This window comes from Tiliqua scincoides, chromosome 3 (assembly GCF_035046505.1).
Source record: "Tiliqua scincoides isolate rTilSci1 chromosome 3, rTilSci1.hap2, whole genome shotgun sequence".
Lineage (NCBI taxonomy): Eukaryota > Metazoa > Chordata > Lepidosauria > Squamata > Scincidae > Tiliqua > Tiliqua scincoides.
The window spans coordinates 235311148-235382822 of record NC_089823.1 but is presented as its reverse complement, the minus strand read 5'-3'; the positions used below and the strand labels follow the sequence as shown (position 1 = coordinate 235382822).

At 47.0% G+C, this 71675-nt stretch overlaps 1 protein-coding gene and 1 pseudogene across 1 annotated transcript; both read left to right on the top strand.

The window, feature by feature from the left end:
* Window positions 1-27278: 27278 nt before the first annotated feature.
* On the top strand, window positions 27279-58088 carry LOC136645333 (cytochrome P450 2J5-like). Its single transcript, XM_066621564.1, has 9 exons — window positions 27279-27452; window positions 28287-28449; window positions 34799-34948; window positions 36847-37007; window positions 38741-38917; window positions 46181-46322; window positions 46757-46944; window positions 47775-47916; window positions 57895-58088. The coding sequence occupies exons 1-9, from the start codon at window positions 27279-27281 to the stop codon at window positions 58086-58088; spliced, it is 1491 nt and encodes a 496-aa protein (XP_066477661.1).
* Window positions 58089-71559: 13471 nt separating this feature from the next.
* The window catches only part of LOC136645332 (cytochrome P450 2C39-like), a 13383-nt pseudogene continuing 13267 nt past the window's right edge, over window positions 71560-71675 (top strand).

The following is a 71675-nucleotide window of genomic DNA, read 5'->3' as shown; positions in this document are numbered from 1 at the left end:
TCCTTCAGATACTTAGGAATTATTTTCCATTATCGACATTCTTGGTTGCACCATCGTAGATCTGCTATCGCTTCAGCTCTGCTATCTCAAAATGTGATTGCCCGATTCCATTTTTACAAGGGCAAGTAGAACATCCCTGCTGCCATTCATGCTCTCCAAATTCAAGTTTTCCCTCAATTACTTTATGGAGTAGCTGTCTGGATTGAAGCAGCTAATCAGGAGATAGCTAAAATAACTGCTAAATTTCTGAGAAGAATTCTTGGAGTTCCAAACTTAATTAGGTTGTCCACTATGGTTTTGGAATTGGGTATCCATCTCCCCACTACTGTAGCTTGGACTTTTACTTTTAAGTTTTGGCTTAGACTCCATCTTAATATCCACTCGAATTCTATTCTCTTAGATCTATTAAAAGATTCTTTTTCATCCAATTGGTTTAAACTCATTGATGCCAAACTATCTTCCTTAGATCTTTCTCCTGAACTCTTAGCTGATATGGACCTTCAAAAAGCACATCATCTCATTAAACTCAAACTTTGGGAGCAAGAGTACGCAATTTTACTTTCTAGCTTAAATCCGACCTGCTCGCCTCTCTTTTTTAGTTTGTCCCCTTCTCTTGGCCGTCCTGCGAACTATTTTACCCAACTTACTAACCCTAGTAAGTAAAAGATGGGCTTTTATGTTGGCGAGACTGAACGTTTTTCCATCGGCTTTACACCGAGGGAGATTTTCTAAAACTCCTCGTTCAAACAGATTATGTTTATTTTGCTCAGTTGAACCAGACACTCTGGATCATATCCTTCTTCAGTGCACTGCTCATCACAATCTCAGGTTTCACTTACTTGATTCTTTTCTTTCTTCTCTTCCTGTTTCCCTTGTTGATCCTTTCCCAATTCTTCTTAGTGATTCTTCCCCTCCTGTTACCAACTTGGTAGCGGAATTTTTAGCAGTAGTCTCTAAGGCCAAAGTTCGAAGCTAACATCTTTAAAGCTGTTCTATTTATTATGTTATTTATTCTCTCCGATTTTAAATATGCCAATAAAGGTATTGAAGTGTGTAAGTCCAGAAGTTACACAGTGCAGCCGGGCTGCCACTGCAAGCAGGGCGTGGATGCAGCTGCACAGCACTGGAGCCAGGATCAGCCCCAGTGAAGGAAAGTCAGCAGGAAGGGGGCAAAAGTGAGCAGGGAGGGATAGGAATGGGGCTGAGACCAGAGCGGGGAGAGGCACAGACCAAGGCAGGGAAGGGGACAATATTGGTGGTGGCAGTGCCACTGCCATCCCGTCCCCTTTCTTGATTCGCCTTCCCGAGTCTGTTAGTGGGTTGGAAGTCCGCTGTGCCTGCTATTTCTAAACACTTCCACAGAGGCATTTGTGGGCTCCCCACACCCCCCAGGAGGCTGCTGCTGCTGCTAAGTACAAAAAAAGTTTCATCCCTGGCAGCAGCGTGATCCTGGTGGTCGCATCGCTATGTTTGCCCCTCGCCCGTAAAGACTTGCAGCGGTTCCCAAACTCCCAGAGAGTTTGGGAACCGCTGCCTTAGATGATAAACCATAGCCTCCTAGATCATGGATAGTCCCCTGGAGCTGGGGGCTCCTAGTAGTGGGGGATTCATTCATCAGGCACATAGGGAGAAGTGGTGGCGGCACTCTAGGCCCCCACTCTATTCCTCCTTCCATTGCCTATCATCTGCATTTATAAAAGACGGGGACTGGGAAAGAGAAGAGAAGTGTAGTAGCACTGGAGCCAGGGTGACATGGGAGGTGGGAAGCCTGAGCAGGAGGTGTCACTCCTAGTCTAGGGCCAGGACAGGCCACGAGCTCACAAAGCAACACCTCAAAGGTGTGACAGGCTGGGTCAAAGCCCAGGATGTCGGTCCACAGCAAGGGCAAGGCGAGGCAGGAGCAGTCAAGGCCAGCCCAGGCAAGTGTGCTTTGCTACTTCCAGAAATTGCTCAGCTGCCAGGATGGCCTGTAAGCAAGGGCTTTATCCATGGCAGCTGAGCCCCCTCCTCAGAGGGCCTCCTGGACATGACCGGAAGCCACTTTTGCTTTGTGTCCACGACCTCTGGTGGCATCCATGAGGCCTTCTAAGTAGGTTGGGAGGCTGGCGCATCCTCCAGTTTACTTTGGCCCCAGTTTTTAAAAATGATCATTATAGACCATGTCCCGAGAAACTCCGAAGAAAAGGAGTTACTTCTCTGAACACGTAAAGCCTCCTTTTAGGCATCCAAGTCACGACAGGACACAGTTCACCAGACACCGAGAAAATGAATGTTGCCCACAAATTTATTCAGTAAATAAGAGTCCCTTTTTGTGTTTCAAAGGCGCAGAACGAGGAAGGTTCAGATTTTGGAAGAATTCAGCGCTGAGCACTTGCACATGAATAACAAACTACAAAGAATTGTATTTGTCAGGTGAGTGACTGGCAAGAGAGCCCCACCACCAAATGCTGCAGTGCACATATTGTTCTGGGAGGAATCCCCACTGGGCTTCGAGGAATGTATCTCAAGCCAGCAGTTTGGGGATCTCATAGTTAAGACTGCAGGGACTGTGTCGGAGTGGTGAGCACCGAACCATCAGTCTCAACTCTTTCTCTGAAATGCTGGGAGAAACGAAAGGGAAATGTTGGGAGACCCTTACTCTGCCTATGTGTGTGTCTCTCTAGGCGTGTGTGTCAGCCGTGAGCCAGGCATGTGCTGGCCGCCGGAATCATTCTGGGACATCCTGCCCCCTTGGGGTATATTTTCTTAGGTTCTGGAACTCTGAAAATGGCTGGAGTCCAGCAACTACCCAGAACCCCGTTTTAGTGTTTCGTTTTAAGCAATCCAACAGGCACACAAGAGCTGAGTTGGCTTTGATAGGGAGAGATGTGGCAACTGATAAAATAGTAGATCAGCTTCAAGTTCTGCTGGAGTGGAGAACTTCTAGCATAGGATCAATGGAGCACATCAAGGCAGAATGTAAAGGAGAAAGTAGCAAGTGAGCGACTAATTTGTACTAGTTTGTAGTACCGCAAACAGGAATAGCACAGAGCTTGTAAGGATGTGGATGTGCTGTAAACCCTGTTATAGGCTCTTGGTTGAGTTCTTTCACTCCTTCTGGTGGACGGAAGGTGAAAGCCCTCAGCAGGCTGGCGAAGAAGATAAAGATCTCAATCCATGCCATTTGCTCCCCCACACATGCACGCAGCCCTGAGGAGGAAACAAGAGAAAGACGGCGCCTGAGTAATAGGTGTTCCACTTAAGGCCCAACCCTGTCCCCCACTTGCAACTGCAGGATGAACATCCCACTGTCGCAAAAGGCACAGTGATGGTAGGCAGCACACACCACCACCACTGCTGCAAACTGACTGTGGCTCTGCAGCCACGCTGCTAGAGACCCTGCACCACATCAGCCTCAGGACTGGTACATTGGCAATGGGGTGTGTCATGGGACAGGACAGGGAGGGCCGGGGAAGGGAATTACAGGAGAACCATAGGCCAGCAGGAGGCCTACAGAGAGCAAAGGAACAATCTTTTTCCTTACCACTTGCAGGTGTCCTGAATGGCCCGCCCCAGAGTGTAATGAAGTGGCTCCTTCGTAGTGCAGCTGCATGCTACATCATGGCGGGGGGTGGGTGGAAATGGACGCTCAGTCTCCAACAGAGATACCCCATTTGTCAACTAGATTGGACTCTGAGGAGGGAATTTGGGTTGGTGGGCCAAGGCAGCAATTCTGTTATAATTATTACTTAATTGTTGTCGTTGTCGTTAAGCTGTGTCCAACTCTTCATGATCCCATGGACCACAGCCCGCCAGGCCGTCCTGTCTGCCACTGACTTCCAAAGTCTGTCCCAATTCATGCTCAGTGCCTTGGTGACACTGTTGAACCATCTGATCCTCTGCCGTCCCCTTCGCCTTCTCCTTTTGCCTTAAGTTTTTCCCAACATCAAGGTCTTTTCTGAAGAGTCCTCTCTTCTCATGAGATGACCACTGTATTTCAGCTTCAGGATCTGCCCTTCCAATGAACAGTCAGGGTTGATTTCCTGCAGGATTTGATCTCCTTGCAGGCCAGGGGACTCTCAAAAGTCTTCTCCAACACCATAATTTGAAAACGCCTTTTCTTCAGTGTTGTCACCTGGGCCCAGCCCCAATGGCCAAGGTCTCCTCATGGGTAGGGGCCTCCTTGGGGGTAAGTCACAAGTACTGCCAGGACTGGGCCCCCAGGCAGGGCATCTCCTGGGGAGTAGGGCCCATGGCCTCCTGGGAGCCTCAAACAGAAAGGGTGGGGCTGGTTAAGCCAGACACAGGCTTCATAAGAAGCCTGGGCAGCCTAGGGAGAGGTCACTCCTCCCCGGGCAGCAGTAGTACCAGAGAGACAGCCAGAGGGGTTAGCAATCCTGGCCTTATTCTGCCGGCCCATCACCTGAAAGGGGACTTGACCACCCCGGTCCTTGAGAGAATGAGCCGGGACTGGGAGCCCCCAGGACCAGGACCCACCTGGGTCCCTGGGGTGACCCCAGGAGAAGCAAGGCCCCAGGCCTGAGGACTCTCAGCCAAGACTCCCCAACGCTGGCCAGCTGATCAAGGTCCAAACACTGAGGTACTTCGGGTCCTCCTGAGGACATCTGGGCTGTCCCCGGACATCAGGGCAGCAGCGACCAACCCCTGGGGAACGCATATCCCGGGGCATCAGGCAGTTGCCAGGGAGTTCCACCTGGAACCTCGAGGGGTAAGGAAGGGTCGGGGAACGATCCACGCGTGCTCTGACAGCACAAATCTATGTAAGCCAAAAGGGCCCGTGATGTAACAGGCCCCATGAATGTCTGACTCAAGTAAACTGACTGTGCAAAGCGACTGTGTCTGTCTCTCCACCTTCTCGTCCTTCTCTCCACTGACAATTGCCCATCATCAACAGGGAAAGCCCCCCGCATTTGGTCACTCACCAGGAGGCGGGGGTCTTCTCCTGCTATGGACATTACAAGTGCCCAGCCCTCCTTATGGTCCGGCTCTCACAGCCATACATTACCATTGGGAAAACCATAGCTTTGACTATATGGACCTTTGTCAACAAGGTGATGTGTCAGCTTTTCACTAAGTTGTCTAGGCTTCCCATAGCTCTTCTCCCCAAAAGCATGGCTAATTTCCTGGCTACAGTCACTATCTGCAGTGATCCTGGAGCCCAAGAAGATAAAACTCTGTCATGCCTTCCATTTCTTACCCTTCTATTTGCCATTTGAGCTGATGGGACCGGATGCCATGATCTTCTTTTTTAATGTTACTTTTCAAGCCACATTTGGCCGCCACCGCCACCGCCACCAACAACAACCGACTTTCGGGTACAGACTGACAGACGCGTGGAGGCCAATACTCCAGATAGAAGCCAAGGGCATGTTGATCATCGATGTTGCCATTCCTGGTGACTTGCGAATTTTGGAGAAAGAACAAGAGAAAGTATCCAAATACCGTGACCTGTGCATAGAATTGACACATACCTGGATGAAGCAAGTAAAAGTACTGCCAATAGCAATTGGTGCACTAGGGACAATATCAACAAAATTTGATGAGTACTTTGCACAACTGGATGCCCCGGCAATAACACCAGTCAAATTACAGAAGACCGCCATAATTGGCACAGCGTCCATCCTTCATCAGTACCTCATCTACACCTAGATGTCAGGCAGATGTCCATGTGGATGAGGATTTACCAGCTGATAAATGTTGTGTTTTTTGTGTTTATACAATCATTATCAGCTGTGTTGTCATTTCATGTGAATAATAATAACACTGGTATTTCTATACTGCCTTCTGGTCATTGGATTACTCTGACTTTATTCAAGGCGGTTCACATAGGCAGGCTATCTCTAAACCCGCGAGGGGATTTTTACAATCACAGAAAGGTTCTGTCTTTCAAGAACCGCACAACATTTCAGATGAATCTTTCACAGTCTGGTATCAGTTAGGCCCCCAGTTGCCTCCCACGCTGGCTGACAAGCAGCTCCTTCATCTCTCACTTGCAGGGCAGCCAAGATGCTTCTTTGCTCACACCAGTGAGCAGGTGGAATAACTCAGCTCAGCTTGTCGGCTGCTTCAAGGTCTCACCATTCATGGAGCTGCCGGTGGCCTTGAACTGGCAACCTTCAGATGTTATCTTTGAGCTAAAAGAGGCTCCACCCTCTAAACCAGACCTCCTGCACTCTAGACCAGACCTCTTGCCCTTTTGCACTTTCCTCCTTCACCCTCAGCAAGAGGTTCTTTAGATGCTCCTCACTTTCTGCCTTTAGAATGGAATCATCTGCATATCTGAGGTTATTGATATTTCTCCTTGCGATCTTAGCTCCAGCTTGTGATTCATCCAGCCCAGCCTTTTGCATGATGCACTCTGCATGTAAGTTAAGTAAACAGGGTGACAACGTACCGCCTTGTCGTACTCCTTTCCCAGTTTTAAAACATCAGTTGTTCCATATCCGGTTCTAACTGTTGGCTCTTGACCAGTATACAGATTTCTCAGGAGACAGATAAGAGGCTCTGCAGACACGTGTGGCCTCTGGGAACCAAGTGCTTCGGGAACTAAGTGCCAGGTAAGGCACAAGAGTTTAGCATCTGGGCGAGGAGAAGGCAAGGAGACCTCTGAGTTTTGGAGAAGAAGAGGAGGAGGAGCAGGAGGAGGAGGTAAGTGTACTCATTCTAACGCTTTGTCTTTCTAACTCCCTGTCTTCTAACCTTAACCTTACCTTTAAAGCAACCTTAAATCAAAATTGAAAGTTAGCACCTAAGGGAGGTACATAGGGCTACTCGTGAGTAAGAGCAGAGTCCTACTCATGAGTAAGAGCAGAGTCCTACTCGTGAGTAAGAGCCCAAGGGTCAGGCATTTAAATCAAAGTTGAAAGTTAGCTGCACATAAGGTAGCACTTAATCGAAGGAAGGGAGGAGGATAAAGTGGAAAGCAGGTTTTTTCTACTTGTTTAAATTAAACCTATACTTAACCCAGGTTAAACCTAATCTAAGTTAGAACATAACCTAAACAGGTCAGTAAATTGGGACACAGGATCTAGAGAGCAATAAATAATTAAACAAACCCAAATAAAAACTAGCTTGAGGTTACAAAAACAGTCCAGCCTAAGAGAACAGAACTAGGAGGGAAAGGACCTAGGAAGGGCCAATTCCCAACCCATTAAGAGCCCCATTAGGCTAAGCCAAGCAGTCCATTCAGGAGCCTGCAGAGTAGGTCATGCCCATCAGCAGCCATTTGCCTTCCTGAGCTTTTGTAAACTCACCTGGGAAGGCCAGCCCCCTTTCAATCAGGAAGGAAGGAGGGGGGAGGAGCCAGCCAGGAGTATAAAGCTAGGCGGGCCATCGCGGGAGGCTCTCTGCAGACGCGTGTGGCCTCTGGGAACCCAGTGCCTCAGGAACTAAGTGCCAGGTAAGGCACAAGAGTTTAGCATCTGGGTGAGTTCAGCAGCAGGGCGAGGAGGCCAGGGCCCCATACACTGCCCTTCCTCTTCCCTTGAGAAGAGGGCTGCTATCCAGTGTACGGTTCTTAAAAGGACCCCTAAATAAAACAACAACAACAAAAAAAAAAAAGCTATGCAGTCAGACAGCCAGAAGCAGGGTGGGGGCTATCCAGTGTTCTGCATCGAGTGCCACATGTATGATTATATGCCTCTGGGGCATAAGTCATGGGTGTGTCCTCGATGCAAGGAGCTCCAGGCTCTCAGGGAACGACGCCTTGGTGGCCGACCTGGAGAAGCACAGGCAGCCAGAGGAGGACCGTGGGGAGACTTCTGGGGACGATCAGGCTTCGTCCCAACCTCAGGCGTGCAGCTCCTCAGCTGCCCGGGTGGGAAGTCTCGGGACTGGAGGACGTCATCCTGGAGAGGAGGGAAACAATCCCCTAGGGGGGATCCCTTCTCCAGGGGATGGGCCCGTATCCGAGCGCACTCGGGATACTCCTCGGCGGGAGGGGGGTCGGTGGCTTCTTGTAGTGGGGGATTCGATTATTAGAAACATAGAGAGGGGGGTTTGCGACGGATGTGAGGACCGCATGGTGACTTGCCTGCCTGGTGCGAAGGTTGCGGACATCACTTCTCGTCTAGACAGGCTGGTAGACAGTGCTGGGGGAGAGGTAGCGGCTGTGGTGCATGTCGGCACCAACGATGTGGGCAAGTGTAGCTGGGAGGTCCTGGAGGCCAAATTTAGACACGACGGATTTGCGACGGATGTGAGGACCGCATGGTGACTTGCCTGCCTGGTGTGAAGGTTGCGGACATTACTTCTCGTCTAGACAGGCTGGTAGACAGTGCTGGGGGAGAGGTAGCGGCTGTGGTGCATGTCGGCACCAACGATGTGGGCAAGTGTAGCTGGGAGGTCCTGGAGGCCAAATTTAGGCTTTTAGGCAGGAAGCTGAAAGCCAGGACCTCAAAGGTAGCGTTCTCTGAAGTGCTACCTGTTCCACGCGCAGGGCCAGCTAGGCAGGCGGAGATCAGGGGTCTCAATGCGTGGATGAGACGGTGGTGTAGGGAGGAGGGGTTTAGATTCGTTAGGCACTGGGGAGCATTTTGGGACAAGCGGGGCCTGTACAAGAGGGACGGGCTCCATTTGAACCAGAATGGAACCAGACTGCTGGTGCATAACATTAAAAAGGTGGCAGAGCAGCTTTTAAACTGATCCCTGGGGGAAGGCCGACAGGAGCCGAGGGGCATCCGGTTCGGGACTCCTCATCCCTATGGGATGAGGATGGGGAGGTTAGAGAACAACAAGACAAAGGCAGGGTAGGAGAAGAAATTGGGAAAGGTAGGGTGATGGGATGTGATAGACGGTTTGGCACAATGAGAGGATGCGGGGACAAAGGAGCGAATAAGCAGCCCATCCTGGGGCATTCTGTGTATAAATGCTTTTATGCGAATGCCCGAAGTCTACGAGCAAAGGTGGGAGAACTGGAATGTCTGGTGACAAGGGAAAATATTGACATAGTTGGCATAACGGAAACCTGGTGGAATGCGGAGAATCAGTGGGATACCGCAATTCCGGGCTATAAACTCTACAGGAGGGACAGGCAGGGGCGTGTTGGAGGTGGGGTGGCCCTTTATGTTAAGGAAGGGATAGAATCCAGCAAAGTAGAGATTGAAGGTGGGTCCGACTCCACCGTAGAATCTCTGTGGGTTAAATTACCAGGCTTGTGCAGCAATGTAATACTGGGGGCGTGCTATCGTCCTCCAGACCAGAAATCTGATGGGGACCTTGAAATGAGGAAACAGATCAGGGAGGTGACAAGGAAGGACAGGGTTGTAATCATGGGGGACTTCAATTATCCTCATATTGACTGGGTCAATTTGTGTTCTAGTCATGATAAGGAAACCGGATTTCTTGACGTGCGAAATGACTGTGGCTTAGATCAGCTAGTCACGGAGCCCACCAGAGGACAGGTGACTCTGGATTTAATTTTGTGCGGTACGCAGGACCTGGTTAGAGATGTAAATGTTACTGAGCCATTGGGGAACAGTGATCATGCTGCGATCCGTTTTGACGTGCACGTTGGGGGAAGAATACCAGGCAAATCTCTAACAAAAATCCTTGACTTCCGACGGGCGGACTTCCCTCAAATGAGGAGGCTGGTTAGAAGGAGGTTGAAAGGGAGGGTAAAAAGAGTCCAGTCTCTCCAGAGTGCATGGAGGCTGCTTAAAACAACAGTAATAGAGGCCCAGCAGAGGTGTATACCGCAAAGAAAGAAGGGTTCCACTAAATCCAGGAGAGTGCCCGCATGGCTAACCAGCCAAGTTAGAGAGGCTGTGACGGGCAAGGAAGCTTCCTTCCGTAAATGGAAGTCTTGCCCTAATGAAGAGAATAAAAAGGAACATAAACTGTGGCAAAAGACATGTAAGAAGGTGATAGGGGAGGCCAAGCGAGACCATGAGGAACGCATGGCCAGCAACATTAAGGGGAATAATAAAAGCTTCTTCAAATATGTTAGAAGCAGGAAACCTGCCAGAGAAGCGGTTGGCCCTATGGATGGTGAGGGAGGGAAAGGGGAGATAAAAGGAGACTTAGAGATGGCAGAGAAATTAAATGAGTTCTTTGCATCTGTCTTCACGGCAGAAGACCTCGGGCAGATACCGCTGCCCGAACGGCCCCTCCTAACCGAGGAGTTAAGTCAGATAGAGGTTAAAAGAGAAGATGTTTCAGACCTCATTGATAAATTAAAGATCAATAAGTCACCAGGCCCTGATGGCATCCACCCAAGGGTTATTAAGGAATTGAAGAATGAAGTTGCAGATCTCTTGACTAAGGTATGCAACTTGTCCCTCAAAACGGCCACGGTGCCAGAAGATTGGAGGATAGCAAATGTCACGCCTATTTTTAAAAAGGGAAAGAGGGGGGACCCGGGAAACTATAGGCCGGTCAGCCTAACATCCATACCGGGTAAGATGGTGGAATGCCTCATCAAAGATAGGATCTCAAAACACATAGACGAACAGGCCTTGCTGAGGGAGAATCAGCATGGCTTCTGTAAGGGTAAGTCTTGCCTCACGAACCTTATAGAATTCTTTGAAAAGGTCAACAGGCATGTGGATGCGGGAGAACCCGTGGACATTATATATCTGGACTTTCAGAAGGCGTTTGACACGGTCCCTCACCAAAGGCTACTGAAAAAACTCCACAGTCAGGGAATTAGAGGACAGGTCCTCTCATGGAGTGAGAACTGGTTGGAGGCCAGGAAGCAGAGAGTGGGTGTCAATGGGCAATTTTCACAATGGAGAGAGGTGAAAAGCGGTGTGCCCCAAGGATCTGTCCTGGGACCGGTGCTTTTCAACTTCTTCATAAATGACCTGGAGACAGGGTTGAGCAGTGAAGTGGCTAAGTTTGCAGACGACACCAAACTTTTCCGAGTGGTAAAGACCAGAAGTGATTGTGAGGAGCTCCAGAAGGATCTCTCCAGACTGGCAGAATGGGCAGCAAAATGGCAGATGCGCTTCAATGTCAGTAAGTGTAAAGTCATGCACATTGGGGCAAAAAATCAAAACTTTAGATATAGGCTGATGGGTTCTGAGCTGTCTGTGACAGATCAGGAGAGAGATCTTGGGGTGGTGGTGGACAGGTCGATGAAAGTGTCGACCCAATGTGCGGTGGCAGTGAAGAAGGCCAATTCTATGCTTTGGATCATTAGGAAGGGTATTGAGAACAAAACGGTTAGTATTATAATGCCGTTGTACAAATCGATGGTAAGGCCACACCTGGAGTATTGTGTCCAGTTCTGGTCGCCGCATCTCAAAAAAGACATAGTGGAAATGGAAAAGGTGCAAAAGAGAGCGACTAAGATGATTACGGGGCTGGGGCACCTTCCTTATGAGGAAAGGCTACGGCGTTTGGGCCTCTTCAGCCTAGAAAAGAGACGCTTGAGGGGGGACATGATTGAGACATACAAAATTATGCAGGGGATGGACAGAGTGGATAGGGAGATGCTCTTTACACTCTCACATAATACCAGAACCAGGGGACATCCACTAAAATTGAGTGTTGGGCGGGTTAGGACAGACAAAAGAAAATATTTCTTTACTCAGCGCGTGGTCGGTCTGTGGAACTCCTTGCCACAGGATGTGGTGCTGGCGTCTAGCCTAGACGCCTTTAAAAGGGGATTGGACGAGTTTCTGGAGGAAAAATCCATTATGGGGTACAAGCCATGATGTGTATGCGCAACCTCCTGATTTTAGGAATGGGTTAAGTCAGAATGCCAGATGTAGGGGAGAGCACCAGGATGAGGTCTCTTGTTATCTGGTGTGCTCCCTGGGGCATTTGGTGGGCCGCTGTGAGATCCAGGAAGCTGGACTAGATGGGCCTATGGCCTGATCCAGTGGGGCTGTTCTTATGTTCTTATGTTCATATGTACTTGCCTCATTCCTGTTACCTCTTGACTTCCTACTTTAGCATTCCAATCCCCTATAATAAGGAGGACATTTTTTTAGTATTAGTTCTAGAAGGTGCTCTAAGTCTTCAAAAAATTGTTTAACTTCATCCTCTTCAGCATCAGTAGTTGGTGCATAGACTTGAATTACTGTGAGGTTAAAGCATTTGCCGTGAATTCGAACCAAAATCATTCTGTCGTTTCTGAGATTGTACCCCAGTACTGCTTTTCCCAATCTTTTGTTCCCAGTGAGGGCTATTCCATTTCTTCTATGGGATTCTTGTTCACAGTAGTAAATATCATGTTCATCTGAATTAAATTTGCCCATTCCTGTCCATTTTAGTTCACTAATTCCCAAGATGTCGATGTTCAGACTTGCCATGTCATGTTTGATCACATCCAGGTTATCTTGATTCATAGATCTCATGTTCCAGGTTCCTAGGCAGTGTTGTTCTTTACAGCATCAGACTCTCCTTTCACTTCCAAACACATCTGCAGCTGAGCAACCTTTCAGTTTTGACCCAGCTCCTTCAATCCTTCGGGGGTACTTGTAAATGTCCTCCGCTCTTCCCCAGTAGCATATTGGACGCTTTTCGACCTGAGGGGCTCACCTTCTGGCGTCGTATCTGTTAGCCTTTAGATACTGAATTTCTTTGGGTTTTCTTGGCAAGGATACTGGAGTGGGTTGCCATTTCCTTCTCCAGTGGATCCCGTTTAGTCAGAGCTCTGTCCATCATGGGTGTCCCTACACAGCATTGCTCATAGCCTCATTGAGCTACTTGAGCCCCTTTGCCACGACAAGGCAGTGATCCAGGATCCATACTTTATATGTCATGGTAATTTCTAGGCTGATGTGCCTTGGCAAAGGGTCACAACTAACATACCTCTAGTGGACCAGCTCAGATGCAAACAACGCAGCTTAGGCATTTGGAGTCCTGAAGGCAGCACAGCTCTTTGGAGAGGCCACGATCTGGTTTCCCTGCAGTGTTTTGATCACTAGTAACACTATACACACTACTGTGAAAGATGCTGTCTTCCAGGAGGGTTGAGGGCTGCTTTTCCTCACTCTTCTTCTGGCTGCACTTGCCATCGCCAAGGAACAGACAAGCATGGGAGAACAGGCACCAAACCCGTTCCTCTCTGCCCCAGAAGGTGCATTTAGTCTTGTGGTTTTGGATCCTCATGATTGTTTGGGGAAAAAGAAATGACTTTCTCCTTATCCCCAAGTTCAAGTAGGTTGAAAACTTTTTTCCGTGGATTGGCAACATCTTGGAATACTGAAAGAGTTCCCATTTTTCACGGGAGTGAGGAAATTCAGTGACTGCCCCTCTTGCTACCTGGGCAAAGAGGCACCTTTCAAAGTGTGTTCTCTCCTGCTGAGTAGAGGGCGAGCAACTGTCCACCCCTACACAGCATCCCTTCTAGAGGCTGTTTGCTGGTGCTTGTTCTGTATGTTTTAGATTGTGAGCCCTTTGGGGCAGGGGAACTGTTTATTTTGCTACATAAACCACTTGCATATGCATTTGGCGGAAAAGCAGTATATAAATATTCTTAATAACAACATCTAACTATTTTCCAAAGCACAGAAATGAGTGGATTATTTTTTTCTCCCCAAAACAACTTCAAAAACATGACTGTCAATCACAAGGCAGTTTGGCCTTCATTGGTTACCTGCACCAAATGGCAGAAATGCTTCTTTTTCCACAAAATGTCCGTCTTTGTCCAAAAAATGATGTGGGTTGAACTCGTCAAGGGTCTCCCATTCCTTGGGATCAAGAAGAACAGAATGCAAGTCTGGAAAAACAGTGGTTCCCTGCAAGAAAGAAACAGCTGACTCAGAATAAGTTTACATAAATTTACATAATTGACTATATTAGAGCTGGAACTGATCTGAATGAATGAAGGTCTCGCAATAGTTCAAGGCCTATAAAAGGCCTTGTGCAAAGCAAGGCCGCCCTTTCCTTTGTTGTTCACAGACATGAAACCTCAAGCAGCGGAGGGAGCCTTGGCTCATGGCCCACCTGCGAGAGGTCAAACAGTTGGCCGTCGGGCTGAGAGCAGTTGTGTTGAGACAGCAAGGACTCCAGCAAGTCTCCGGTGGCCCAGAGGCTCATTGGGGAATGGGGGCTCCCAGGGGGTCTAGTTGGGGGCCCCTGAGGGCTGCAAATTGTCCCCAGGGTGGGGTTTGGGCACCCCTGTTTTAAAAAATACCTATTCCACTTGGTGTTTGAGGTGGGAGGGAACTTTTAGGGACCCCTTTTTAACTCACCAACTGATTGTCGGCAGCACTGCAGACAAAAGGCCATGGAACTGTCTGGTAAGAGCCAATGCACTCTAAAATTGTAACACAAAGAAAAAACTCAATTAAGTTTTTTTCCTTTACAGCACACACACCCAGTGCGCTGCTGAAAAATGTTGCAATCAAACAATTTGCTCAAATTTCAACACACAGGCCTTTTTTTCCCAAGCATCCAAACTTGCCTCCCACCCCCAGAAGCAGAGTAATAACATATTGTAAGATCCACCCACAAGTCACAGAGAAAAATCAATAGTATGATGACAGATAGCTGTGGAAAACATATAGTGATAATTACTTTATTATTATTAAGAATATTTATATTTCGCTTTTTCAACCAAAAGTAGTTTTCAAAGCATTTAATACAGAAAAATAAACCCCAAAACGTATTAGAATATAAACACATACGCAGAAGGAGACAGACAGGAGAGAAGGAACATTTCCACCCCCTTCCCCATCCCCCCCCCCGAATAAAACAGCATTTATTTTATTCTGACAGGGCTAAAAAAACTTTTTTATGCAACAGCTGACAGGCTTAGATACACAGACACACACACAGTCAGAGAAAGAGAAAGAGAGAGAGAGGGAGAGAGAGAGAGAGGTTTTACTCACCAAAATGTAGGCTTCTTTTCCATGGTTGATCTTCAGTATTCTGACAGAGATGTTTCCCACTTTTATAGGAAAAATCTCTGCACCCCCATACCTGGCCTATCATTCAGTGTCTGTTCCCAGGCCATACATAAACAGATAACGGGAAGTTTCTTTGTTTTTCACCCCTGAAACTTATTTAGTTCAGGAATGTTTTTTAAAAAAAGACCCTGATGATACTTGTTTTCACATCTGGAAAAAAAATATCCTGTAACCAATCAAAAACAATTTCCATATCACTCACTGATTGATTAACCGGTTGTTAATCAATTTCTTTGTTTTTCATCCCTGAAACTTAATTAGTTCAGGAATGTTTTAAAAAAGGGCCCTGGTGATACTTGTTTTCACATCTTGAAAAAAAATATCCTGTAATCGATCAAAAACAATTCCCATGTCACTCCTTGACCGATTAACCAGTTCTGGATCAGTTTCTTTGTTTTTTCATCCCTGAAACTTAATTAGTTCAGGAATGTTAAAAACTTCTGAATCTCCCACGGATCTTTCTTATTTCACATCCCCCTTGTCTTCTCTGTACTAAGTATTAAAATATTTCTAAATTCAGATGAAATAATGCATAACAAAATTCACTGTAAGCAACAAACAGTATGTTGTTTTCACTAATACGCAAGTCCTGTAAAAATTTGATTATATCTGATTTTATTTCCATACAGCCACATATCACATTAATAAGCATCCCCTCACATGAATGTTAAAAAACTTCTGAAACTCCCATGAATCTTTTTTATTTCACATCCCCCTTGTCTTCTCTGTACTAAGTATTAAATTCACATGAAATAATGCATAACAAAATTCATTGTAAGCAACAACCAGTATGTTCTTTTCACTAACACGCAAGTCCTGTAAATATTTTATTTCCATACAGGCACATATAGCACTAATAAGCAACCCCCTCAGCACAGGTAGAACAAAAATGGCTTTGCCCTGAATACTCTTTCAACAAAAAACAAAAAAACACGATCTGCAAATCTGATAAGCTTATCAATTGTTTTCTGGAGTTCGGAATCATTTTGTAATTGCTCCAGCATGCCCATCAGGTATTCTGGGAAATCTTGCTTAATTTCCAGACACCCCAGTGAAAACCCAATACAAAAGCTTGTATGGACAATGCAGCCAATATTTAATTTTTTCATAATCCTACACAGTTTCTCTCTAATAAATTCATGAGTCCAATCAAAACATTTGTGAGCCTCCTGGGCAGGGGAACGAATACTGCATCCTTCACATGAATCCTTCAAATGCTTGCTCACACAGTACTTCACAATGGCATACAGGGTTGCTCTCAGCACACTTTTTGTGATTCTTTGGTGTGTTTATTTATTTATTTATTTATTCAGTTTATATTCCGCCTTTCTCTCCGAAGGGCACCCAAGGTGGTTTGTAATGTCAGATTGTTATGTCTGTCCAGCGGGAGAACCCCCAGGAAGTTACGTAAAGTTTTGTAAGTGTCTTGACGTTGCTTCTCATCCTCTGGATTACCCTACAGAAAAAAACACAAATAAGTATTTTTACCTTTTTTTACAAATCAGTCAACACACGCACACACACACGCATGCACACAGATTTACCTTTGGTGTTGGCTCATTCTCTGCTTCATTTTCACGAGGTACAGCCTCATCTTCCATTGCAAACTGGTAAACCAGGTTCAGAGATGGAAACGGTAACACATCTGAGCTTTCATCATCACGTTTGCATTTCTGCTTCTTCATAGGTGCTCGCGGTAGGTTTTGAGAATCAGTTGGTCTGACTGGGGTCTCCATCCCAGAAGGCTGCATGGTTTCTGGGTCTTTGGGGCTCTCCATCTTGAACAATTGCCGAGCGTTGCTTTCACAATTGGAGGGCTTCTGGGGAGTCTCCATCCCGGAAGGCGAAGCGGTTGTGCTTTTCAGAGGAGATGTCATGGCTGCAGCAGGCTGTACAACTTTCTCCCTTCCCCGAAGGCCAGAACCTTAAATACAAGGGCATGCCAGGGCCTGTTCCCATTTCCCTTTTCCCATTAGTTCCGTTCGTTGTTCTGAGAGCTACGAAACCTTTGCCTATTGGTCGGCGGTCACATGAACGCCCACTTCATTGGTGGGCTCCTTTACTGCCATATCAAATACCTTGGTGCCACAAAACCCCTTCTTATTGGTTGGCGGCAATGGGAGATGTTGTTTGAGGGGTCACATGAACCCCTTTCAAGCACTTCATTGGGGGGGCTCCTTTTCCTGCCATACCAAATACTTTGGCACCACAAAACCCATTCCTATTGGTCGGCGGCAATGGGGAAAGTTGTTTGAGGGGTCACATGAGCCCCTTTCCAGCACTTAATTTGGGGGCTCCTTTTCCTGCCATACCAAATACCTTGGCACCACAAAACCCCTTCCTATTAGTCGGCAGTGACAGGGAATTGTTTGAGGGGTCACATGAATGCCTTTCCAGCACTTCATTGGGGGGCTCCTTTTCCCGCCATACTAAATACCTTGGCACCACAAAACCCCTTCCTATTGGTCGGCGGCGACGGGGGGAATTGTTTGAGCTGTCACATGAACCCAGCACTTCATTGCTGGGCTCCTTTTTCCTGCCATACCAAACATCCTGGTGCCACAAAACCCCTTCTTATTGGTCGGCGGCAAAGGGGAAAGTTGTTTGAGGGGTCATATGAACCCCCTCAAGGGGTGGGATTTCCAGAAAAAAAAGTGGGACTTACGCTGTCAAGATAGTTTTGAAAAGAAGTATGTACTATTACTACTCACCAAGCTGTCAGCCCCCTTGTTTTGGTATCACCTTTTTGTTTTCTTCTCTGTTCTTACAGTAAAACACCCTGTTGAGCTTGAGAGAACTGTGTCTGTGTGTCCTTTTGGATTGTTATGCCAAGCTGACAGAATGGGACTTACTTGTGAGTAGGAAGGGATAGAATTTTGCTGTTTAACAATCTTGTAGATGAAGTTGTATAATAAAGCAACTTGTCCCAGCAGTCCTGACAAACTCGCTTTATTGAGTTCTACACCCTTTTTGCACACCCCTTCAGTGGGTGAAATCAGGAAAGGTGGATTTGTGAGGAGTTTCATCTGGGACAGAACCTCAGCCTGCAGTTGCAGGGTGAACGTCCCTTTCCGCTGCCTTCCTGGATTCTGACAAGTGCTAGTCTGATCCAGGGGTGGGCCGAGGCAAACCAAACCACTCCCACCCCAAGATTCTGCCACAAATCCATGCACACCAGCCCACACTCCCACAATTGCTCGCTCACCTCCCCTTCTTGCCTTCATCTTCCTCCCCATGCAGAGCCTGCTTCTTGGAAAGGGGCCAAAGGAGAGAAGGTTGGGAGTGGCTTCTCACATTTGCTGTGTCAGCTGGTTTGCCAGAAGCAGAGGCAGAAGTGCAGGCTCCACACCGGCAGGTAAGTCCTCCCACCCCCCTTGTGCCAAACAGGCAGCTCTGCCAACACTGGGTGCTGTTTCATAACAGGATAATTATCCCTTTTTCCTCTGGATTCCAAGGTGAAGGCAGAAAGGAGAAGTCTGGGTTGGGTGGGGTTTGTTTACTTGCTTGATTTTACTGTACAGCTCCTTGGGGTGGTGTCTGGTGGTATTTGTGGGCCCCCTGCCACCTGGAAGTGGGACCAGAAACACAAAGCAAAACAGTAGTAAAAGGCTCCAAAGCATGCTTTTCCATACCCACAAAGCCCTCCCATTCACCCTCAGCCTCTTACTGGTGTTTGTCATGTTGTATCTGGCCTCCAAACCGAGAAGTAATTGGTGAAGCCCTCATCCCCCATTACTTCCAGTGGTGCTTCCAATAGGTGGACCATGTGAAGCAGTATGGTGGAGGACAAATGTTGAGAAACACTGCCCTAGATCAAGACATTCTCCTAAGGTGCAATTCTGATTCTTGAGGAGTCTGACTCCTCCATTCAGAACTGGTTGAAGGCTGTGCTGAAATGATTCACACACACACCCCCATGGCAGCATTCCACACCCTGGATGTTGTGGGTGTAGTGCTACTCTGTTGGGATGATACTTCAGAGTACTGACCCTCATTTACAGCCAGGCCACTACCAACTCCAAATTCAAAATCTCCTCTCTCTCACTTGGCTCATTGAAAAGGGGAAATGGAGTTGATGGTTTCATTTGCATGTTGTCCAAACCCCAGATGACTTCTGGCAGTAGCTTCAGGTGGATGCTAAGAAGCGTGCAGGATATACATTCTAAAAGCCCCATCCTAATCCAAAGTGACCCTCTTTCTGATGTTGCCCTCTCAGAATGTCCCACTAGCAGTATCCTACCCTGGATGTTCTGACAGCTTAAGGGCTGGGGTTCCATCAGGCTGGCTGCTGTGCCAAGGGTTTCCTCCTTGCCTTGCTGGCTTGGAGGTGTGCAGCCACTTGGCCACGCATATTGGAGTGAACAGTGTTGGTGAGCAGGTGGAGACTGAGTAGCAGCCACCCAGTCCGCTGAAATTCCAGTCCGACATGCCCACGATGAAGGGGATGAAATGCAGGTAGACCAGATGTGCCACCTCCAGGGGGACACTCTGGGCACCTCAGCCCAAAATGCCTCAGCCGCCCCAGCATGAATACCTTGCTTGTCACATATGATCTATTACTTACATGACCAACCATACCAAAATGTCTGTGAGGCCACCGGCCCCTCCGCCCACTCCGCCCACTCCGCACACCCTGCCACTGCTGACTTCTGCCCAACATGGGCACCACTACTGCATTCCAGTGGGAATCCTCCCACCCAATTTACCTCATGCATGAATACCCAATGGCAGAGCTACTTACCCAGCCCTGTGGAGTCCCAGCGCCACTGCACCCACCACTTCCCAGGGAAAATTGCCATCCAATCACTCTGCTATGGGTGTAGACTGCAGGCCAGATGACTGCCACATCCAGGCCCCATGCCCTGCTGAAGACAATGGTTCCTGCTTAGAAAGCCACTCATATAGTTGCGTTTTCCTGATTTACCTTCAGGGGATGCTGGAAGGACAGGCAGCAATGAACAGATAAGCTTTGTGACTGTGGGTGTGAATGAACAAGTCCACATTCACATTGGTCAGCCAATTTCAGGACACTTCCTGGCTTCCAATCTTACTGCTGATCAGAGTCAGGAAATCAGGAAATAGGTCAGGCCCTGGATCTTCCCATAGGCAGGGTCAGTGTGTGGACTTTTCCAGTGACAAGGAGGATGCCATGTGGCTATTGTTTTACCCAGGCCTAGGCTCACTGGTGCCTCCAATCAGCCAGGCTGCTGCTGAGGAGGAGCTGGTGGCAAAGGGAGGAGTGAAGATCCTCATCCCAGCCACCCTAGCCAGTGCCATCTTACTCAGAAACAGGGCTCTCTGGTTGCCTGAAGGGTCCCCATTCACCAGAGATGGTAGCAACAGTCACATAATTAGAGGAGAATTAGGAAGTCAGACTTCGCTGTCCTTCTTCCAACACAGCAAGGCACCTTCGGTCCCCAAACCAGCCCAGGAAAGGGAATGATGAGGTACAAAAGTAATCTACATAATCAAAGGCTACCTGCAGTTGGCCTTCTGCTACCTTTTGCGAAGACTTCGGGTGCAATCCAAATCTTGACTTGGCGCCCAGGAAGGTCACAAACATGCCGTAAAGCACGTTTGCACCTCCGTGGGAGGAAGCCGCGTTGGCACATCTAGATGCAGTGACTCACGGAGGCTGGCAGAATCCTCCATGGCGGCTTCTTCACAGCCGCTTGTGTCGGCACCCCTGTGCCAACACAAGCAGCAAAGGTAGGCATGGGGGCGGGGCGGAGGTGGGAAGGAGGTGTTTCTGAGCAAGGAGATGGTGGGCGATGGGCAGCCCTGAGGGCAGGTGCACGGGGAGCCAGAGGCGGGGCTGGGACCCAGCGGTTATGTAGGACCCAACCCCCGTCCCCGTGGAGAACAGAGCGCTTAAAGCCGCTTTGCTCTCCATGGACTTGCGCTACCTCCAGAGGTGGCGCAAGTCTGAGGAGACCCATTGGGTCCAGCAGCCCTTACCCATGGGTGAGGGGAAGAGTTTTTCCCCTTGTCTCTGGCTGAGCCGCTTCTGCCCACAAACCTGCCTTGGATGCAGCGCAAGTCTCCTGGCTTGCCTACTCGAGTGCAGGTTTGGATTGGTCCCTTCACTACTTCAAATGCAAAAGGTGAATTTAAACTCTTGTTTGAAATGTGCCCAGTCAGTGCATCCAGTGTCGATGTCTTTAGTAACTGCTTAATCACAACCACTTCCAAAGCTGTGGAGAACATAAGAACAGCCCCACTGGATCAGGCCATAGGCCTATCTAGTCCAGCTTCCTGTATCTCACAGTGGCCCACCAAATGCCCCAGGGAGCACACCAGATAACAAGAGACCTCATCCTGGTACCCTCCCTTGCATCTGGCATTCTGACACAGCCCATTTCTAAAATCAGGAGGTTGCACATAGACATCACGGCTTGTAACCCATAATGGATTTTTCCTCCAGAAACTTGTTCAATCCCCTCTTAAAGGCGTCCAGGCCAGATTCTGTCACCACATCCTGTGGCAAGGAGTTCCACAGACCAACCACACACCGAGTAAAGAAATATTTTCTTTTGTCTGTCCTAACCCTCCCAACACTCAATTTTAGTGGATGACCCCTCGTTCTGGTGTTATATGAGAGTGTAAAGAGCATCCTGGGGCATTTCCCCTGGGGCTGGGGGATAAGAATAGGCCCTCGGTTTGGCTGTACTTGTCGTAAGAGGCGACTAAACAGCCACCGGGTAGATGGGACTCATTAGCCTGGGAGGGCAGCTCATCTGAGAGAAGGAAAACTGATCCCAAACCTCCACTGCCTTGTGGCTACATCCAGTTATGGAAAAGGCTTCAGGAGTCAACTTCGAGGCAAAATCCGGAGCCGGAGTCCCTGAGGCAGTTCATGGCTGAACACAGTCATGCTCTGGTAACTCCTGCAACACCACTGGAACCAACCATATTGGCTTCTGCCTTTCCTTTTTTTTTTTTTTTTTTTTTTTTTTTTTGCAAAACTTTATTTATTTATTACAGATACAGGTAAGGAACATTGGATAGACTTAGGGCTAGGACTACATAGGTCACACACAAGAATACTGGCCATCGATTACAACATACATTAATCCAAACGCAATTATTCATCAATACAAAATTTATCATAATCGTTAAACTACTGATTAATCTACTGATTAATAGTTTAATAGTTTAACTAAACAATCAATAGTTTAACTAAACAATCAATATTTTTTCTCTAACCTTATCTATCCAATCATAAAAAGGCTTTAAATTTTACTTATACCTTCTTCTTACCACTAAACTAATATCTAAAATAAAATCTTTCTTATCTAATTCTTAGCTTCTAATATCACATCTAAAAGGAATGTCTCCAATTACAATGGTATTACACACTTCAATATCTCTTATAACATATTATATATCATTTTCCAAAATTCTTATTTTTTCTCCTATCCAACATTTATTTGATGACCCAAAATACATTTTTACTATTTTCTCTAAAATAAATTACCATTTATAATTTATTTTATATAACTTCTCTTTTCAAAAAACAACCCTTTTGTTTATCTTAATACCACTTTGTTTTTCACAATACTTATATTCCAAATTTCCATTTTCTACTTGCTATTCAGCCATTTTAACTTCTATCTTGATACTAATTTATTTATTACTTATTTATCTTAAAACCACTTTAGTTTTCACAATAAATGTCATCTACTTTAATTAATATGATTAATAAAATACTCTTGATTTCTAACAAAAAAAATTAAACCATTGATAGCTACATAAAAAAAATTTCTACTTGCTATTCAGCCATTTTAACTTCTGTCTTGATAGTTGTTTTGTTCTCTGTCTTCTTGGTGCTTTCCTTCTTGCTCCTCCCACTACTACTTCCATTTCTTTTTTTTTCTTAAGTCTCTTAAAATTCTTGGCCTCTCTCTTTTTCCCCCTCTTTTTCTTCCTTCTGATTTTGAATTTAATCCCAAAGTTCTTCCTCTTCCTGAGACAGCGTGTTCTCTGGACGTTTCCTCTATTTTCTTCCTTCAAAATCTTAATTTTTATAGCGAGAGTTGCTTTTTCCATCTCCTGTCTCACTTGAGAGTACTCCACTTCCTTAGCTTCGCCCAACACTGGATCCATTCTTTTTTCTTGTGTATTATTTGTAATCTGTTCCTGCTTGCTTAACAGGGAGGAGTTTGTCTGGTTGATTTGTTCAGATAATTCTCTGACCTGTTGCTCCATTTCACTTCTAAAATCCATCAAGAAATCCATTAATAAGGACTGGTTTTTACTAACATCCTTTAAGTTTTCAAATGCCATTTTTGTCCATATCAAATCCAGCCAGTTCTTTTAGGGCTAATTTCTAGTTTTTGTGTCCAAAAAATATAAATCAATGATCCCAGTCCAATCAATAATGTCAAATCAATCAAACAATCCAAGAGTCATCCAAATCTTTATCTTAAATCTCTTCTTCCAAAAAGTGTGGATCACTAATCCAGGTCAATAACACTTTCAAATTGCGTTAGTATACCTTTAAATGACCAGGCTTGAATCAAGGCTTCTTGCTGGGAAAACTAAAGTAGACTTTATTTCCTCCGTTGAAGATTACTTTTTTATTTCTCTTCGGTGCATACCATAAAACAAAATAGTCTTATGTTTACTCCAGCAGGGGAAATCCAAATTCGCTTATTTCCCCTTTGGGTGGCTAGCGGCCAACGTAAATAATCTTAAAATTATCTTTTCCTCCTTCAGATTTCTTGATTACAGTTCTCGTTAAAGCCTTTTAATGAGCCAAGTTTACTCACATTTTAAAGCTTTTTCGCTGTGATGTTGTTGTATCTAGGCTGTGGGAGGGGGAGTTCTCGACTTTCCGAATCTTCTCCAATATGGCAACCGGGATAGAATGTGATTCAGCACAGAGCAAACAGAGAGAAATCCTTGAAATTGCCTGTTTCAAAGGACACCCCCGTTCAAGCTCTCAGCTCTTCATACCGTCTTCCTGGCAACGAAGCGTGCCTTAGTTGTTTAGGCACTTGAAAACACATCTATTTAGCAGTCCCCTCGAGAGCCCCCGAGGTTCACTGCTACTTCACCGAGTGTTGGCTCCGCCCCCGGCTTCTGCCTTTCCATTGGACCATTTCAGCGACGTGGAGAGGGGGGATTTGCTGCATGGGTAACAGTCTATCCTCCATATCTACTTTACCCAGGCTTTGCGCACTGGAGAGGACACTCTGTTCCAGAACCACCATTCAGAGCGCAATACCATAGACTTCTGAGACTGAAGGAAGCATCTCTCTATCCACTTTATCCTTCCCATGCGTAATATTGTATGTCTCAATCATGTCCCCCCTCAGGCGTCTCCTTTCTAGAGGCCCAAATGCTGTAGCCTTTCCTCATAAGGAAGGTGCCCCAGCCCAGTAATCATCTTAGTCGCTCACTTTTGCAACTTTTCCATTTCCACTATGTCCTTTTTGAGATGTGGCGACCAGAACTTGACACAATACTCCAGGTGTGGCTTTACCATCAATTTGTACAACGGCATTATAATATTAGCCGTTTTGTTCTCAATACATTTTCTAATGATCCCAAGCATAGATCCCAAGCCTTCTTCACTGCTGCCGCACACTGGGTCAACACTTTCATCGACCTGTCCACCACCACCCCAAGATCTCTCTCCTGATCTGTCACAGATCAGAAGGAGAAATTGCTTTACACTGAAAAGGAACAGTAACTGCAGACTGATCAGCACACAGAACCTTGACCAGGTTCCCAGCCTGCCTGGCCCTGATGCCACTGCTGTGTGTGAGCAGTAATTGCCCTGGAAGTGTCATCAGAGCTCATCCTAAGTAACTCTTACAATGGTTGGTAAATGGCGGCTTATCTCAGTTTCATATACTTTTGCACAATGAAATTGTGCCTTGCATGCATCAATATTAAATTATTTAATACCTTAGTCTACCACTTATGTGCATTCATTTAATTGAGTGCTTTGTGGGGGTAGAACAAGAACCCACATATGCAGAATTGAGTTGGAAAGGAACTCCATCTTGTAGCCCCATCCTACTAACTCTCAATGGGGGGCTCACCGCATCTTGCCGGGGTGTTTTGAGCTGCGAAGACCTCCTCAAGGTAAGGGAATATTTGCTCCCTCGCCCAGGGGTAAGATCTCACAGTCCAGTTGGATCAACTCAGACCTGCATCAGCTGTATAGCTGGTGCAAGTCCAAGAGGACCTGGGCCTTGAGATTAAAGCTGTAAAGGGGATAGCGTAGCGGCGGTGCCACTGCCACCGATACTGCTCCACTCCCAGTCTTGATCCACCCCTCAATCTTCCCCCTCCCTGCCCAGTTCTACCCACCCCCTGTTTGCCTCCCACCCGCCACACAGACTCACTGGATGGGCTGCCGTTGCACTGCTGTGGCTGCTTTTGGCCCAGCTGCACAAAACATTCCTTGTTCCTTCAGGTCAAGTGCTGAGGCTTCCACTGACACAGAGGCCACGTTTGAGCTTTGAGGAACTGCGTTCACCCCTTGCCACTGACACTGCAAGTGTGACAAGGGCCCTCAGAGCAGCAGAAACACTTGGCACATTATGTAGGAGTATTTGCGTAGTATGGAAAGTTCTCTTTGTGGCGGCATCGACTCTGGAAGTGTTTGTTGCTATAGGTTCACAGCACAGATTCTCAGCATCAATATCTTTCTCTCATAAGAACACAAGAACAGGCCCACTGGATCAGGCCAGAGGCCATTGTGCATCTCCAGTGCGCATCAGCAATTTTTCCAAATTCTAGCAAGCCTGAAGTACATCTTCAGGAGATTTTTGGTTGATGCTGTGTATGTAGAATAGGAAGCCAAATAGGGAAGTGTCTTGGAGCGCTTAGAATCTCTCTTCAACAGAGAGCATAGTAGCTTAAACAGAATAGTAGAAACCCTTCTACTTTTCTACCTGAATTTCTACCTTGGATCTTCCAGTGCTTCTTCTGGGGCTACAAACTCAAACTGGTGGTCCTCCTTTTCCTTACTTGTTCTGTCTCATCGGTTGGTTGTATGTCTGGCCCCTTTGCAATCTCAGGACCTGATCCTAACCGGTGCACCACCCGAGCTCCAGCCCCACTTCTGTTGGTGGTTGTCATAAAAGTGCCGTAAGGCACTTTTCCACTGGCCGAAGACATCCAGCACCAGCAGAAGGCCAGCGCCAATTGGCGTAGGGCCTCAGTGCCAGAAGTGGTGGTGCATCCGGCAATGACTGGCAATGACTGGTTTACTTTTTAGGCCTGTGACATCAAAGAACTCTATCACAGCATCAGAGATATTACAGGATGGTATCTGCGGTTTCAGAGCATCGACCATCTTGTTTCACTCAGGGCCCAACACCTTCCAACTTTCCAGCACCGAACCAGTCGCAATGCAGCCTTGAGGAAGCCTCTGTGACTGCCCACTGCCCCAGGATGCAGCGCACACCCCATTGGCACAACTGCATCAGCGCTGGAAAGGTGGATAGGATTGCACCCTCAATGACTTAATAGTTTTGTGTAAGTCTAACACGTGGTGAGTTAGAATTTGCCAACACTGAGTGGACACAGAGAAATAACTACAGATCTGTTGAACCAACTGAAGAAAGTACTTGCTTCTAGACAACACTGAGCAGCGTCATAGCCTACTAAGTTTTAAAGTAAAAGAGTATCTGACATTTATACGATATGTACAACACACGCTGCTCACAGAAACTGCCACTCATAGACCAGACACCCAGAGAGGTAGCTATGTCATGCGCTTTGAACTCTTTCTCTTCCCTCACACCCCCCCCCGTTCCCTTCTCTCCCCATCTTTAGCTAGCAGTTGGGGTTGGCAAAGCAGGGATCCCTGAAATCCTTCCCTACCATTCCCCTCTTTCTGATTTCCTAGGATGCACCAAATACACTCACACAACCCTGCACTCACCCCTATAGGACACTCTGGTTAGGGCACTATAATAATCCTTAACTGAGTCTTTTGGATATCTATTTTGTGTCCCTTTTAATAAAGGTGTAATCATTTATTGGAATGTTTCTCTCAATCTCTTCTTTAAGAAAAAGGAATTTCTGCAGAGTGCTGGTTTGCATCTAGTCTTAAGGACCCAGTGTTCCAATAGACCAGGTGTACTCATTCCCCTAAACAGGCTCTTTTGGTAACAGCCGTCTCAATTATTAACACATATCACAAACTAGTTATTAACATACTGAACTATTAACACATATCACATACCAGTATCATCCCCATGTCTGACATATATACATATATATGTAATTATAAATATATAATTACATGGTAGAATGATCTCATTCCTAGAACACTTGGATATGGTGTCAGATAAGACTTATTAATACTTTGCTATAAGCATTCAGTCCACCCAGCTGTGCATAGGAGAGATACAAGAAGGCAGAGAGAGAGAGAGAGAGAGAGAGAGAGGAGCCATGGCAATCTGGAGGAAATTGGTGTTTCTGATCATTCTAATTCCATGCCTGATTCTGCACTTCCTCAAACAACTCAGGGGATCCAGACTGTACCCTCCTGGCCCTCTCCGACTTCCCCTCATTGGAAATGTGTTGCGGATTGGGATCAAGCTTTCTCCTGATTCTTTTACTAAGGTATGTCTCAGTTGAGGATGACTGAAGAGCAGGGCCTAGGAGAGGGGGGTAAAGGGGGAAAATTTGGACCCAGGCCCAGTGTCAGAAAGGGGGCCCAGGAGCCAAAGGAAGGAGCCCAGAAATTTCCTGGGATCTTCCATGTTCTAATCTCACCCAGACTCACGGCCCACATGGGATGCTAGGGGCATTTTTGTGGGTACATGGTAGCAACTACAAACCAAACACACCAGGCCCAGGAATGCATACGTTCCTTAGCAGTGTGGCATCTGGGAGGAAACTGACCTGCTACAGTAGCTCTTTCGCTAGTGGATCTGCTTACCATGAAGGAGTGTATAGGAGCTCAGGGACACAGCTGCGGGACTGCAGCTGCTGCAGAAGTCTGTTTTGGTGTCCACAGGACACTTTCCATTATAATGTGAGCCTAAATACAATGATACTCATCTCTTGCAATGATTTTCTATATCTGAAAGATTTTAGAGAGCCTTAGGAGTGTGTTTGGTTTTCTGTATTACTATATCTAGCTGCCAAAGCCGGGTGGGCAGGTAGACCTGAGCTCTGCATTGGGAAGACTGGTAGACCTAGCTCCAAAGACTATTCCTACTGTTATCACTTGCCCTCTGCCTGTTTTGCCCCCATTCCGCCCACCCCCATTCCTACCCCCCACTCTGTTTCACCCCCTCCCCCTTTTTAAGGGGCCCAAAAGAAACTTCGTACCCCCTGATAAAATTCCTCTCAGAGGCCCTGCTGAAGAGCACTGTAGGAGGGATGAAGTTCTTGAAATCATCTTGCTTGTTTGAATGTGAATCTTTCTTCTCTACTTTGGTCCAAATGCAGCTAGCAAAGCAGTATGGAAACATTTTCACGATATGGATTGGGTATATGCCCGCAGTGGTCCTTTTTGGTTTCCAGGCAGTGAAAGAAGGGCTGATCAACCAATCTGAAGCCTTCGCTGATCGCCCAATGACCCCTTTCCTGAAAGTGATGACAAAAGAAAGGGGTAAGAGTCAGTCTTCTCTCCAGGGAATTCACACAGGAACCTCCACAAACACACGCACACACACAAACATGGAAGAAATCATGGAGTTTTTCAGTCTGTTGGAGATTCTTCCAACTGGTGAATCCTGGACATTGCCCAAAGTTTACACAAAGGAGTCTTGCTCACCAGCTTGTTTCTAATTAGGCAGCCCGTCCCCCACCTTCTCAGGGACTGTTTAAGATTTGTTTGCCATGAGTGAAGAAAAAGAAGAAGACATTCCAAGTCAGGGGAGCCAATTCCATCACCTCCTGTAGGGACCACCACTGCCCTGAGAACTTTCTGTGTCGTTTTTGTAACTTTTTCTTGTTGCTTTAATATTTTTAAATAGTAAATCTTCCTGAATGCCAAGGCAGAAAGGTGGCATATAAATGCAGCCCACTCCTGCTGAAACCCCCTTCACTGATGCAGCTGCACCAGTGGAACATGTACTGCATCTTAAGGTGGGGGCAGTGACAGAGGTGTCCTCAGGATCAGGGAATGTATGATCCCTTCCCCAGAAGGTCTCTTCAGTTCTGCACCAGCTGGTTCTACACCAGTGCAGAACTGAGGTGAGAAGGGGGGAGGGAAGGGAGAGAATGAAGGAGCATAGGATAGCAGCACATGTGAATACCAGTGGTAACCAGTGCATCTGCCCCGCCCCCTTCCCATTCCTGCCCCTCCCCCACTCCTCACCACATTTCTTCCACACCAAAGTTGGTGAACAGTGACCTATCTGCCAGCCCTTATATGTGGCCACCAGACATCATGCTCCTGGCCTTGTGCTCACTGGTGGAAGAGCACTTCCGCCGGCATCCTCTCTCTTCCATTGGTGGAACATGCCAGTGGACTGAGAGGCTACATTTCTGGCACAAGTAAGAGATGGTTTACAGGGCTTTAGTGTTTCATTGTCCTTCAACCATAATTTCTGATCCGGTTTTTGTGTGTGTGGTTTTTATAAAGGGATCATTGGTCTCAATCCCTGTGATTAAGGGGAAAATCAGACATGAAACAACCAGATTCCATAAGATGGTTTAATTAATGTATAATTGGATAAACTGCATTTTAAAAGTCAACCAAACAGTAGGCAGCCTGTAAGACACAGCAGGGAAGCCCTAAATGTAGCAGAACATTACACACACGTACTCTGCTAACTGGGCAAAAAAACACCTCTTAATAGCCCAATCCCAAGCATGTCTACTCAGAAGTAAGTCCCACTATAGTCAATGCGCTTATTCACGTGTGGGCATGGTTAGGATTGCAGCCTAAGAGCCCAATCCTATGCATGTCTACTCAGAAACAAGTCCCATCAATGGGGCTTACTCCCAGGAAAGTGTGGATAGGATTGGGCTGTAAGTGTTGGTTCTGTTATCCTGAGTTGGGAGAAAGCAACTGTCCCTCTATCTCAGCAGAGCATTTTCCCCACAGCTGCTTCCTGGTGCCTTCCTTGTGGGGCTGTTATTGTTCTTCTTTATTATGAGTCCCATTCGGACAAGGCGCCTTTTTCAGTTCTGAGGTTCTGCTAAAGTAGGAAACATTTTTTTAATGCCTAACTTTATTGTAAGAAAAAGAAAGAAAAAACACACAGTAAAATGAAAAGAAAAACAAATATTAAAAGTAGTTTAAAAGTGCAGATAAAGAAAACCTCTGACAATGTAGCATGAGCAAAGTCAAATACTCTAATTACTTACAGCTTTAAATCTTAATAATCTACATTTCCACCCGTATATATATACACACCCATATATATACAACTCCAATAGCCCTTTTCAAATGGTTATTCTGGAATAATTTCTGTATCCCTTAAAATCTAGTCTTCAGATCCACAACTCCTGGGCAACCCAATCCTGCGCTCCTGCGGCACACGGCTGCAGCAGCACCGAAAATGCCACTGCATTCAGGACAGCCACAGCAGCCGCAGGCGGCACGTCAGGCCAAGGCAACTTTTGTCCCCTTCTCCTGCGTAAGGGAAATAGCTCTGCAATGGGGCTACTTGATTCAGGGAAGAGCATTCATGTAGGGTGCCAAGCCCTGCACGAACGCTCTAGATGTGGTGAAGCTCCACCTCCACTTCAGAACCAGAACCAGGGACATCCACAAAAGTTGACTGTTGGGAGAGTTAGGACAGACAGAAGAAAATATTTCTTTACCCAGCGTGCAATTAGTCTGTGGAACTCTTTGCCACAGGAAGTAGTTATGGCATCTTGCCTGGGTGCCTTTAAGAGGGGATTGGACAGATTTCTGGAGAAGTTCATTACGGGTTACAAGTCATAGTAGGTATGTGCAAGCTCTTGGTTTTAGAGGTAGGCTGCCTCTGATTGCAAGATGCAGGGGAGTGCACTGGGATGCAGGTTGTGTCTGTTGTCTTGTATGCTCTCTGGGGCATTTGGTGGGACACTATGAGATACAGGAAGCTGGACTAGATGGGCCTTTGGCCTGCTCCAGTGTGGCTCTTCTTATGTCCTTATTCTTAAATTCAAAATGTGCTTTCACTTTGACAAACCATAAGTATACATGCAAACCAAATCTTAAATCATGTCCTTCTAAATTCAGCAGTTTTCTATTTTACAATAACAACCATTATTTCATCCACACAAAAACAACATGATGCATAATAAATTTTCAAGTTTGGCAGGCCTAGACCTCCTCTTTCTTTTGCAGCCTGCAAAATCTTAAATTTTATTCTTGGTTTTTTCCCTTGCCGTATAAATTTTGTCATATCTTTCTGCCATTCTTTAAATGGTTTATCCGAGAGTAAATCTGGTATAGTCTGGAAGAGAAACAACATTTTCAGTAATATATTCATCTTAGGGCACAATCCTAACCCCTTATGCCAGTGCTTTCCAGCACTGGCATAGTGGTGCCAATGGGACATGTGCTGCATCCTGCAGTTGGGTGACACTCACGAGGCCTCCTCACAGTAAGGGAATGTTTGTTCCCTTACCTCGAAGCTTCATTCCTTTATGTCTGTGCTGGAAAGCACCAACATAAGGCGTTATGATTTATTTATTTATTTATTCATTCATTCATTCGATTTATATTCCGCCTTTCTCCCCGAAGGGCATCCAAGGTCAAAAAACAATTAAAACAAGATAAAATACATGGATAAAATACATAGCAGCAGATTGAAAGCATGCAGTAAAAGACAAATTTATAAAAACAGCCCTTATAGTGCCTCGAAGGCTTACCTGAATAAAAAAGTCTTCAGGCCCCAACCGGAACGCTAATAATGAGGAAGCTGCTCTCAATTAAATGGAGAGGGAATTCCATAGTGTAGGTGCCACCACCGAAAAGGCCCTGTTTCTGGCTGCCATTCCCTTCACCACTCTCAATGACAGCACAACCAACAGGGCCCCTTCTGATGACCTAAGAGAACGGACCAGATTATACGAAATAAGGCGGTCTCTCAAATACGCTGGTCCCAAGCCATTTAGGGCTTTAAAGGTCATAACCAGCACCTTGAATTCAGCCCGGAAATGAATGGGCAGCCAGTGCAACTGCGATAGTGGCAGAGAAGAAAAGTGCTTCGCTGCAATTATCGCCACAGAGTAGGCCCTGTAGTGGGCCTTAGCCTGTGTCCGGTCGGATCTGTCAAGAGTCTTCCTCCACCATTGCTCAAGATGCCTACCCTACTGCTTCATCATTCAAAGCTCCTCGGTCAGGGGTCGGCAAACTGCGGCTCTAGAGCTGCATGCGGCTCTTTCAGCTGTCTGCTGCGGCTCCTCCGAGTGAAAGTGGCAAAGGGGTTAACAGGAGGCACCTGTGTTGGGAGGGCAGGCTGCTTCCCTCCGCCCCCTAAGCTCACTGCCCTCCTCTCCCTTCACCCCCACCTGCCCCGAATTGGTTTCCCTTTTCAATTTTGCCCGCTCTGCAGGCTTAAGGTCCCTTTTTTTCCTTTCCCCAACTCTCCAGCAGGCTCAGCCAATCAGCATCCAGCAGGCTTCTGGCTTTTTCTGTTGGAGTGGCTCAGGGCCCTTCACTGGCTGATCACCAGCCAATCCTGAGCTGCCCTCCTCCTCAGCCATTGCAAGCCCTTGCAGCCCGCCTTTCCTTGAGCAGGTCCCCACTCAGTGCAAGGGGAGGCTTTTCCTCCACAGCAGAGACATCCTGTGTGTCTACTAAGTAGTAAGCCCCATTACAGCAGATGAAGCTTACTCCCAGGAAAGGGTGCCTGGGATGGCAACCTTGAAGCCTGCTCAAGGCCAAGCGCAAGGACGGGTGAGTGGGAGCCCGCGCAGGTCTGTTCAAGAGTAAGCCCCAATGTAGTCCCTGGGCTACTCCCAGGAAGGTGTGGAGGGCTGTAGCCTCAGCCTCCTCCTGTGCAGGTCTACTCACAAGTAAGCCCCGCTGTAGTCAGTGAGGCCTCCTCCCAGGAAGGTGTGGAGAGGACTGCAACCTGAGAACTCCAACCAACTTGTCTGCTCAGAAGTCCCATTGTAGCCAATGGGGCTTACTCCCAGGACAGTGTGGAGAGGGTTGCAACCTGAGTGAGGGAGGGCAGGCAGGCAGGCAGGGCAGAAGCTGGCCTGTGGCTGCCCCCCCCCTTCTTCTCTTCCCCACCTCTGGAGTCTGTGTCCTTTTTTCCTTCCAGCAGGGTGCCTCTGGAAGGTGGGGGGAGTTCTTTAGTATCCATGTAAGATAAGCAGATGTCATAACTGCCATATGTATTGGAATCCTGGAAGATCTGTTGAGGTAGATGTAGTGTCAGCAGTGGCCCCTTTAAGGGTAAGGCCTGGACATCCAGCAGAGTGTGCTGCACAGCTGCAGCCACTTGAAGGCAATAGGGCCCTCAGGACACCTGAGGAAGGGGGTGTGGGTTGTAGAAGGAGTGCAGGTTGGAGACTGACTGACTGGGCTTATTGACTTTGACTTGGATACTCTGACTGATTTGACTGACTTACTTTGGAATCAGATCTTGGACTGTGACTTGGCTTATTGACTTTGGACTCTGCCCTGGATACTCTGACTGACTTTGTGACTAATGGACTGCTGGAGACACTGGAGTTTGGTGTGTGGCTGCTGTGCCCTAGACCTGCTGAGGACCAAGGGGCTGCTGTAGTGGTGGGAGGCTGCTGGCAGGAGAGAGGACCTCTGCAGGTTGAACAGGCGAGCTACCCTGGAGGTGGGGTCCAGCAGGACTACAGGGCAGAACCAGGGTCATTTGTTGGGAGAAAGAAGGGGAGCTAATTTGCTTAAAGTGGGCATAATTCTCCAGGCAGAGAATGGCCTTGGAATCAGGCAAAACACCATAGAGGACCAGGCATCTGAAAACACAGGACAAGAATGTATGACAAAACTAACTAAAAGCTACAAGAGGGGGCTACATTATAAAAATGGGACCTATAAGAGCATAAAGGTAAAAAAAAGCTATATATGCAGTGTTATCTTCATTTTAGATGTCAAAAGGGTTTTGTGGCTCCTGAGGTTTTTTTCCTCTGGAAAACGGGTCCAAATGGCTCTTTGAGTGTTTAAGGTTGCCGACCCCTGTCCTCGGTAAACCAAGGAGCCACTTTGACTCTGCTGGCTGGGAGGCGCCGATCAGGAGCAATCTCATCCACAGCCCTGGCCATCACTGTGTTCCAGAGATCAACCAGAGCCTCAGATGAGTCATTGGCCTTAGCAGCAGGAAAATCCCCCAGAGCCCTCAGGAAACCATTCGGATCCATCAGTCTACGGGGGCGAATCAAACAATAAGGTCCTCCGCCTCTGCAGAGACAGGATTTAGGATTGCACCCTAAATTACAGAAATCCTTCCTAAAAGAGACAACTTCAGTCTTTCCCATCTCACACAATCTCTTTTTATCTCATTCCAAACTTTGCCATAATTGTTTTGAAATAACATATAATTCATACTTGTTAGGATAGCACCCAGATATTTAACGTTTTTTCTACCTTAAACCCAGTCTTGTTCATCAACTTTACTTGTTCTTGTTGATTCATGTTCTTTGATAAGATTTTAGTTTTTTTTGTTTATTTCTCTTAAAACCTGCAAATAAACCAAATTCCCTCAACTTAAACACCAACAATTGGTTGTCTTTTAGTGGTTTTTTTATAATTAAAACCATAATTAAAACCAAAATTAAAACCATCCCGAAATGCTCTTACTTTAAAATGTTCATTCTTAATCCTTGCACCCTGTATTCTTTCATCTTGTCTGATGTCTCAAAACTTCCAGGGCGAGTATAAACAACAATGGTGATAAAGGACATCCTTGTTGTGTTCCCTAAAATAGGATTCTCTGGAGTCATAAGCATGAGCAGCACAAACTTGGCCTCTGCTAGGCTTGCAGCCTTTTTTGCAAACAATAACTTCTCATTGATTCTCCTGACCACAGGAATTATACTTTCAAACGGTCACACTTGGAAGCAGCAGAGACGGTTTGCACAAGTGACCATGCGGCGGCTGGGACTGGGGAAGAAAGGCCTGGAGCACCAAATCAAAGAGGTGGCCCAGGAGCTTGTGGAGATCTTTGCACGGGCCAAAGGTAGGTGATGCTAGAAGACACTTCAGGGGTCCGTCTGCTTTTTATTAGTCACCATGTCATGAAAACCACATTTTCACCAGTGAATTTAGTGGGTCCTGTTAGATAGCGAAGGAAGCAGGTGCAGATATTGACACCACCCCAGAAGTACATTCAACAAAAACATTTATTGAAAGAACACAGGAATAGCCAAGTATGGATCTCAGCTGAGGAATCCACATTCAAAGGTTAGTGGTTTCTACAATCCCAAAGAAAATAGCCCCTCCCTCTCTGCTACAATGGTCACTCAGGAAAGGAAAGCATTGCCTTCCCCAAGGATAACCACACTGAACACTTTAAGGCCAAAACATTTCAGCCTTAAAGATGCCTGACAAAGATGACTCCACGCCTGCAGAAAGCTCTCCTCCTAGATAAGCCTTTCCTCATAAGAAAGGTGCCCCAGCCCAGTAATCATTTTGGTTGCTCTCTTTTGCACCTTTTCCATTTCCACTCGTATATCCTTTTTGAGGTGCGGCAACCAGAACTGGACCCAGTACTCCAGGTGTGGCCTTACCATTGATTTGTACAACAGCATTATAATAGTAGCTGTTTTGTTCTCAATACCTTTTCTAATGATCCCAAGCATAGAATTGGCCTTCTTCACTGCCGCCACACACTGGGTTGACACTTTCATCAACCTGTCCACCACCACCCCAAGATCTGATCTGTCACAGACAGATCAGAACCCATCAGCCCAGGGGTGTCAAACATAAGGCCCAGGGGCCGGATGCGGAATAACAGGAATTTAGAAAGAGCATACAATACACACCAACAATTAAAATAATAAAAACTAACTCCTAATATCCAACTATCATTAACCGAAGTCTTACATGAAGAAATCTCAGTCCATGAGTCAGCCCTGCCGTGATCAGGGTCCTTCCAGCGTGGAATGGAGCGGTCAAAGCCCAGGCCCCACAGTCCAGAGAGGAACTAAGGCAAAGGATGTTCCTTATACTGGCTTGACCTCAGCAGCCAATCAGAAATCAGAACCAGCCGAACTTTCCAGAGGCAGACATGCACTCAAGCTACTCACTTGTGATGGGTCACCCCTGCCCATCCTGAAACCTGCAGCTGGAACAGATTCCCAGTCAAGGTGTCCTTGGCCAATCAAGCCACTCGGGGAACAGCCATCTCTCAGAGACGAGGGCCAGCTGCTCCCACGTCCTCCCTAGAAGCTGGCTCCTGTGGATTGCTCTTAGTTAACAGCTTTCTCACGGCTGCATCTAACTTGCATGGTTTCACACATGTAACATGGCCTCAGGCACAGGCCTCTACTTTTGCTGTGAACTAGTTTTTACTTTTCCTGTGACAATGACCATTCTGCATTAGCGTGTTCCCAAAGCGTGTTCTGCTCAGGTGCGGAAGGCGTATTCAGTCATTACCTGACATCCCATCTGTCTTCAGTCACGAAGCTCAGAGTACCTGAAGGTCCCAGGTCCCTTCCTGACCAGACCTAGATCTTAGCTGAGCTTCAGCAAGGCCCAGGCTGTGCAATAGGGCAGAGAGCCTGTGCCTGGCTGCATGAGGCGGGGGCAGGGAAAGCCCATTCCCGCGCAAGTGCTCGCAGCTGCACCCTTAAATCAAAACGTACTTAGATTCAATTGGCCCATTAACTCACATACGCTGTAAAGTGCTTATTTTGATTGCTTTCTATCCCATTCTACCATACAGATAAAAAGTCTATAATACATTTTATTTATATCTTTAGTATTCTACAGATTTGGCTATGATGCTGGAGCCTCACGTGAACTGCTTCCAACTGGGCCCCACAGCTCCTAAGGCCAGCCGTCTCTCCCTCCCCCCTCCCTCCCTCCCCCTCTCTATCTCTCTCTCTATCTCACAACTGATAACTGTATTTGCAGGGCAGCCACTTGACCCCATGTTACCCCTCATTAATTCAACCTGCAATGTGATTTGTACTTTGGCTTTTGGTCATCGCTTTTCTCTTGAAGACAAAGAGTTCCTGAAGTTGATGGAAGCCCTTGAAAGTAGCACAAGATTTATAGGCAGCTTCTTTCATGGTGTGAGTAGCCTTTTCCTTCTCAACTAAGCCAGCCAATTTTGTCTCCCCAATGCCTTTCCTAACCCTTTAACAGTTAAGCGTACTTCTGAAGAAGGTATTCTTAGACTTTACCTGGAATGCACATTTAACTGAATCACAGCTCAATGGGTGGAATGAGCGTTCCGCTGTCACAGCAGCACAAACTCTGTTCCACAGCCAAGCTAGTTGCAGTCACCCCTGCAAAACCTCAGTGGTTTCTCTCCTCCGTCACTGCAGAGCCCAGACTGTGCTGATTCAGGAAGTTGGTGGCAAAAGTGTGTCATGGGTAGGGTGGGATGGCAGGGGCATAGGTCAGGAGGACCAATAGGCCAAAAGGTAGAGGTAAATAGAGGTAAGTAGACATATTTTTATTTGCTCCCCCAACTATTGGATGCAGCACACACCCCATTGGCATGGCTGCATCATCATCAGTGGTGGAGGATAGGATGGGGCCATTCATTAATTGAGAGTGACTGGATGGATGTGTGTGTGTGTGTGTGAGAGAGAGAGAGAGATCAAAGTCCCTCTGTGTGTGGCTTACTTCCACCTGATGCTCAATGGTCAACAAACCAAATATTGCAAAGATTCTGTCCACCTCACGTGATCATCCAAAACTGTGGCTTCCAAACTTTAGGAGACCATGGAACGTAGAGGCAAAAATTAGAATTGTTGTGGACTTCAAGCAGTGCTGCAGAGGCCGGTGTGGCACAGCAGTGGGCTTCGCAGCCAGACAAACCCGGAAGAGTTGCCCAGCAGCTGCAGGAGTCTGTGCCTCTCACTTCTCTCAGGGAGCTGGTAATGGAGTGCGACTCCTGCAGCTACCGGCCTGCTGTTCCACAGTGCGATGACCGAGTCATCCAAAGTTTGTGCTGGAACCTGCGCAAGAGCAGCGCAGAACTGGAAATGATTGGCACTCGGGTGTGACCGGATTTCTTTCTGTGTGTGAGAGAACTTGCAGGCCAATCTTCAAGTTCTCACAGACCACGGGCTAGGAACCACTGCGCTAAAAGAAACCAAATCTGGGTAGCTCTGGACATGATTGAGACATACCAAATTATGCACGGGAAGGAAAGTGGATAGAGAGATGCTCTTTACACTCTCACATAACACCAGAGCCAGGGGACATCCACTAAAATTGAGTGTTGGGAGAGTTAGAACAGACAAAAGAAAATATTTTTTTACTCAGCATGTGGTTGGTCTATGGAACTCCTTGCCACAGGATGTGGTGACGGCATCTGGCCTGGATGCCTTTAAAAGGGGATTGGACAAGTTTCTGGAGGAAAAATCCATTACGGGGTACAAGCCATGATGTGTATGTGCAACCTCCTGATTTTAGAAATGGGCTATGTCAGAATGCCAGTGCAAGGGAGGGCACCAGGATGCAGATCTCTTGTTATCTGGTGTGCTCCCTGGGGCATTTGGTGGGCTGCTGTGAGATACAGGAAGCTGGACTTGATGGGCCTATGGCCTGATCCAGTGGGGCTGTTCTTATGTTCTTATGTAACTTCTCAACATTCAGGGAGGTGAGGAATGCTTGTCACAAAACGCTGTTTCTCAAGTGTTCTCTGAACCATGATGTTGAAGTCAGAACTATTGGGTGGGCATATGAAACAATGCTGTTTGTAACTATGGGGGGGGTGTTATTCACTTATGAACCCTTATGTTGCTGAGCTTCCTCATGATGGTAACAGGATGTGCTTTCATCTGTCCCATAGCTGTATGAAATATTCCCGTTTGTCATGAAACATCTCCCAGGGCCTCACCAAAAGGCATTGCTCTCAGTTGAGACGATGCGTTCATTTGTGAAGAAGGAGGTTGAAAGGCACAAGGAGCATCACTCTCTGCATGAACCTCAGGATTTCATTGATTTCTATCTCCTTCAGATGGAGAAAGTGAGTACCTGCTTTGTATGTCCTGGAGCACTGCCTGGGGGCAATGGGGATCTGGATGGGGGCTAACAAACTGAACTGAAATCCAGACAAGACAGAGGTCCTTCTGGTTCAGAAATTCATGACGCAGGTGCTGGCCTACCCTCCTGCTCTGAATGGTGCTGCACTCCACCTGAAAGAACAGATGCTCAGTTGGGAGTTCTGAATTCACAGCTGCCCCTGGATGTCCAGGTGTCAGCTGTGGCCAGGGTTGCCTTTGCTGAGCTTCAGCTGGTGTGCAAGCTGTGGCCATACCTGCATCAGCCTAGGTGGATCAAGCTATGAAATATTAAGATTAGACTATTGTAACTCACTCTGCATCGGGCTGCCATTGATGATGGTTCAGGTTGCAATTAGCATAGAATGCAGTTACTTGTGTGGTTGCTGGAGGTCTCTTGTGGCCTCTGTCATAGACTTCCCTCCACTTTGGGATAACAGGACCCTGTTTTTCCAGATCCCCACCAAGCTTTGCTTAGAGAACCTATGCCCACTTTAAGCTAATGAGCTCCCCAACAATGGCCCCAGTTCTGCACTTCAGCACTGCTGCATCCCACACCAAGGCCTCCACAGGCGAGATTTTAACTTGGTTGTTTCTTCTCTTGGGGGTCTTTTCCACATCTTCCCCACTTGACCCTCTGAGCTTTTTCAGGGAACGGATGCCATATTTGATGAGCCTCCCCATACACTGCATCATCTGAAATATGGTCCAAGAAAATGCTCAAAGTAGCCCCAACATTCCATAATATGGTAGCAGTGTTTGCCCCTTGTATAGCGAGGTCTAGCACCTCCCATACCTGCCAGAGATCCACTTGCCTTGTTTTCCTATTATACCAGGGGAAACTAATTGCCCTGGGCTCACACCCCACTCCTGGTACCAATTTGTTTTGCCAGATTCCTGTTCCGAGCTTTGCCTGAAGAACTTATGCCCACTCTAAGTAATTAGTTCCCCAGCTTAACCACCGCTAGCTCTAGCAGTCTGCATAAACTCCCACTGCACCCGGCACCAGCAAAAGGGGTAGCTTGCCTGTGGGGCTGCAGGGTCCCTCTTCCCAGTTCCTGAGGCAACAGTCCTTCCAGGTGCAGTAGCGCCCCTTTAGCTTTCTACCATCTAGCAACCTCCGTCCAGGCAATCAGTTCATTAACCGGTTGGGTAGTCAGTTAATCCACAAGTCAGTCCACCAGTTTGTTGTTTGTCCGCCAATTCGTTGATCAGGTTGCCAGTTAATCAGTCCAAAACTTCAGTAAGCCGTTAGTCAGTCTGTTAGCAGAGCTGTGGGTCAGTTCATAAGTTAACAGCCAGTAAGTCAGTTAGCCAGAGAATCAGTCCAATAAGCAGAGCCATGAGTCAGTCCATGGGTCATCAGGCCAGTACAGGGCTTTTCAAACTGGGGCATTGTGATGCCCCAGCCTGAGGGCCCTGGCCTCTGCCCCCTTAAGGCGTGGTGGTCGCAAGGAGGCAGGGAGGAAGCGGTAAGTTGCTCAGGGGGCTGCAGGGGCTTGGCTGGACTTACCAGAGCCTCCTGCAGCCTCCTGGGGGTGCGGGGAGCCCTGCATGAGTGTCTGCAGGGCTCCCCAGGCTTCTAAAAGTAAGTGGAGCTACCGGGCTTCACTTCCATTCACTTCACTGGAAGTGGAATGTGATGGCTGCACTTTCACTTTTGAAGACCTGGGGAGCCCTGCAGACACTTGCGCAGGGCTCCCCACACCCCCAGGAGGCTCTGGTAAGTCCAGCCAAGCCCCTGCAGCCCCCTTAGCATCACCACCTCTGCAAGGACTTACTGGCTCTCATACTTTCTAGTCCAACTTCCTGTAAGTCACAGCGGTCCACCAAATGCCCCAGGGAGCACACCAGATAACAAGAGACCTCATCCTGGTGCCCACCCTTGCATCTGACATAGCCCATTTCTAAAATCAGGAGGTTGCACATGGGCTTGTAACCCATAATGGACTTTTCCTCCAGAAATTTGTTCAATAATTTTAAAGCCATCTAGGCCAGATGCCGTCACCACATCCTCTGACAAGGAGTTCCACAGACCAACCACACACTGAGTAAAGAAATATATTCTTTTGTCTGTCCTAACCCTCCCAACACTCTATTTAAGTGGATGTCCCCTGGTTCTGGTGTTACGTGAGAGTGTAAAGAGCATCTCTCTATCCACTCTGTCCATCCCCTGCATAATTTTGTATGTCTCAATCATGTCCCCCCTCAGGCGTCTCTTTTCTAGGCTGAAGAGGCCCAAACGCTGTAGCCTTTCCTCATAAGGAAGGTGCCCCAGCCCAGTAATCATCTTAGGGCGCAATCCTAACTCCTTATGTCAGTTTTTTCAAGCATTAGCATAGTGCTGGAAAGCACTGACATAAGGGGTTAGGATTATGCCCTTAGTCGCTCTCTTTTGCACCTTTTCCATTTCCACTATGTCGTTTTTGAGTTATGTGACCAGAACTGGACGCAATACTCCAGGTGTGGCCTTACCATCGATTTGTACAACAGCATTATAATATTAGCCGTTTTGGTCTCAATACCTTTTCTAATGATCCCAAGCATAGAATTGGCCTTCTTTGCTGCCGCAGCACATTGAGTTGACACTTTTGATATGTGCAGAACTTGGGCTCAGTTGACTGCTGGAAATTGGCCTGAGGGGATCGTAGCCTGTACCCTTTCATGAGCCAATAGACAGTCAGTGTGAGTTTGTCTGAGGAGGACCAAAGGGAAAACTGCTGCAGGAGAGAAGGCTGCAGTACCAGTAGGGGGAAGGTAGAGGCTGCTGTGTGCAGAGGCCTATAAAAGGGGCTGCAGAAGCAAAGAGCGGAAGGACCGCCATGGAAGCTTGGGAGAGAAAGAGCTGGGAGAGACCAAGCTAGAGAAGGAGCTGAGGAGAGAGCTGCAGGAAGGAGCCCTTGGGAGCCTCTGAGAATCAGGGAACAACCATCCAGCCTTTGCCTCAAGTCCTGCTGCCTAGTGCCTGCCTGCCTGCCTGCCTCAGGTTCACTCAGCTGGGGAGATTTGGAACAAGGTGGTTTTTATTTGGTTCAAGTTCCATTCCTCCGAATAAAAGCCTTAAACTCAGTTTGGTGTCAGTGATCTCTTTCGATCCTGCATAACACTTTCATCGACCTGTCCACCACCACCCCAAGATCTCTCTCCTGACCTGTCACAGACAGCTCAGAACCCTTTAGCCTATATGTGAAGTTTTGATTTTTTGCCCCAATGCGCATGACTTTACACTTACTGACATTGAAATGCATCTGCCATTTTGCTGCCCATTCTGCCAGTTTGGAGAGATCCTTTTGGAGCTTCTCACAATCACTTTTGGTCTTCACCACTCCAAAAGGTTTGGTGTCGTCTGCAAACTTAGCCACTTCACGGCTCAACCCTGTCTCCAGGTCATTTATGAAGAGGTTGAAGAGCACTGGTCCCAGGACAGATCCTTGGGGCACATCGCTTTTCACCTCTCTCCATTGTGAAAATTGCCCTTTGACACCCACTCTCTGTTTCCTGGCCTTCAACCAGTTCTCAATCCATGAGAGGACCTGTCCTCTAATTCCCTGACTATGGAGTTTTTTCAGTAGCCTTTGGTGACAGAGTGTGTCAAACGCCTTCTGAAAGTCCAGATATATAATGTCCACAGGTTCTCCCACATCCACATGCCTGTTGACCTTTCCAAAGAATTCTATAAGGTTCGTGAGGCAAGACTTACCCTTACAGAAGCCATGCTGACTCTCCCTCAGCAAGGCCTGTTCGTCTATGTGTTTTGAGATCCTATCTTTGATGAGGCATTCCACCATCTTACCCAGTATGGATGTTAGGCTGACCAGCCTATAGTTTCCCAGGTCCCCTCTCCTTCTCTTTTTAAAGATCAGTGTGACATTTGCTATCCTCCAATTCTCTGGCACCATGGCTGTTTTGAGGAACAAGTTGCATATTTTAATCAAGAGATCAGCAACTTTATTCTTCAGTTCCTTAATAACTCTTGGGTGGATGCCACCTGGGCCCGGTGACTTATTGAACTTTAATTTGTCAATTAGGTCTGAATCATCTTCTATTTTAACCTCCGTCTGACTTAATTTCTTGGTCAGGAGGGGCCATTGGAGCAGAAGTATCTGCCCGACGTCTTCTGCCATGAAGACAAATGCAAATAACTCATTCAATTTCTCTGCCATCTCGAAGTTTCCTTTTATTTCCCCTTTCCCTCCCTCACCATCCAGAGGGCCAACTGCTTTTCTGGCGGGTTTCCTGCTTCTAACATATTTGAAGAAGCTTTTATTGTTCCCCTTAATGCTGCTGGCCATGAGTTCCTCATAGTCTCTCTTGGCCTCCCTTCTTACATTTCTTTTGCCACTGTTGATGTTCCTTTTTATTCTCCTCATTAGGGCAAGACTTCCATTTACGGAAGGATGTTTCCTTGCCCTTTACAGCCTCTCTAACTTGGCTGGTTAGCCATGCGGGCACCCTCCTGGACTTAGTCGAGCCCTTCTTCCTTTGCGGTATACACTTCTGCTGGGGCTATATTACTGTTGTTTTAAACAGCCTCCATGCATTCTGGAGAGATTGGACTCCTATTACCTTCCTTTTCAACCTCCTTCTAACCAGTTTGCTTGTTGGAAGTCAAAAGTTTTTGTGACATATTTGCCTGGTATTCTTTCCCTGACTTGCATGTCGAAATGGATTGCAGCATGGTCGCTGTTCCCCAATGGCTCAGTAACACTTACATCTCTAACCAGGTCTTGAATACCGGACAATATTAAATCCAACTGTCCTCTGGTGGGCTCCATGACTAGCTGCTCTAAGGCACAGTCATTTAGCATGTCAAGAAATCTGGTCTCTTTTTTGTGATCAGAACACAAATTGACCCTTAACCCTGTATTCCTTAAACCCTGTATTCCCCAGAGCAGAGGGCCACTGCTGACATCACAACTTATCTCCTTGCCAGATCTTCTGTGATTTCAAAACAGACCCTCTTTAGAAGTCTTCTGGAAAGACCTAAAGACTTTCCTCTTCCAGAAAGCCAAAAAACCTTCTGCCCTCATGAACTCAATAGTTGTATTAATTATTGATTGAAGGTTGTATTATTGTAGCTATTTTACCACTAGTTGATTTTAATATAGTGTATGCGTAGGTGAACCACACCTATGTGGTGTATGTATGTATGTATACACTAGTGTATGTGTAGGTGAACTGTAGGTGACAGTGAACCAACCCTACAAGAACTTCACGTGGCCCTGGACTCCCTTGCCTTTGGCAAGGCACCTGGAAAAGACAGCATCCCTGCTGAAGTCCTAAAGTGCTGCAAAGAGATCATCGTCACTGAGCTGCATGAAATCCTCTGTCTTTGCTGGAGAGAAGGTGGAGTACCTCAAGACATGAGGGATGCAAACATCATCACGCTGTACAAGAACAAAGGTGACAGGGGTGACTGCAACAACTACCGCAGCATCTCTCTCCTTAGCGTTGTAGGAAAGCTGTTTGCCCGAGTTGGACTAAAGAGGCTCCAGGTACTTGCAGAGAGCATCTATCCAGAATCGTAGTGTGGATTCCAAGCCAACAGGTCCACCACTGATATGGTATTCTCCCTTAGACAACTGCAGGAGAAATGCAGGGAACAACAACAGCCACTCTTTATAGCCTTCATAGATCTCACAAAGGCTTTCGACCTGGTCAGTAGAGATGGCCTCTTCCAGATTCTCCCCAAGATCGTATGTCCACCCAGGCTCCTCAGCATCATCAGATCTTTCCACAAGGACATGAAGGGCACTGTTGTCTTCGATGGCTCCACATCAGACCCCTTTGACATCCGAAGCGGAGCGAAGCAGGACTGTGTTCTTGCACCAACCTTGTTTGGGATTTTCTTCGCTGTCCTGCTGAAGCAGGCCTTTGGAACTGCAACAGAGGCATCTATCTCTGGACCAGATCAGACGGAAAGCTCTTCAACCTCTCCAGACTGAGAGCAAAGTCCAAAGTCCAGCTGAATTGTCTGTGTGACTTCCTCTTTGCCGACAATGCAGCTGTCACTACCCACTCTGCCAAAGATCTCCAGCAGCTCATGGATCGTTTTAGCAAGGCCTGCCAAGATTTTGGACTAACAATCAACCTGAAGAAAACACAGGTCATGGTTCAGGATGTGGACTCACCTCCCTGCATTACAATCTCTGCGCATGAACTGGAGGTTGTCCATGACTTTGTGTACCTTGGCTCAACGATCTCCAACACTCTTTCTCTCGATACCGAGCTAAACAAGCGCATCGGTCAAGCAGCTACCATGTTTTCCAGACTCACAAAGAGTCTGGTCCAACAAGAAGCTGACGGATCATACCAAGATCCAGGTCTACAGAGCTTGCGTCCTGAGTACACTTCGGTACTGCAGCGAATCATGGACTCTTCGCTCACAACAGGAGAGGAAACTGAACGCTTTCCACATGCGCTGCCTCCGATGCATCCTCAGCATCACCTGGCAGGACATAGTTCCAAACAACACAGTCCTGGAATGAGCTGGAATCCCTAGCATGTATGCACTGCTGAAACAGAGACGCCTGCGTTGACGCGGTCATGTTGTGAGAATGGATGATGGCTGGATCCCAAAGGATCTCCTCTATGGGAACTCGTGTAAGGAAAGCACCCTACAGGTAGACCACAGCTGCGATACAAGGACATCTGCAAGAGGGATCTGAAGGCCTTAGGAGTGGACCTCAACAGGTGGGAAACCCTGGCCTCTGAGCGACCCGCTTGGAGGCAGGCTGTGCAGCATGCCCTTTCCTAGTTTGAAGAGACACTTGGCCAACAGACTGAGGCAAAGAGGCAAAGAAGGAAGGCCCATAGCTAGGGAGACAGACCAGGGACAGACTGCACTTGCTCTCGTTGTGGAAGGGATTGTCACTCCCGAATTGGCCTTTTCAGCCACACTAGACACTGTGCCAGAACCACCATTCAGAGCGTGATACCAGAGTCTTTCAAGACTGAAGGTTGCCAACAACAATGTGTAGATGGTTGTGTTCATGTGTATCTATAGTGTTTTAATATATATTTTAATATTATTATAAGCTGCCTTGTGTACCCTTGGGAAAAAGGTGGGATAAAAACCAAATAAATTAATGTGCGAATATTGCTCATCTTATAAGTCATAATTCCTGCTCTGATTGAAAAACGTAATTTGGAGGGCCATCAGCAGAGTTTTATAGGCATCAGTTGCGTGATATTGGCATTCCGTCCTTTTCCTAATTTGTCAATAACAGAACAAGGATGACCCTGACTCCACCTTTGATGATGAGAATCTGTCCCAGTCTATTTTGGACCTCTTTGCTGCGGGGACAGACACCACTGCTGGTACTCTGCAATGGGCGCTGCTTCTCATGGCATCTCATCCAGATATCCAAGGTGAGATACACTTCTGCAATGAAACGGTCCCTGCTTTTGGCTGGGGTGGGGTGGCTACACCACTGATTTTCTGGGCTCAGCATCCTTGGGTCAAGCCCTGGGGCGAGTGGACAGATTTCCCTTACCCTCAGGAGACCTCCAGCAGCTAAAAATTCCCGCGGGATGCAACTGCATCACCACATGGGGAGTTAGATAAGATTGGGCTACCTGTTTGTTAAGACTGTGCTTATTTTCAGCGAACTGCCTGCATGCATGAAGGAATAAAGAGGCCAGGATTCTCCTTCCTGCCTCTAGTTCAACAGCTGGTCAGGTTTCTTTAATTGCGATAAATGGAATACTATTATGTGGAATAAAAATCCCTCAGTAATTGCCTAACTTCTTTGAGATGAATGTGGTGCCCAAACTAAAACATCCCTTCCCACCATTTTCCTTAGATAAGGTCCACAAGGAGATAGAAGATGTTTTTGGTTCCTCTCAAATAATCCACTATCAAGATCGGAAGAAACTGCCCTACACCAATGCTGTGATTCATGAGGTCATGCGTTCCAAATATGTCCTCTTATTTGGAGGACGCAGACAGAATATAGAAGATGTGAACATTCTTGGACATTTCATTCCCAAGGTAGAGAAGACAGATGCGGCTTCACTTCTGTATCCCAAGAGCAATGGACATCACAGGATAGAACTTCAACAGATGCTTGCGGACAGGAGCTTCCTGTGCAGTGCATCTCCTGGAGGGCAGGAAGTTCCTGTTTCTTTTCTCCTGTAGGCACTGCACTGTACAGGGCTTACCGGATCCTTCCCTCTTGTAGCCTGCACTATCTATTTATTTAAAGGTTTCTATGTGGCTTTTCTGGTGTTCAAAGCAGTTCACAACATAAAATGTAATAAAGTACAATAATAAAACTTTTAAATAGACACCTTAAAAGCAATTAAAACAATACAGATGCATGAAAAATGTAAAAGAAAAGCAACAAACAGCAACAAAAGATGTGCGAGTTAAAAAGGGGTCCCTAAAAGTTCCCTCCCACCTCAAACGCCAAGTGGAATAGTATTTTTTAAAACAGGGTTGCCCAAACCCCAGCCTGGTGAAAATTTGCAGCCCTCAGTGACCCCCAACTACACCCACTGGGAGCCCCCAGTCCCCAATGAGCCTCTGGGCCACTTGCTGGAGTCCTTGCTGTCTCAACACAACTGCTCTCAGCCTGACGGCCAACTGTTTGACCTCTCACATGTGGGTGATGGGCCAAGGCTCCCTCCGTTGCTTGATGTTTCATGTTTGTGAAGCAGCAGTGGCAACAAAGGAAAGGGCGGCCTTGCTTTGCACAAGGCCTTTTATAGGCCTTGAACTATTGCGAGACCTTCATTCATTCAGATCAGTTCCATCTCTAATATATTCAATTATGTAAATTTATGTAAACCTATTCTGAGTCAGCTGTTTCTTCCTTGCAGGGAACCACTGTTTTTCCAGACTCGCGTTCTGTTCTTCTTGATCCCAAGGAATGGGAGACCCCTGACGAGTTCAACCCATATCATTTCTTGGACAAAGACGGACATTTTGTGGAAAAAGAAGCATTTCTGCCATTTGGTGCAGGTAACCAATGAAGGCCAAACTGCCTTGTGATTGACAGTCATGTTTTTGAAGTTGTTTTGGGGAGAAAAAAATAATCCACTCATTTCTGTGCTTTGGAAAATAGTTAGATGTTATTATTAAGAATATTTATATACTGCTTTTCAGCCAAATGCGTTTGCAAAGTGGTTTAGGTAGCAAAATAAACAGTTCCCCTGCCCCAAAGGGCTCACAATCTAAAACATACAGAACAAGCACCAGCAAACAGCCTCTAGAAGGGATGCTATGTAGGGGTGGACAGTTGCTCGCCCTCTGCTCAGCAGGAGAGAACACACTTTGAAAGGTGCCTCTTTGCCCAGGTAGCAAGAAGGGGCAGTCACTGAATTTCCTCACTGCCGTGAAAAATGGGAACTTTTTCAGTATTCCAAGATGTTGCCAATCCACAGAAAAATGTTTTCCACCTCCTTGAACTTGGGGATAAGGAGAAAGTCATTTCTTTTTCCCCAAACAATCATGAGGATCCAAAACCACAAGACTAAATGCACCTTCTGGGGCAGAGAGGAACGGGTTTGGTGCCTGTTCTCCCATGCTTGTCTGTTCCTTGGCGATGGCAAGTGCAGGCAGAAGAAGAGTGAGGAAAAGCAGCCCTGAACCCTCCTGGAAGACAGCATCTTTCACAGTAGTGAGTATAGTGTTACTAGTGATCAAAACACTCCAGGGAAACCAGAACGTGGTCTATATCTCCTCTCCAAAGTGCTGTGCTGCCTTCAGGACTCCAAATGCCTAAGCTGCATTGTTTGCATTTGAGCTGGTCCACTAGAGGTATGTTAGTTGTGACCCTTTGCCAATGCACATCAGCCTAGAAATTACCATGACATATAAAGTATGGATCCTGAATCACTGCCTTGTCGTGGCAAAGGGGCTCGAGTAGCTCAATGAGGCTATGAGCAATGCTGTGTAGGGACACCCATGATGGACAGGTCACAGCGGAGAGCTCTGACTAAACAGGATCCACTGGAGAAGGAAATGGCAACCCACTCTTGCTGGTATCAATGCGAGGTCTTCCTTCATTTTTTGTGTGGTACAGTCACTTTGTTTGCAGTTTCACTCTGCTGCACACCAGGGAGTGGTCAGTGTCGCAGGCAGCACCCTGATAGCTGCGTGTGATCTTGATGCTGGGAAGGCTGGAGCGTCTGGTGAGAATCAGGTCGAGCTGGTGCCAGTGCTTTGATATTGGGTGTCTCCAAGAGACTCTATGTTGGGGCTTCATGTTGAAGAACGTGTTGCTGACACAGAGACCGTGATGACGGTCAGAAATGGGTTAAGTCAGAATGCCAGATGTAGGGGAGGGCACCAGGATGAGGTCTCTTGTTATCTGGTGTGCTCCCTGGGGCATTTGGTGGGCCGCTGTGAGATACAGGAAGCTGGACTAGATGGGCCTATGACCTGATCCAGTGGGGCTGTTCTTATGTTCTTATGACAGCAAAACTCTAGCAGGCGTTGGCTATTTTCATTATTATTATTATTGTTATTGTTATTGTTATTAACAGTATTTATATACCGCTTTTCAACTAAAAGTTCACAAAGCGGTTGACAGAGAAAAATCAAATAACTAATGGCTCCCTGTCCCAAAAGGGCTCACAATCTAAAAAGATGCAAAAAGAACACCAGCAGACAGCCACTAGAAAAGACAATGCTGGGGTGAGGTGGGCCAGTTACTCTCCCCCTGCTAAAAAGAGGAGCACCCACTTGAAAAAGTGCCTCTTACCCAATTAGCAGGGGTTCATCTTCCCAGTGCCGAACTGACCTAAGCAAGTGGGCCACGAACTGTGATCAGCACCAACTCTAGCATTGAAATAGCCGAGGATGAACAATGGCTCTTTTACGGGGATCTTCTTGATAGTGGTGGCCAGGTCATCATAGAATTTGTTTTTGGCTTCTGCTGGAGACGACAGAGTCGGTACATAAGCACTGATGAGAGTGACAGGTCCTGCTGATGACTGGAGCTGCAGGGACAAAATTCTTTCACTTCCCACAGTAGGTGGGATGATGGATTCCAGCAGGGTATTTCTGACCGCAAAGCCAACACCATGTTCCCTGGTTCCGTTTGGTGGTTTTCCCTGCCAGAAAAATGAGAAATTTCTCTCTTTGACAGATCCAGAATCTGGCAGCCTCGTCTCTTGAAGGGTGACAATATCTATCTGCGGTCTGCTCAGCTCCATGTCAATGACAGCTGTTTTGCGTGCATCGTCTATTTCTTGCAGGTCATCAGAGAAGACAGGTGTCATTGTCCTTATGTTCCAGGTGCCCAGCTTTAGGGCAGGAGTTTTCTGTTTTCTGTTGCATGGTGCAGAGTTGTCGATCCACTTGTCAGTTTTCACCCTAAACCCCATGCACCCCATGAGGTTAACGGACCGTGGCGAGGCAACACCTTACTGGCTGGGGACTGCCCAGCTTAAGGCGGGCAGAAGCTGCCCAATGAGATGCAATGATCTCTCCCACCATCGGAAGCAGCCCCTGGCGTCATGCTCTACGCCAATCAAGCAAAGACTTATAACCGGTAAAATGCTGCTTCCCGTGTTGTGCCAACGCCGTATGGCGAAGTTGGAGTGTCCTCTCCAGTGCGCAAAGCCTGGGTAAAGAAGGTATGGAGGATAGGCTGTTATGCATGCAGCAAATCCCCCCTCTCCACGTCGCTGGAATGGTCCAATGGAAAGGCAGAAGCCAATGTGGTTGGTTCCAGCGGTGTCGCAGGAGTTGCCAGAGCGTGACTGTGTACAGCCGCGAACCGCCTCAGGGACTCCGGCTCCTGATTTTGCCTCAAGGTTGACTCTGAAGCCTGTTCCAGAACTGGATGTAGCCACAAGGCAGTGGAGGTTTGAGGTCAGAGTTTTCCTTCTCTCAGAAGAGCTGCCTTCCCAGGCTGACGAGTTTCATCTACCCGGTGGCTGTTTGGTCGCCTCTTACAAAAAGTACAGCCAAACTGAGGGCCTGTTCTTATCCCCAGCCCCCAGGGGATGACGCAGGAGTGGAGGGGCAGAAAGGGAGATTGTGGGGGATACCCACATACCCACAACCCCCTCTCTTCCCCCACTCCATCCTCTCCCTCTGCAATTCCCAGATACCCACAACCCCCTCTCTTCCCCCTCCCCCTCTGCATCCTCCGTTTGCCTCAGCCCTGCTCTCCCTCTGCAATTCCCAGATACCCACAACCTGTTCTCTTCCCCCTCCTCTGCATCCTCCGTTTGCCTCAGTCCTGCTCTCCCTCTGCAATTCCCACACACCCACAACCCCCTCTCTTTCCCCTCCCCCTCTGCATCCTCCGTTTGCCTCATGCCTGCTCTCCCTCTGCAATTCCCAGACACCCACAACCCCCTTCTTCCCCCTCCCCCTCTGCATCCTCCATTTGCCTCATGCCTGCTTTTCCTCTGCAATTCCCAGATACCCACAACCCGTTCTCTTCCCCCTCCCCCTCTGCATCCTCCGTTTGCCTCATGCCTGCTTTCCCTCTGCAATTCCCAGACACCCACAACCCCCTTCTTCCCCCTCCCCCTCTGCATCCTCCATTTGCCTCATGCCTGCTCTCCCTCTGCAATTCCCAGACACCCACAACCCCCTTCTTCCCCCTCCCCCTCTGCATCCTCCATTTGCCTCATGCCTGCTTTTCCTCTGCAATTCCCAGATACCCACAACCCGTTCTCTTCCCCCTCCCCCTCTGCATCCTCCGTTTGCCTCATGCCTGCTTTCCCTCTGCAATTCCCAGACACCCACAACCCCCTTCTTCCCCCTCCCCCTCTGCATCCTCCATTTGCCTCATGCCTGCTCTCCCTCTGCAATTCCCAGACACCCACAACCCCCTTCTTCCCCCTCCCCCTCTGCATCCTCCATTTGCCTCATGCCTGCTCTCCCTCTGCAATTCCCAGACACCCACAACCCGCTCTCTTCCCCCTCCCCCTCTGCATCCTCCATTTGCCTCAGCCCTGCTCTCCCTCTGCAATTCCCAGACACCCACAACCCGCTCTCTTCCCCCTCCCCCTCTGCATCCTCCATTTGCCTCATGCCTGCTCTCCCTCTGCAATTCCCAGACACCCACAACCCGCTCTCTTCCCCCTCCCCCTCTGCATCCTCCATTTGCCTCATGCCTGCTCTCCCTCTGCAATTCCCAGACACCCACAACCCGCTCTCTTCCCCCTCCCCCTCTGCATCCTCCGTTTGCCTCATGCCTGCTTTCCCTCTGCAATTCCCAGACACCCACAACCCCCTTCTTCCCCCTCCCCCTCTGCATCCTCCATTTGCCTCATGCCTGCTCTCCCTCTGCAATTCCCAGACACCCACAACCCGCTCTCTTCCCCCTCCCCCTCTGCATCCTCCATTTGCCTCAGCCCTGCTCTCCCTCTGCAATTCCCAGACACCCACAACCCGCTCTCTTCCCCCTCCCCCTCTGCATCCTCCATTTGCCTCATGCCTGCTCTCCCTCTGCAATTCCCAGACACCCACAACCCGCTCTCTTCCCCCTCCCCCTCTGCATCCTCCATTTGCCTCATGCCTGCTCTCCCTCTGCAATTCCCAGACACCCACAACCCGCTCTCTTCCCCCTCCCCCTCTGCATCCTCCGTTTGCCTCATGCCTGCTTTCCCTCTGCAATTCCCAGACACCCACAACCCCCTTCTTCCCCCTCCCCCTCTGCATCCTCCATTTGCCTCATGCCTGCTCTCCCTCTGCAATTCCCAGACACCCACAACCCGCTCTCTTCCCCCTCCCCCTCTGCATCCTCCATTTGCCTCAGCCCTGCTCTCCCTCTGCAATTCCCAGACACCCACAACCCGCTCTCTTCCCCCTCCCCCTCTGCATCCTCCATTTGCCTCATGCCTGCTCTCCCTCTGCAATTCCCAGACACCCACAACCCGCTCTCTTCCCCCTCCCCCTCTGCATCCTCCATTTGCCTCATGCCTGCTCTCCCTCTGCAATTCCCAGACACCCACAACCCGCTCTCTTCCCCCTCCCCCTCTGCATCCTCCGTTTGCCTCATGCCTGCTTTCCCTCTGCAATTCCCAGACACCCACAACCCCCTTCTTCCCCCTCCCCCTCTGCATCCTCCATTTGCCTCATGCCTGCTCTCCCTCTGCAATTCCCAGATACCCACAACCCGCTCTCTTCCCCCTCCCCCTCTGCATCCTCCGTTTGCCTCATGCCTGCTCTCCCTCTGCAATTCCCAGATACCCACAACCCCCTTCTTCCCCCTCCCCCTCTGCATCCTCCATTTGCCTCAGCCCTGCTCTCCCTCTGCAATTCCCAGATACCCACAACCCCCTCTCTTCCCCCTCCCCCTCTGCATCCTCCATTTGCCTCAACCCAGCTCTCCCTCTGCAATTCGCAGATACCAAGAACCTCCTCTCTTCCCCCTCCCTCTCTTGCCCCTTCCCCCTCTGCATCCTCCATTTGCCTCAGCCCTGCTCTCTCTTTGCAATTCCCAAATACCCGCAACCCCCTCTCTTCCCTCTCCCTCTCTGCATCCTCCCTTACCTCAGAGCTGCATTGCCCTTATGCCAGTGTTGGAAAGCACTGACGTGAGGAGTTAGGATTGCGCCCTTAAAGGTTTAGTTTTGGGAGATAGAGTGCCTGAAGAACTGTGGACGGAGGCTCGCAACATTGTTTAGGAGGTGCAACTGGAACCATCCCTAAGAAGAAGACATGCAAGAAGGCAAAATGGCTATCTGAAGAAGCCTTACAAATTGCTGCAGAAGGAAGGAAAGCAGAAGGCCAGGGAGAAAGGGAAAGATCTACCCAACTGAATGCAGATTTCCAGAGAATAGCAAGGAGAAAGAGGAAGGCCTTTTTAATGAGCAATGCTGAGAAATAGAGGAAAACCGTAGAAGAGGAAAGACTAGAGATCTCTTCAAGAATATTGGAGATATCAAAGAACATTCCATGCAAAGATGGGCAATGATAAAGGACAAGAATTGCAGGGATCTAATGGAAGAGGACGAGATTACGAAGAGGTGGCAAGAATACACAGAGGAACTCTACAAGGAAGATCTTAATGTCCCTGATAACCATGATGGTGTGATCGCTGAACTTCAGCCAGACATCCTGGACTGCGAAGTCAAGTAGGCCCTCGGAAGCATCACTAACAACAAAGCTAGCGAAGGTGACAGTACTCCAGCTGAGCTCCTTAAAAGTTTAAAAGATGATGCTGTCAAAGTGCTGCACTCAACATGCCAGCAAATTTGGAAAACTCCACAGTGGCCTCAGGATTGGAAAAGATCAGTTTATGTTCCAATCTCAAAGAAAGGAAAAGCCAAAGAATGTCCAAACCACTGCACAATTGTGCTTACTTTCCATGTTAGCAGGGCTATGCTCAAAATCTTACAAGCCATTCTTCAGCAGGATGTGAACAGGGAACTATCAGAAGTACAGGCCGGTTTTCTAAGAAGCAGAGGAACGAGAGATCAAATTGTCAACATTCGCTGGATTACGGAGAAAGCAAGGTAGTTCTAGAAAAACATCTGCTTCATTGACTGTGCTGAAACTTTGACTGTGTGGATCACAACAAATTGTGGCATGTTCTTAAAGAGATCGGAGTACCAGACCACCTTATCTGTCTCCTGAGAAATCTGTATGCTGGTCAAGAGGGAACAGTTAGAACCGGATATGGAACAACTGATGGTTTAAAACTGGGAAAGGAGTACGACAAGGCGGTATGTTGTCACCCTGCTTACTTAACTTACATGCAGAGTGCATCATGCAAAAGGCTGGGCTGGATGAATCACAAGCAGGAGCTAAAATCGCCGGGAAAAATATCAGTAACCTCAGATGTGCAGATGATTCCACTCTAAAGGCTGAAAGTGAGGAGGATCTAAAGAACCTCTTGCTGAGGGTGAAGGAGGAAAGTGCAAAAGGGCAGAAGGTCTGGTCTAGAGCACAGGAGGTCTGGTTTAGAGGGTAGAGCATCTGTTAGCCCAAAGATAACATCTGAAGGTTGCCAGTTTGAGGCCACCAGCAGCTCCATGAATAGTGAGACCTTGAAGCAGCAGACAAACTGAGCTGAGTTATTCCACCTGTTCACTGCTGTGAGCGAAGAAGCATCTTGGCTGCCCTTCAAGTGAGAGATGAAGGAGCTGCTTGTCAGCCAGCGTGGGAGGCAACTGGGGGCCAGAAGTGATACCAGACTGTGAAAGATTTATCTGAAATGTTGTATGGTTCTTGAAAGATAGAACCTTTTTGTTATTGTAAAAATCCCCTCGCGGGTTTAGAGATAGACTGCCTATGTGAACCGCCTTGAATAAAGTCAGAGGAGTAATCTGATGACCAGAAAGGCAGTATAGAAATACCAGTATTATTATTACTATTTGTTTTATTCACATCAAAATGACAACACAGCTGATAATGATCGTATACACACAAAAAAACACAACATTTATCAGCTGGTAAATCCTCATCCACATGGACATCTGCCTGACATCTAGGTGTAGGTACTGACGAAGGATGGACGCTGTGCCAATTATGGCGGTCTCCTGTAATTTGACTGGTGTTATTGCCGGGGCATCCAGTTGTGCAAAGTACTCATTAAATTGTGTTGAGATTGTCCCTAGTGCGCCAGTTACTATTGGCAGTACTTTTACATGCTTCATCCAGATATGTGACAATTCTATGCACAGGTTGCGGTATTTGGATACTTTCTCTTGTTCTTCCTCCAAAATTCGCAAGTCGCCAGGAATGGCGACATCGATGATCAACATGCGCTTGGCTTCTATGATGGTAATATCTGGAGTTTTGGCCTCCACATATCTGTCAGTCTGTATCCGAAAGTCAGTTGTTAATAATAATAATAATAAAATGTGACTTGAAACTTAACACTAAAAAAACGAAGATCATGGCATCCAGTCCCATCACCTCAAATGGCAAATAGAAGGGTAAGAAATGGAAGCCATGACAGAGTTTTATCTTCTTGGGCTCCAGGATCACTGCAGATGGTGACTGTAGCCAGGAAATTAGCCATGCTTTTTGGGAGAAGAGATATGGGAAGCCTAGGCAACTTAGTGAATAGCTGACACATCACCTTGTTGACAAAGGTCCATATAGTCAAAGCTATGGTTTTCCCAATGGTAATGTATGGCTGTGAGAGCTGGACCATAAGGAGGGCTGGGCACCTGTAATGTCCATAGCAGGCAAAGAACCCTCCACCTGGTGAATGACCAAACACGGGGGGCTTTCCCTGTTGATGACGGGCAGTCGTTGGTGGAGAGAAGGACGGGAGACAGACACGGTTGCTTTTCACAGTCGGTTTACTTGTGTCAGACTTTGACATTCATGGGGCCTGTTACATCACAGGCCCTTTTGGCTTACATAGATTTTGTTAGCTCTCAAACCAGAGACAAAGCTAACAAGCTGGTTCATGGAAAGTTGCAGGCAGCTGAGTCACACTGAGTCAACAGAATTACACTGCACCTGTGCCTGCCACACCCTAGTTAACTGAGCAGAATCTGATTGGGTGCTCGGACTACTTAAGCCTCAGTCTGCAGCTCCACCACTGCAGTAGGTGTTAAACTGGGAAACTGTTGCCGGAGACTTTGATGAACGAATAACTGTTTATGTATATGCTGTAAATGACCTTGGACTGACTGACTGTGTTTTGTGGATACTAACTTGGATAAGGTAACGCTGGATTGCTGTACTCTACGTGTATGACCTGGACTGTTTTTGACTACTCTGTGTGTGCAACTCCTTGCTCAAATATACAACAGCTAATTCAAAGACTCTGCTGGTTTTTGTACACCCTGCTCTACCCTGGGACACCCTCTGCTACCCCCTCTGGCCATCTCTCTGGCACTGCTGCTGCCTGGGGAGGAGTGGCCTCTCCCTAGGCTGCCCAGGCTTCTTATGAAGCCTGTGTCTGACTTAACCAGCCCCACCCTTTCTGGCCACATGGCTGTTTGAGGCTCCCAGGAGGCCATGGGCCCTACTCCCCAGGAGATGCCCTGCCTGGGGGCCCAGTCCTGGCAGTACTTGTGACTTACCCCCAAGGAAGCCCCTACCTGTGAGGAGACCCTGGCCACCAGGGCTGGGCCCTGGTGATAGCAGCAAAGAAAAGACGTTTTCAAATTATGGTGTTGGAGAAGACTTTTGAGAGTCCCGTGGACCGCAAGGAGATCAAATTCTACAGGAAATCAACCCTGACTGTTCATTGGAAGGGCAGATGCTGAAGCTGAAATACAGTGGTCATCTCATGAGAAGAGAGGACTCTTTAGAAAAGACTTTGATGTTGGGAAAAACTTAAGGCAAAAGGAGAAGGCGAAGGGGACGGCAGAGGACGAGATGGTTAGATAGTGTCACCAAGGCAATGAACATGAATTGGGACAGATTCTGGAAGTTAGTGGCAGACAGGAAGGCCTGGCATGCTGTGGTCCATAGGATCATGAAGAGTTGGACACAGCTTGATGGCCACGACAACAATTAAGTAATAATTATAGCAGAATTGCTGCCTTGGCCCACCAACCCAAATTCCCTCCTCAGAGTCCAATCTAGTTGACAAATGGGGTATCTCTGTTGGAGACTGAGAGTCCATTCCCACCCACCCCCCAGCCCCGCCATGATGTAGCATGCAGCTGCACTACGAAGGAGCCACTTCATTACATTCTGGAGCGGGTCATTCAGGACACCTGCAAGAGGTAAGGAAAAAGACTGTTTCTTTGCTCTCTGTAGGCCTCCTGCTGGCCTATGGTTCTCCTGTAATTCCCTTCCCCTGCCCTCCCTGTCCTGTCCCATGACACACCCCATTGCCAACGTACCAATCCTGAGGCTGATGTGGTGTGGGGTCTCCAGCAGCGTGGCTGCAGAGCCATAGTCAGTTTGCAGCAGTGGTGGTGGTGTGTGCTGCCTTCCATCACTGTGCCTTTTGCGAGAGTGGGATGTTCATCCTGCAGTTGCAAATGGGGGACAGAGTTGGGCCGTAAGTGGAACAGCTATTACTCAGGCGCTGTCTTTCTCTTGTTTCTTCCTCAGGGCTGCGTGCATGTGTGGGGGAGCAAATGGCATGGATTGAGATCTTTATCTTCTTCACCAGCCTGCTGAGGGCATTCACCTTCCGCCCACCAGAAGGAGTGAAAGAACTCAACCAAGAGCCTGTAACAGGGATGACGACACATCCGCATCCTTACAAGCTCTGTGCTATTCCTGTTTGCAGTACTACAAACTAGTACAAATTAGTCGCTCACTTGCTACTTTCTCCTTTACATTCTGCCTTGATGTGCTGCATTGATCCTATGCTAGAAGTTCTCCACTCCAGATCTTGAAGCTGATCTACTTTTTTATCAGTTGCCACATCTCTCCCTATCAAAGCAAACTCAGCTCTTGTGTGCCTGTTGGATTACTTAAAACGAAACACTAAAACGGGGCCACCTAATAATCAAGGGAGGGTTCTGGGTAGTTGCTGGACTTCAGGCATTTTCAGAGTTCAGAACCTAAGAAAATATACCCCAAGGGGGCAGAATGTCCCAGAATGATTCCGGCGGCCAGCACATGCCTGGCTCACGGCTGACACACATGCCTAGAGAGACACACACATAGGCAGAGTAAGGGTCTCCCAACATTTCCCTTTCGTTTCCCCATAAAATTGGGCCGTAAGAGGGGGATGCCTGTATCACACCCCTGAAAGACTCATCCTCATATCTCTTGGATTCTCTTAGCTTCTCCAGGGCAGCTACATGGGCTCAGCCCCGCAGACCCTGCTCTTCTCTTTTCCCTGACTTGTCCCACTTGCAGCGGGGGCGTCTCACTGACCCCAGTCAGACAGGGCAGGCAGGGCTCCCTCAGGCCTCAGAGGGTGTCATGGGGAGGATGTCGACTCACCCCAGTCCTCTACCAGCCTGGGCATTTCCTTCACAGGTTGTAGTGGGCTGCCCAGTTCCTCTTTGTATGGAGGAACTGGGCTGCTTCCCCCCTCCCCCGAAGCAGCTGTCTCCAGCCTTCTCATCACAGGCCTGCTTTGAACAAAATAGGAGTCCTCTGGTTCTACCACTTCCTGGGCATGGCCCTGGTTCCCCTTCCCAGGTAGACTACAAAGATCACCCAGTTGGTGAACTACACTCACCCCAAGATTCTGCCACACACCCATGCCCAACAGCCCCCCCCCCCACAATTGCACACTTCCCTCCCCCTCTTGCCTTCATCTTCCTCCCCATGCAGAGCCTGCTTCTTGGAAAGGGGCAAAGGAGAGAAGGCTGGGAGTGGCTTCTCACACTTGCTGTGTTAGCAAGAAGCTTTTATTATTCCCCTTAATGCTGCTGGCCATGTGTTCCTCATATTCTTTCTTGGCCTCCTGTATCACCTTCTTACCTTTTTTTGCCACAGTTTAATGTTCCTTGTTATTCTCCTCATTTGGGGAAGCCTTCCATTTACAGAAGAAAGCTTCTTTGCCCTTTACAGCCTCTCTAACTTGGCTGGTTAGCCAAGTGGGCATCTTCCTGGACTTAGTTGAGCGCTTCTTCCTTTGCGGTATACACTTCCACTGGGCCTCTCTTACTGTTGTTTTAAGCAGCCTCCATGCACTCTGGAGAGATTGGACTCTTTTTACCTTCCCTTTCAACCTCCTTCTAACCAGCCTCCTCATTTGAGAGAAGTCCGCCCATCGGAAGTCAAGGGTTCAGCCCCCAGGATCGCCTTCTGACTGTAAATCCCCCACACCATTCCTTGCCCCACGATCTGATGTTCTACCTGAGCTGCTAAGATTCACACTGTCCAGAACTTCTCCACTCTGTCAAATTAAGGCAGATCATTGGTGACAAAAGCAGAATTCTTCCTTGTTGACTATTTATGCAAAAAGTGGATTACTGTATAAAACTAATTCTATACCTTTCAAAGACGGGGAAACTTTTTGCTTAATAAATTCTTTGTTAACATCGTGTATTTGCTCATATTGGGAATATTGGGAAAACATATTGGGAATCCAATTGAAGGGTTGGATTGCGCAGACTGCTGGTGCATAACATTAAAAAGGTGGCAGAGCAGCTTTTAAACTGACCCCTGGGGGAAGGCCGACAGGAGCCGAGTGGCATCCGGTTCGGGACTCCTCATCCCTATGGGACGAGGATTGGGAGGTTAGAGAACAACAAGGTAAAGTCAAATCCAAACATGGATCTGATATTTTGCACTGATGGGGACGGTGGAGATCTGTGGACGAGGGAGACAATGTTGGTTCTTTGTCACTGACAGATCATTATTGAGTGAAGGTGAGACAACTGGAGCTCAGGGACTCTGCAACAGTGCAGAGAACCAGTTTGGATGTGCTTCTAGGCTGCCCTCAAGTGCTTCTAAGTAACATACTTGGCTGTTCTGTCAAAACCTGAGTTGACCTCTGGATCTCTCCCTGTTTAACTAGAGCCACCCAAAGGGCACAGAGATGCCTGAAACAAATATTCCAAAGGATCGCTAAAGCCGTTGTGATACTGCTTGTTTCTATAGTCAGATAGTCCTGGATCCATAGTTCTGCATGCAAAGCATGTGATCTACCACTGAGCGATGTCCAGCACTTCTTCTGGAGAAGAATATGGAGGTTTTTGCGATTCACTGCTTTGAGTTGGAGTTATTACAGAATTTAAAAAGTAGCTTATTTGTTTTGGAGGCCATTCAAATCAAGGAATAGAAGAATTTAGGATGTTCGTAGTGTCTTATGCCACCACCAGCGTCCCATTCTCTTAATTGTGGAGTTCTGCTTAAATCAGCTTAGACCCCTTTTCTTCTGTTCTCCTCATTGCTGAAGCTCTTTGGTTCTCTGTTTCTATGAAATCCAAATCTTCCCCTGGATTTTGGTACAGTTCCAGCAGGATTGCTGAACAGTGCAGTTGCATTTTGAATTGGTGGATGAAATGTTTCAAGAAAGCTTCTTGAGTGTGTTCCCCCTTTGACAAAGGTCCTATCCCTGGACTGGAAATAAGAATGTTGGTTTCTCAGGTTTGCCCTGACGCACATCGTGCATGTTGTAAAATGTTCAACTTTTCAAGAAGGAAAGTTCTAATACGCATGTCAGGGGCATTTTCTCCTACGTAAATCTGCCTGGCTACAGAGGTCTTCTTTAGATGCCTTTTCCAGGTTCATCTGTTTCACCTGCCTGCTGAGGTGGGAAGTGGCAACCAGGAGACAGGAAAAGGATCTTCTCAGTTGTTGCGTTCGGAACGTGGAACGCTTTTCTGGCAGTGATGAGGTGATTTTGTCACTGCAAACTGAAACATTTTTGAAAAAATGCAGGGACTGAAACAGGAGCATGCTGAGGCCAGCATACAATGGTGGGCACCCAGGATGGTAGATGTAGCATTATTGATGTGGCAGATGCTGCATTCTGGCCAAATCAGAGCAGAGTCAGGGTGGGCCAAAAGAGGAGGATTGTGCCAACAATGCTGACAAGGAGCTTGCACATACCTATCTTTTGCTTTTCGTATCAAATTAATTCATATTGTTATTGATGAAAGGGAAGGATAGAAAAAGGCAACTAGATCACAACTCCTGCCTGAAACTAGTTCTTTATCACTCAGTGATCTGAACGTCAAACTGGTGCAGCTTCCAACTAAGATCAGGAGGAACCTGTACAAATATCTATGGGCACCTCAAAAGGGATGGCATAGATCTTAACCTTGCCCATTTTCTTCATAAGAAGAGCCCCGCTGGATCAGGCCAAAGGCCCATCTAGTCCTAGATAGAGTAATGCTCTTTACACTCTCACGTAACACCAGAACCAAGGGACATCCACTAAAACTGAGTGTTGGGAAAGTTAGGACAGACAAAAGAAAATATTTATTTACTTAGCGTGTGGTTGGTCTGTGGAAAGAAGGAAGGCCCATAGCCAGGGAGACAGACCAGGGACAGACTGCACTTGCTCCCGGTGTGGAAGGGATTGTCACTCCCGGATTGGCCTTTTCAGCCACACTAGATGCTGTGCCAGAACCACCTTTCAGAGCGCGATACCATAGTCTTTCGAGACTGAAGGTTGCCAATACAAAAAAAAAGGTCTGTGGAACTCCTTCCCACAGGATGTGGTGATGGTGTCTGGCTTGGACACCTTTAAAAGGGGATTGGACAAGTTTCTGGAGGAAAAATCCATTACGGGTTACAAGACATGATGTGCATGTACAACCTCCTGATTTAAGAAATGGGCTGCGTCAGAATGCCAGATGCAAGGGAGGGCACCAGGAGGCAGGTCTCTTCTTATCTGGTGTGCTCCCTGGGGCATTTGGTGGGCCGCTGTGAGTAGTAGGAAGTACATACCTTATGTCAAACTATTTTGACAGCTGAAAGTCCCGCCCCTTTTTACCAGAAATCCCGCCCCCAAGGGGTTCAAGTGACCCCTCAAACAACTCCCCTCAAGACCGTCGACCACTAGGGAGGGGTTTTGTAGCACCCCGACATTTGGTTTGGTGGGAAAAGGAGCCCCCCAAAAAGTGTTGGAAAGGGGTTCATGTGACCCCTCAAACAACTCTCCCATTACCATCGACCACTAGAGAGGGGTTTTGTAGCACCCCGACGTTTGGTTTGGCGGGAAAAGGAGCCCCCCAATGAAGTGTGAGAAAGGGGTTCATGTGACCCCTCAAACAACTTTCCCCGTTCCCCTCGACCACTAGAGAGGGGTTTTGTAGCACCCCGACATTTGGTTTGGTGGGAAAAGGAGCCCCCCAATGAAGTGTGGGAAAGGGGTTCATGTGACCCCTCAAACAACTTTCCCCGTTCCCCTCGACCACTAGGGAAGGGTTTTGTAGCACCCCAACATTTGGTTTGGTGGGAAAAGGAGCCCCCCAATAAAGTGTTGGAAAGGGGTTCATGTGACCCCCTCAAACAGCTCGTCCCATCACTGTTGACCAATAGGAATGGAATTTGTAGTTCTCGGACCACCGCAGGGACCAATAGGGAATGGGAACTGGCCTGGGCATGTCCTCTGTATTTTAAGGCCCTGGCCTTCGGGGGGAGGGAGAAAGCCGATCAGCCATGGCCTCCCCTCTGAAAAGCTCACCCGCTTCGCCTTCTGGGACCGAGACTCCCCAGTTGGAGTGCGAATCCCCTGCTAGGGAATTGACCAAGATGGAGAGCCCCGAAGAAGAGAAGGAGAAGGTGCTGCCTTCTGAGGGGGGGGGAGACCCCGGTCAGACCCGCGGATTCTCAAAACTACGTTCGCAAGCTGTTCAAGATGGAGAGCTGCGATGAGCCGGAGACCCCAGACAGACCCACTGATTCTCAAAGCCTACCACAGGCACCTATGAAGAAGAAGCAAAAATGTAGGCGTTATGAGGATGACGTGTTACCATTTCCATCTTTGAACCTGGTTTACCAATTTGCAATGGAAGAACCACCTGTACCTAGAGAACCTGAAGGAGAGGTAAATTATTGTGCTTGAGTGCATACGTGAGTGTGTTGCCTGAAATGTAAAAATAAAAAAAATACTTATTTGTGTTTTTTTTTTTCTGTAGGCTATTCCAAAGAAGGACGCTTTCAAAACGTTACGAAACCTATGTCTGAAAGTAAACCACAGAATGTGGAACACCTTCTAAATGTCATCAATTGCCATGACCCAACTGAAATCTAACCATAAAGGTGTTCTCATGATTACATCATCTTATTCACTGACAGGTGAAGACAGCTCTGAAGTTCAAAGCAGCATTAAGTATAACTGGAAAATGGGTGTATAATATTCTGTTAAAATACTAAATGGCAAGGTGTTGTAAAGTAATAGCAGCAGCTAATAAATAATGTGTCCCCATCCAACATATTAAACTGTCTTATACTCAGTCAGACCATTAGTCCAGTATTGTCCACTGTGGCTTGCTTTGGCTTTCTAGGGTTTCAGTCCTCAGGGTTCTCAGTCCTGACTGGTATGGACAGGGATGAACCTTGTACTGTACTGCTGAGCTGTGGCCCCTCCTCCCATCATCACAACACTTCAGATTTATCCAGGCAAATGAAATAATTGCAATGTATGTTGATCAGGTTTACCTGAATATTTTATTATTACTTGTAAGGGGCAGATATTGTGGTAGTCTCAACCTTATAAATATTATTTTAGTATGCATGATGTTTTCTTCAGCTTTGAAACTAATGGAAATTGTGGCAGTAGTTACAGGTTAGAATTTGACCCCCAGGTGGGAAAAAATAATGTTCTAAAGCAAGGGTGGCCAACCTGCAGCACAAATGCTACTAGTGGCACACTGACTCTTTCTGATTGGCATGCATGAAGTTGCCATATATTTTTGAAAAACTTTTAAATGATAACAAAGAATTATTACAAAAAATGGCAAAGAAAGAAAACTGCAGTTTACAGTTTGCTTGCTTTCTTTGCTACTTCTTACACAACAAACCTTCAAGTTTCTAATGTTGCAGTGTGCACACTAAGGGTGGCCACACCTACTGTGCTTGACTTGCTTTGACTGAAAAACAGGCAGTAAGGTAAGAAAAGAATTTTGAATAGGAGAGAAAGTCCATAGGGCAAATGCTAGAGAGCTGCATTTCACTAACAGGCATGTCACTTGCTTACCCAAGAAGTCTTGGGGTGGGCTGTGGAAGGCAGCAGGGGACAAGCGGGACAGCGCAGAGATGACCTATGAGATCAGCAAAGGCCAGATGGCCCAGCTGTGTGGAGATACTATCTTTGAGAAAATCAGTCACAAAGAGGTCCTGGCTAAGTTATCATCTTTGATAACAAGAAAGTGAGCAAGCAGAGGGGGGCTGGGCTGTGCAGAAGGGGAGTGAATACATGTTATATAGACTTTGGAATGGGTTCCACAAGGCCAGACTAAAGGTCCATGCAAGCTGTCTTTCTGGCCTCATCAGCAGTCAGCCAGGTGTCTTTGGAAAGCCACAAATAAGCAACAGCATTCTCATATTTTTTGCTCCGTACCATCTGGTACTTGGAGACATACTGCTCTTGAACTTGGAGGCTCTATTTAGCTAGCTTGATAATCACTAAAAAAAAAAAAAGACATTAAAGTGGAGTGACATGTTCAAGATTTTCTACATAAAAAGTGGCACATCTTGTGCTGCGGGTTGGCCACCCTGTACTTAAGATTACAGTGTGGGTTCTTTGTTTCCTCACAAAATGTTAATTTCCACCTACTGATTAAATCTCTGCCTACTAGTTTCCTTGTATCTAGAGTTCCTCTTTTTAAATTTCTGTTGCTGCTTTTATATTATGAAATAGCTGTTTTATATTTGAATCTACTCTTATATTTTTAATTTTAAGTGTTTAATTGTTAAATATTTTTATTCAGATGTTTTATCTTCTACATGTTTTACTTTGATGTTGAGTACGAGAACAGTGGTATATAAATCTTTTAAATAAATATCTGTCATTGTATTTTTAATTATTTGTATCTTTTTTTGGAAAGCAATCCCAAACTGACTTGAACTAAGTATTTGCTGAAGTTCACCTGTGGCTCACTATTCTCTTTGTATCTCTCCGTATCTAATGAGAGCATAAATATGAAACAAAGCAATAACTTCCCCTCGCCTGAACTTGTCTCCCATGCCATGACACACATGTTGATTACATGTGATTTGACTGTGCCTTCTGACAAATTAATAGCAGGGCTTCATATTACAAAATGTGACACAGATTCGGATGCAACACAGAAGCCCATAAATAGAACGCACAATGCTAAAACATGGTTATATGCTTGATTAGATGCAAACCTTGGACTCAGAGGCTCCCTCTTCCCTTCTGCTTGGCTAGCAGGGAGGTTTAAAGCTTCTGATTTGATATAGAAACATGATCAGACATGATTATTTATTCATCTACATGATTAAATATTTGTGGTTATCTTCTAGTTTATGTTCATATCTATATTTGTATAAACAAATACTGATGTATATAAAGCTGACACTAGAATGGCTGGGAACTTGTTTTGTTCCTCTAATACAGTGATTTTCATCCTTTTTCATCTCATGGCATTAAAATTGTCAAGCCACACCCACCAGATTTTTGACCATTTAGAAGGTACACCATGTTACCAGAGGGGGGCTCACATCCCCCATTGGCCCTACTAATAAATGACCTTCCCACAAATTTCTGTGGCACACCTGTGGACCACTCGCAGCACACCAATGTGCCATGGCACAGTGGTTGAAAATGGCTGCTCTAATATTAATATACTAAAAGTAATATATTTACTATATAATAATAAATAATATTGTGGAAATATTTGTTCCAGTATATTATTTGTTGACATTTAATTCATAAAATAGGCAACGGAGTCCATGTACCTTTATTTGTTTGATTTCATACCGGATCATTTTGTGAGTGTCAAGTGGATCATCACTTGCTGGAACCACCTTTTCACTTGAAATTTTTTTGCTCTAATCACTGTAAGAAAATGAAAAAGAAATGTTAATGGCAACAAAACGGATGTTTTCTTATTCCCTTGCTTTTTATTTAGTGTTATACAATACTAGGATTATAAAGTACAGCTACTGTGCTAACATATTCAGTACTATTTATGTTTTTCCCCCAAAGCAAATAACAGAATCTTCAACACCAGAGTTTGAATGGATTGCTTATCTGAATTTCTTCATGTTTCTGGAAATGCAGTCTTCTCTCAGCCAGACACAGGTCAAAAACTGGGGTTAATCCTGAAGGATTGCATTCCAATAACTTGGAAATTTTCAAACTTTTTGACATGGGAACAGAATCTGTATCTGGTTTTTTTCACGTGCAAAAATCAGACACAGGTCAAAAACTGGGGTTAATCCAGGACTATTGCAGAATTTGGGGTCTGTTTTTCACGTGTCTTCTTTTAAGATTTATGGTGTGAAAATAAAAACATACTAACTTACCAACATTTTTGTTTATTGTATGGGCCTGGGAAGAAAAAACTAATTAGAATGTCCAGTTGTGAGGGGTACTGAGATTTTTCCTATAAAAGGGGACACCTTATTGTGTGTGTCAGAACATCTCTCAAAAAAGGTTGCAGTTCTTTTTGGTAAGCATATTGCTCTCTCTCCTTTGCTTTTGGAATTTGTATGTGTTGGGGCATGTATGTGAATCTGATAGAATTAAATATTGCTTCTCTCTATCAGAATCTGTATGTCAGACTGCTTTTATTCAAGGTTTGTATTTTTCACTCTGCAAGTGCTCTGGGGCATTCTTGGTCTGAGAAAATCTTACACCTGTATCGCTGGCTGCATAATTTTGTATGATTGTACTATGCCAACCAGCATGTCTGTGTGAAACTTGCCTCTCTCTCTCTCTCTCTCTCTCTCTCTCTCTCTCTCTCTCTCTGTGTGTGTGTGTGTGTGTGTGTGTGTGTGTGTCAGAGGCCTAATAGGCTGTCTTTAATTCAGGGTCTGTTTTGTTTACTCTGCATGCGCTCTGGAGCATTCATGGTCTGAGTAAAACTTCCATATGCTGGCTTATTCAGGAAATATGCTTTTTCATGTGTTCTGTGTTCCTGTGTGAATCTGTTAGAAATAAAAAAAATGCTGCCTTTATTCATGAGGGGGAGATGGTCAGGCTGCAGTTTTTTTTGTGTTTTTTTTTTTTGGAATGTTCCTTTTCACCTGTATGACTTGAATTTTGGTCATTATCCAGCTAGGACAATGGCTGTGTGCATGTGTGTGTGTGGGTGGGGTGGGGCTGTCAGCAGAGACCTCTCTTATTCAATGTGGGCCTGTGTGCCTTTACACTTTACAAGTGGCCAGTGCAAATTGTTTGAAATCTCTGATTTTTGGGAGGGAGGGGGTGGAATGTTTTGAGCATTTTCCAACACTGCAAGGGCCTGTGTGAATCTGTTAGAATTAAATTTTGCTTCTCTCTAACAGAATCTGTATGTCAGACTGCTTTTATTCAAGGTTTGTATTTTTCACTCTGCATGTGCTCTGGGGCATTCTTGGTCTGAGAAAATCTTACACCTATATCGCAGGCTGCACAATTTTGTATGATTGTACTATGCTAGCCAGCATGTCTGTGTGTGATTCTGTGAAACTTGCCTCTCTCTATCTCTGTGTGTGTGTGTGTGTGTGTGTGTGTGTGTGTGTCAGAGGCCTAATAGGCTGTCTTTAATTCAGGGTCTGTTTTGTTCACTTTGCATGCGCTCTGGAGCATTCATGGTCTGAGTAAAACTTCCATATGCTGGCTTATTCAGGAAATATGCTTTTGGTGAACTTTGTATTCACTCCCCTTCTGCACAGCCCAGCCCCCCTCTGCTTGCTCACTTTCTTGTTATCAAAGATGATAACTTAGCCAGGACCTCTTTGTGACTGATTTTCTCAAAGATAGTATCTCCACACAGCTGGGCCATCTGGCCTTTGCTGATCTCATAGGTCATCTCTGCGCTGTCCCGCTTGTCCCCTGCTGCCTTCCACAGCCCACCCCAAGACTTCTTGGGTAAGCAAGTGACATGCCTGTTAGTGAAATGCAGCTCTCTAGCATTTGCCCTATGGACTTTCTCTCCTATTCAAAATTCTTTTCTTACCTTACTGCCTGTTTTTCAGTCAAAGCAAGTCAAGCACAGTAGGTGTGGCCACCCTTAGTGTGCACACTGCAGCATTAGAAACTTGAAGGTTTGTTGTGTAAGAAGTAGCAAAGAAAGCAAGCAAACTGTAAACTGCAGTTTTCTTTCTTTGCCATTTTTTGTAATAATTCTTTGTTATCATTTAAAAGTTTTTCAAAAATATATGGCAACTTCATGCATGCCAATCAGAAAGAGTCAGTGTGCCACTAGTAGCATTTGTGCTGCAGGTTGGCCACCCTTGCTTTAGAACATTATTTTTTCCCACCTGGGGGTCAAATTCTAACCTGTAACTACTGCCACAATTTCCATTAGTTTCAAAGCTGAAGAAAACATCATGCATACTAAAATAATATTTATAAGGTTGAGACTACCACAATATCTGCCCCTTACAAGTAATAATAAAATATTCAGGTAAACCTGATCAACATACATTGCAATTATTTCATTTGCCTGGATAAATCTGAAGTGTTGTGATGATGGGAGGAGGGGCCACAGCTCAGCAGTACAGTACAAGGTTCATCCCTGTCCATACCAGTCAGGACTGAGAACCCTGAGGACTGAAACCCTAGAAAGCCAAAGCAAGCCACAGTGGACAATACTGGACTAATGGTCTGACTGAGTATAAGACAGTTTAATATGTTGGATGGGGACACATTATTTATTAGCTGCTGCTATTACTTTACAACACCTTGCCATTTAGTATTTTAACAGAATATTATACACCCATTTTCCAGTTATACTTAATGCTGCTTTGAACTTCAGAGCTGTCTTCACCTGTCAGTGAATAAGATGATGTAATCATGAGAACACCTTTATGGTTAGATTTCAGTTGGGTCATGGCAATTGATGACATTTAGAAGGTGTTCCACATTCTGTGGTTTACTTTCAGACATAGGTTTCGTAACGTTTTGAAAGCGTCCTTCTTTGGAATAGCCTACAGAAAAAAAAAAACACAAATAAGTATTTTTTTTATTTTTACATTTCAGGCAACACACTCACGTATGCACTCAAGCACAATAATTTACCTCTCCTTCAGGTTCTCTAGGTACAGGTGGTTCTTCCATTGCAAATTGGTAAACCAGGTTCAAAGATGGAAATGGTAACACGTCATCCTCATAACGCCTACATTTTTGCTTCTTCTTCATAGGTGCCTGTGGTAGGCTTTGAGAATCAGTGGGTCTGTCTGGGGTCTCCGGCTCATCGCAGCTCTCCATCTTGAACAGCTTGCGAACGTAGTTTTGAGAATCCGCGGGTCTGACCGGGGTCTCCCCCCCCCCCTCAGAAGGCAGCACCTTCTCCTTCTCTTCTTCGGGGCTCTCCATCTTGGTCAATTCCCTAGCAGGGGATTCGCACTCCAACTGGGGAGTCTCGGTCCCAGAAGGCGAAGCGGGTGAGCTTTTCAGAGGGGAGGCCATGGCTGATCTGCTTTCTCCCTCCCCCCGAAGGCCAGGGCCTTAAAATACAGAGGACATGCCCAGGCCAGTTCCCATTCCCTATTGGTCCCTGCGGTGGTCCGAGAACTACAAATTCCATTCCTATTGGTCAACAGTGATGGGACGAGCTGTTTGAGGGGGTCACATGAACCCCTTTCCAACACTTTATTGGGGGGCTCCTTTTCCCACCAAACCAAATGTTGGGGTGCTACAAAACCCTTCCCTAGTGGTCGAGGGGAACGGGGAAAGTTGTTTGAGGGGTCACATGAACCCCTTTCCCACACTTCATTGGGGGGCTCCTTTTCCCACCAAACCAAATGTCGGGGTGCTACAAAACCCCTCTCTAGTGGTCGAGGGGAACGGGGAAAGTTGTTTGAGGGGTCACATGAACCCCTTTCCCACACTTCATTGGGGGGCTCCTTTTCCCGCCAAACCAAACGTCGGGGTGCTACAAAACCCCTCTCTAGTGGTCGATGGTAATGGGAGAGTTGTTTGAGGGGTCACATGAACCCCTTTCCAACACTTTTTGGGGGGCTCCTTTTCCCACCAAACCAAATGTCGGGGTGCTACAAAACCCCTCCCTAGTGGTCGACAGTCTTGAGGGGAGTTGTTTGAGGGGTCACTTGAACCCCTTGGGGGCGGGATTTCTGGTAAAAAGGGGCGGGACTTTCAGCTGTCAAAATAGTTTGACATAAGTTATGTACTTCCTACTACTGCTGTGAGATACAGGAAGCTGTATTAGATGGGCCTATGGCCTGATTCAGTGGAGCTGTTCTTATGTTCTTATGTTAGTCCAGCTTCCTGTATCTCACAGTGGCCCACCAAGTGCTTCAGGGAGCACACAAGACAACAAGCCCCAACCTGCGTCCTGGTGCCCTCCCCTGCATCTGGCATTCCAAGGTAGTCTACTTCTAAAATTAGAACCTTGCACATACCTATCATGACCTGTGACCCGTGATGGACTTTTCCTCCAGAAATTTGTCCAATTCCCTCTTAAAGGCAGCTAGGCAAGATGCCATCACCACTTCCTGTGGCAAGGAGTTCTACAGACTGATTACACACTGGGTAAAGAAATATTTTCTTTTGTCTGTCCGAATGCTCCTAACACTCAGTTTTAGTGGATGTCCCCTGGTTCTGGTGTTATGTGAGAGGGAAAAGAGCGTCACACTATCCACCCCTGCATAATTTTGTATGTCTCATGTCCCCCCTCAGCTGCCTCTTTTCCAGACTGAAGAACCCCAAATGCTGTAAGGCAGCTCCCTTTCCTCGTAAGGGAGGTGCCCCAGAGAGTAATCATTTTGGTGGCCCTCTTCTACACCTTTTCCACTATATCCTTTGTTGAGGATATCCTTTTCATGAAAAGCATTTTGGAGGATCTTTATGATAAATAATTTGGGGGGAACCAAGTGAAGGGGAATTGATTCAGCCTAATGATTGATTCATCTGCCTAGTGGTCACGAAAGAGCGGAATTTGTGAAGGGCCTCTGTGAGTGATTGGCTGCAGTGTTCTGATTTTTGGGAGGACAAGGTAGGGCCAGTAGATAGGGCAGGGTAAAAGAAGGGGGCCAAAAGGGAGCATGGAAGAGGAATGTCCTAGGAATTGGAGAGGGAAGGGAAAAATCAATGTAAAGAATGGGCAAAGAGGAGAGGAACAGCCAGTAATGGCCAGAAGCTGCGGAGGTAAGGAGGGCTGATGTTCCTGAAGTCATCTTGCTCATTTGAATGTGACATCTTTCTTCTCTACTTTGGTCCAAATGCAGCTAGCAAAGCAGTATGGAAACATTTACACGATATGGGGAGGGAATATACCTGCAGTGGTCCTTTTTGGATTCGAGGCAGTGAAAGAGGGAATGATCAACCATTCGGAAGC

Excerpts from the sequence above, each read along its gene's own strand:
- LOC136645333 (XM_066621564.1), top strand. The coding sequence starts at position 27,279 with ATGGCAATCTGGAGGAAATTGGTGTTTCTGATCATTCTAATTCCATGC. Across the intron at positions 37,008-38,740 it reads TAGGCAGCTTCTTTCATGGT|CTGTATGAAATATTCCCGTT; the intron begins GTGAGTAGCCTT and ends TCTGTCCCATAG. Across the intron at positions 46,945-47,774 it reads TTGGACATTTCATTCCCAAG|GGAACCACTGTTTTTCCAGA; the intron begins GTAGAGAAGACA and ends TCTTCCTTGCAG.